The following is a 72,089-nucleotide window of genomic DNA, read 5'->3' on the forward strand; positions in this document are numbered from 1 at the left end:
TGTTGATTATGAGGGCTACTCCATTTTTTTCTATGGAATTCTTGTCTCTACTAGTAGATAAATTGGTCTTCTGAATTAATTACGCCCCTTCCCATTCATTTTCATTCACTGATTCCTAAGATGTCAAAGTTTATTCTTATCATCTCCTGCTTGACCATGCCCAATTTACCTTGCTTCAGGGACCTAACATTCCAGGTTCCTATGCAGTACTGTTCTTTGCAGCATCAGAATTTACTTTCATCAACAGACACATCCACAACTTTGTGTCATTTCCGCTTTGGCCCTACCACTTCATTCTTTCTGGGGCTATTAGTAGTTCTCCTCTGCTCTTTCCCAGCAGTATATTGAACACCTTCTGGCCTGGAAGACTCATCTTTCAGTGTTATATGCCTTTGTCCTTTTATAGAGTTCATAAGGTTCCATGGCAAATATACTGGGGTGGTTTGCCATTTCCTTCCCCAGTGGATCACATTTTGTCAGAACTCTCCACTATGACCTGTCCATCTTGGGTGGCCCTACATGGTATGGCTCATAGATTCATTGAGTTACAAAAGCCCCTTTGCCACAAAAAGGCAGTGATCCAAGAAGAGCAGTCATACTATATGCTATTTAATTTTAATAATTATTACTTTGTAACTGTGTAATGAAAATGATTTGATACTAATGAAGAGAGTTTGGCTTCAGTAACTCACTGTGTTTTGTGATCTTAGGCAAGTCATTTCACCTCCCTGAAACATAGATTCTTTTTTAGTAAAAAGGGAAAGATGATATCTGCATTAAGAAATTCCCAGATTTGGGTCTTCGAGAACCATTGTGATTTTGTTGCTAATGTATTTGAACACCTCAGACTAAAAAAAAATTTCTAGAAGCACAGAATTTTATTTTCCTCTGTTCCTGACTGCTCTTTAAATGTGCTGTCAACTGTAGTAAAGATAGGAGGAAATAAAATTGACTGTAGTAGATTCATCTTCTAGAATTTCACCCTCAGGAAACTGACTCAGTGTTAGAGTGGAGTCATCGTCCCAATTCCGATTAAGTTTCCTTGTTCCTCAGAGGTAAGCAAAAGCCCTCTTGCTTCACTGATTGATCTCACCCATGTCCAGCCCCTTTTCCACTCCTTCTTGTCTATTTGACTCTCTGGACAATGTAGTTAAGTGTTAATTATAATAATTACTCATCATTATTATTTCAAAGGACTTTAATTCTGCAGGGAGAAGAATATATATCTAGGGCCTTTAATGATTCAGAACAGCCCCAGGATATAAGCAACACGATATCATGTTATAAGTGCAGAAGAAGGTAATTTCCAGCCCCAGGTCACATTGTTAGGAAAAGGCAGAACTGAGACTTAAACTGAGTTCCTCTGTTCCAAAAACCACTAATGTTGAGTTCCAAGTTGTAGTGGATGTATATGGGTGGTAGGTAATCTTCCAAGTTCCCTGAGATCCACTCTAGTCCCTGAGGTCCACTCTGTCAGGTAGCTCTGTTGGTGAAACCAGGTGAGGGGCAGTGGGTGGTCATGCTCTAGAGATGTGTTTATGTCTCTACTTCTCTTCTGCCCACTCCCTTTACTCTATTGCTACCCAGAATATCAGCGTTTGTGCTACAGATGGTGCTGCTCTTCCCCAGCTCAACATCTCTTTGAACCAGTGCCAGAAAAGAGCTTGTGTGTTTCAGTAGAGATGCTGCAACAATGGTTGCAGGAAGCTTACCTGTGTCATACCTGTCTTCTGAAGTGGGTGGAGCTAATGTGAGAGGGGGAGCGTTGACAGGTAGATATGAAGTCTCCTCATGAGCGTGTAAAGGAGGACCCGGGCTAACACACTGCTGATCACCTAAGAGTCCTTTAGTCTGATCTCACCCACTCACAGACCATCCCTCATGTGCCATGCATGTCTCTGGTGCCAGAATGCCCCTTCAGTGACCATACTGGACAGAATTCCACACACAGAGTCACATTCTGTGCTGTCACGAGGCCACAGACAGAGTCAAGTTTGAGAATTGTACTTCCTGGGCATTTCACTCAAGCGAACAGAAGTAGGACAGAGGATCCTGGCGGGCTACAGTCCATGGGGTCTCAAAGAGTCAGACCAGATGAGTTACTGAGCAGACACACACGGACAGACAGAAGCAGGACAATGGAAGGTGGGAAGATTGCATGTACATGACTGACCTCAAATCCTCCATTTCCTCACTCCCCTCCTTCTGGCCTGTTCTTACACATCTGCTGGGTTGTAAACAGATCTGTCAACACCTGTCTTTCCATAGACGCCTTTCTGCAAGGTCACAAATGTGAGCAGACTCTGCCTTTCTGCAGTCCTGCTCCTGGGCACCCTGGTGGCCAGCATTCTGGGTTGTAAAACCAACAACTGGCTCCAGAGTAAGTCCCAGCTCACCTCTCCTCTACAGACTGGAGAGAAAGGAGGTGAGTGCATGAAAAGAGTGGGAAGAGGGATGTGGTGGATGCTGCCAGCCCTCTTTGGATTTCTCCTCGGAAGTGAGCAATTGAACTCCAGAGACATTACTTCGCTCTCAAAAAGTATCACTATGTGTCTGCTTTTAATAAATATATCCCACCTCATCTTACAAAATCATGAACTTCTTCTCTGAGACTGTCTATTCCTGGTATCTTTCTTGTCCATAACCACCCCCCCCCTTAGAATAGTAAAAAGATCCATATTTAATCTTCATCCTAGTTCGTGCCCCTTGACTCCAGAAACTCTTGGAATTTATTGTCTTTCTATAAGTAATGAAAATCTGTGATGGATCAGATATTAGATAGTATCTGTGTGTATCTGGACTCCAGAATATGCCATCAGATGATTAGAGGGTTAGTACCTCTGGGGAGAAGAGAGAACTGATATTGAATTCCATCAACAATGGCCAAAGATTCAATCAAATTGACTACTTCAAACCCTCAATTAAATACCATGTACACTGGATTCAGTGAGCTTTAGAAGGTTGATAACATCAAGGGTTTGTAAAGGGGGGATGTCCTTAGATGGGGTGGATGTTGGACACTTCCTAGTCTCTCTTTGCCTTATGCTTCTTCTCCCATTCACTGTCTCAGTGTTTTAACCTTTATAATAACTGGGGACCATAAGTAAAAGTTCCCCGTTCTGTGAATGGTTTTGATAACATGTTCAACTTGGAAATTGGGTCAAAGAATCTCTGAATTGACAGTTAGTTGGTCACACGTGTAAGTGACCCCAGGATTTGTGATCAACACTTGAAGTGTGGGCCATCCTCAGGGATGGAGCCCTCACCCTGTGGTTTCTGGGTAACCTTTGGGGATTTAGTGTCAGATGAGTTGACTCCTGGATGTCCAGTGGGTCTGGAGGAACTGGTTGCTGTTGGCAGACACCCCACATGTTTGGTGTCAGGGATAAAACACCGACTCACTCTTTTCCTCCATTTGCGTTTGGGATGAGGCTCAAGGACAGGGGACTATAATACGTTGAACAGAGCACTCAGAACCCCTCAGCAGTTCTCTGCATTTTCAGAATTCCTGGCAGAATCAGGGACATGATTAAATGGGTTGTAACAGAATGTGTCTTGTTCTCATCCTACCACCTGTATGCTGTGTGTCCTGGGATATTCCCACCTACAGCTTTTTCAAGAGAGCTAGGGCACCATGTTTCTGGAGATTTCTGAAAGGATTACCAGTCATGAGTACAAAGAATTTACACCTTTGTGGTCAGAGGTGTCCATTTTCTACCAAAGCATTTTAGTGTGAAAGACTTGTCAACCTACCTATGTTTTTTCTTGACATATTAAAAAAAAAGTGTCAGATAATGATCATTTCTCTGTGATGAAATTAATCAGAGTTGAGTGACAGCTGAGGGTCTTCTCCTCAGAGGCAACTGCAGGCAGCAAGAAATGCAGTACTTTGTTGAGTTTCCTCGTGGGGCCTAGACACATTTTTCCAGGCTTGTATGATCTTAGTTAAGACTCAATGCCCTTCACCTTGCTATCACCTATCACCTATCAGACTATATTTTATTTTCCTATGATTCACATGACAGTTACCCTCATAATTATAGAGTTAAGCCTCATCATCATAGAGACTAATAGGAATTTTACTCTATCCACTCTCTTCAATGACAGTGTACTTGGCATGAGTATGAAGTAGGAGAATCATTTACTTGTGAAATATTTATCAAAATATATCTTTTTGATTCTGAGAGCATAGTTGTTTGAGTAGGGAAATGACTGTAAACAAAATATAGTAGAATAATATACACATAGTAAAGGAGGGAAACACACAATAAAGTTGGGGAAAATCCTATGCCAGTTATGAGGAGTGCTCTGAAGAAAGAGAGTGATGGGGATAAAGGAGACTGGCAAGGGTCAGGGGAATGCTCTGTGAGAAGGAGGTTTTGGACAGAGCCTTCCAAAAAAGTGCCTGAGTAACCAGCATCCAGGACCAGAGTGGTTGAGGGGCAGGGGAGTGGAAGGCATGAGACAGAGGCTCTGGTGACAAGTCATGAAGAGGTTTGTAGAATTGTAAGAATCAGAATTTGACTCTCAGAAAGCTAGGGGGTCGCTGAGGGACTGGTCACAGGAACCATGGAATATGCTTCACTTTGAAACAGGGTCCTTGTGGCTGTCATGTGAAGAGTGGCCTTTAGGGGGTGAAGGGCAGAGACAGAGGCCCCTGGGGGGACTGGTGCCTTGTCCAGGTGAGCTGTGATGAAGTGTGTATCCATATTGTTGCATGGATTGATCTCAGTTTATTAGAATAATGTGAATATCTTGCTCTGTTGAGACTTCTGTAGAGGCTTCATCACAAATAAGGATTCATTAACTCTTTAGCCATTTGTGATGTATTCACCCTTCTAACCCTTGCCACTCCTTGAGGTTTGGGGGCAAGGGAAAAGCCGAAGGTGGGAATTAAAACCTATATCTATGGCTGATTCTTGTTGATGTTTGACAGAAACCAGCAAAATTCTGTAAAGCAATTATCACACAGTGAAAAAATATATAGAGTAAAAAACTCAAAAAAACTCGACCACCAAATCCCATGTTAGTTACCCAGGCAACCCACCTCCTTTCTAAGGTTAGGTTGAGGCTTTGCTGGTCACCTTCCTCACATTATAAAAGACACCCTTGATGCTGCCATTTCTTAGGAAATCCAATCATTTTAGGAGCTCAGTTCCAGGAATGGTTAGAAGACCAAGCTAATACTTCTTATATAAGTCAGGGTATCAGTATTCCCTCAATATTTCTTTATTCCAGTGCCCATGATGTAAACAAAGTGAACACAGTGGGGGGTTTTCTTCCACACCATTCTCCATTAAATCATGATGGCTTCTCACTGTGTTTTCTATACTGGAAACTTTCAACTATACACATGTACAGATCATAGTATTATAAACTGGTGGACCATTGTCCAGCTCCAGTCATGATCAACATATGGAGAATATTCTTAATGTGTATCTTTTATTCTTGTCCTATTTGGAGCTAATCATTGACGACATGCCAATTCATGCATAAATGTTCAGTAATGATATGTAATTATTCACAATATTACTCTGTGGGTCTGAAGCCTAACAACATTAATAATAATATCCTACAGAGCAGGATATGAAAAGGCCTTTTCATATTCACACCCCTGCACCCCTACCACTCTCTATTGCAAACAAGCTGGTATTTACTGTTGTTCACCTTTTACTTCCAACTGTGCTGCCCATTTTTCTATTTTACCAATATCCTCCCATTGCTATAGCCCTGCAGGCTGAGGTCTGCCTGGTGCCTTCACACATGGGTCCCTGCAAAACCAAAACAATCAGACACTTCTACAACTCAAGTACAGGTTCTGGGAGACCATTGTATATGGTAGTTAAAATGTTAAGAACATAGATTTCTTCAGAGGCTGGCCTGTGTTAAGACCCCTGCTGGTGGTATCCTATCCTGAGTAAGACAGCCAGAAGGGCAGGGGAGAGGGGAAGGGCTGGGGAAAGAGGTGGAGTTCAGGAGGGTACACACTCCTTAAAACCACCCACAGTGACTATTTTCCTGAGAAGTGACTGCAGTGTTCTTTGAAATCATGGGCTGAGCATGTCCTTCAGGAGCCAGTTGGCAAAAGTTCAGCCCTAGAGGCACCATCCTGATAATCCGAGCTTACCTTCATGCTCCCCTTTCTAGATGAGAAGAGTAAGTTAGCACCCCACAGAGCAGGTCAGGAGTGCTGCTGAGTCCCCCACTTTGGCTTCAAAAATTCACTTCCTTCTGGTGGTCACTGTGATCCTGAGAGCACTGTGGTTGCTCATTTCTAGGCAGGACTAGGTCCTGTCCAGGTACACAGTGTCCAGGTCTGGGGCTTCAGAGATTCAGTCAGCAAGTTCCTCTCCTTCTGCAGAGGCCACAGGGACTGCGTTCCCTGAGAATCTGAAGTCCAAGGAGGATCCAGTCAGGGCTGAGCTCTGGCTGCTTGTGATAATATTCAGCCCTTCCCTCTTGCTTCTCAACACTACCTTTCTCAGCAGAAATCTGCCTCTTTCCGCTCCCATTCGACTATTTGCTTTACTAATCTCTCATCCAGTTGGCTCTAAGCACCCTGAGAGCAAGTCTTCTGTTTATCCCCAGAATATTGCACACACAGCTCCAGGCACAAAGTATACAGTCCATAAATATTGAAGTTAGTATGGAAACAATGTAGGAGAAAAGTTCCTCAAGACTGGAGTGAAAGTAGAGCCGGGGATGTGAAATCCTGATTCTTGCTGTAATCTTCTTCATCACTGCATCCTCACCTTCTTCCTCCACCCCACCAGTACTTCAAGAGCCTTGGGAACATGGCCACCTGGATCCTGCCAGAGAGGCTGGAACCACCTCTTATTCTTGTGAATATGATGTGACACTCATGAAGTCATGTCCAAAATCTTTGATGCATCATCTATGTTAATATCAACCCAGATTTGCCTGGGTGGTGTTTGTATGTTTGTGTATTAGTGAAATTGAAATATCTGGGAACACTTGAAAAACAGGCAAGTGTCTTCCTCCTGCTTTTCAGCTGTTTGTGTTCCAGAAAGTCACTTTTCTGTAGTTGTAGTTCTATATCTTCATCTGTAAGAAAGTAATAATGATAATTAATTGATAAGATTGTTAAAGAACAGCAAGCTATCTTTTTTTTTCCATTTATTTTTATTAGTTGGAGGCTAATTTCTTTACAATTTTGTAGTGGTTTTTGCCATACATTGATGTGAATCAGCAAGCTATCTTTTATCACCACTTACCTGTGAGCCCACCTCACAGGTCCCAATTTTAAATGCCCTCCAGGAGAAGCATGTAATGTGAATTGAAGTATTTGGAGTTGGAGTTGAGGCAGGCAGACCATAAGAAATGGTGGGGATGACTGAAACTGGAGAGAATACTCCCCTCCTGAGAAGAGAGCCACTCTTCTTAGCTTGGTCCATGGTTTCAAAGTGTGGTCCCTTGAGCAGCAACCTCATTGCCATGGAAACCTTGTTGATGCAGTTACCCAGGTCCCACCCTGTGCTGCCGAACCAAAACTCTGGGGATGAAGATCTCAAATCTGTGTTTGGCCAAATGGCTAAGGGATTCTGATGCTCAATCATGTTTGAGACTCATGGTTCTTGTTAAATTGCAGGACTGTAATTGCAGAACAATTTGGTTTACTTGTCCTGCCTTGATTTTTGAATATGAAATCTCCTACTGTGAAATCTTATCAATGCCTAAAACTGTAAAATGAACTCTGTGAGCTAACAATACAGATATTCTGGCCATATGTGCAAGCTCTGGTTATGTTCCCTTTTAATCTTGAAAATAATCTGAAAAAACATACTACAGGTTTCAAAAAGTCAGGTGCTTTTTTATCATGTAGCAAGAAAGTAATTACCCATTACTCGGATTTGAACATACTTCTACGACGGCACAGCAACTCAAATATCTAAACATCTTCTGTCTGCCCCGGGTGCATTCCATAATTTAGATGCGGCCTTAGATACCATGGAACCGAAGATTCTCATTATTCAGATGGAGATACTGAGGAACAGAAGCAGAGGTATGACCTGGAGTCCCAGAGGGTTGGCATCACTTATCTTTATCTACTATACAACGACTGTTTGTTCCTGTCCTGCAATTTCTTTAAAGAGGCCTGCAGGGGTCAAGGAGGTTTCCAATTAGAGACTGCGCTTCCATGAGCAGGGAGGGAGGAGTTGGTGGGGAGAAATGACCCATCAGAAGGCTGTAGAACCAGGGGCCTCTAATTTGGACCAGGGTAAAGAGGACCAAGAGAGGAGGACATTGGGAGAGAAAGATGAGTGAGGAGAGGGGAGAAAAGAGCAGTTTCTGTTAGGGAGAGTCTCAGCTACTCCATGATATCAGATGCAGAGGTTGAGGCAGGAAGAGGGGCAGGGACAGAGCGCTTCCTGAATGGGAATCATTGTTTTACCATCTGCAGGTTGTGTGTCCTGAGCAAGTGGCGTTATCTCTCTGAGACTCTGCTTTCTGCTTGACACTGTGGTATGAGAATCCCGGATGTTGTAGGATCGACATGAAGCTAAATGAAATCATGCATGTGGAATGTCTCAGGAGAGAGGGACTCTCCACTCACAGTGGCTTCTTTTGTGAGTCACCCACTCCCGATGCCCTTCTGTCCTAAGAGAGCTTGGTACTGTGAGCTCAAACCCTGTTCAGTGGTGCTGTATGGTTGTAGCTACAAGTAAAAAATCTAGAGTGAGTGAAGGCTTGGTGGGTGTGACGTGTGTGCATATAATTTCCAGCTTGCAATTCAACAGGGTGCATGTGCACAGACTAAGTCAGATTGCTGGGTCCAAATCCTCTCCCTCCAAGCTATGACCTAAGCAAATTACTTTATTTCTTATTATTTCAGGGACCTCTTGTGTTACATAGGGATATATCAATGGTTTCTCTCCCTTTCTTTAAAGATTTTTTAGAATTAGATGAATCATATGTTTCATGTGTCCAGGATAATGCCTGCGACAATGAAGAATTTACATGTTACCTGGAGTAATTACTCATTACTGTTATTAATGCTACTACAAAGAATTTGACTTCTAGGGAGAAGGAATATATGCCTGCTGTATCCATTGCTTCTGTGGCAACCACGTGATGTGGGCAGCATGGATCTCACGTGGCACCTGAGGACACGCAGTTTGAGGGTTTTAAATTCTCTGGACCACAGTTAGGAAAATGCACAGCTGGTTCCCAAACCAAGGAACTATGCTCCATCTCCAGTGAGGGAGAGAGCGGGAAGAAGGGGTGGCTATGGAGGTCTTCCGAGGTCCCCTGATGTCCACTCATGGAGAAAGCTCTGTTATTGAAACCAGATGAGGGATGACTGTGGGTCATGCTGTGGTTACAGGTTCAGCTCCCTGATTCCCCTCGGCCCCTCCCCTTACTCCCTTTTTGATGCCTAAAGAGGGTTAGAGCCCAGGGCGACATCACCTTCTCCAGCTAAGTCCCTGCCTGGACCAATGCCTGGTAAAGTGCAAGTATCCATCCATGAGAGAAGCTGTGGCAATGGTTGTAGGAAGGTAACCTGTGTCACACGTGTCATCTGAGGTAGGTGATGTGGGCCAGGACATTGAGGTCCAGCTGAGATGTCATCTGCAGGAGGCTGAAATGGAGGACCTTGGCTAACACACTGCTATTTACTTATCTGTCCTCTGGTCTACTCACATCCACTTACTATAATCCATCATGTGCCAGGCACTGCTCTAGGTGCAGGGATGCTCCCTGAGTGTCAATATTGGACAAACTCCATCTGTCTGAAAACAATCTGTGTTTACATGAGACCCAAAGGCATCATCAAGTTTGAGAAGTGCTCTTACTGGACATTTGACCCCTGAAAACAGAAGCAGGAGGCATGGTTAGGAAGGGAGATTACACAGTAAACAGGACTGACCCAGCTCCTCCCCTTGCCCACTCCCCTCCTCGTCACCTGATCCCACCCTGCAGTCAGGATATTAAAGCTCAGTCCATCCCCAGCATCCTCAGGAGTCCTCCTGCAAGGCCATGAAGATAAGCTGGCTCTGCCTCTCTGCAGCCCTTCTCTTCCTCCTGGTTATCCTGGTGAGCAGTACCCTGGTGTATACACACCATACCCAGGATCAAGATAGGCCCAGCCTTACCTCTCCTCTACAGCTTCTGGGAAAACGATAGAAGTCCAAGGAAGGGAGAGTTGCAGGTGTGAAGTGGATGTTGCCAACTCTCTCTGGATTTCTCCTGTCACGCCGCACAGGATTTTTGTTTGTTTCTTTGGCTTTGGCAGTATTGGGCTTCCTCCCTATGCAAGGGTATTCTCTAGTTCTGGGATCTTCTCTCTGGTTGCAGTGTGTGGAATCTTTTTGGGGTGGCTTCTGTTGCTGCAGAGCAGGAACTCTAGGCATCTGGGTTGTGGTTGCAGTTCACCTTCTTGGTTGCGGCAAGGCATGTGGAATCTTCCCAACCAGGGAGAGAACCCATGTCCCCTGCATTAGCTGTGGATTCTTTTCTACTGGACTACCAGGGAAGTCTTAAGTGGCAAAATTTAACTCCACTGACATCATGACTCTCATGAGGATATTTACTAAAATTATATATATATATATGTCTCATAACTGTACCTGATCCAGGACTCCATTTCTGAGATTCTCTATTCCTGTTCCCTCCCATTTCCCTGAAACTCATTGTAGTGTAGTAATAAAAGTAAGTACAGTGAAAGTCTCTAAGTCCTGTCCAACTCTTTGGAACCCCATGAACTGTATAGTCCATGGAATTCTCCAGGTAAGGATATTGGAGTGGTAGCCTTTCCCTTCTCCAGGGGATCTTCCCAACCTAAGGATCAAACCCAGGTCTCCCACATTGCAGGTGGATTCTTTACCAGCTGAGCCAGCAGGAAAGCCCTGTGTAGTAATAAAAAGCTTCAGATTTGAAAGGTCTCTTAGTTAATGGCCCAGGTCTCTAAAACACTTGGGAGTTTCCTGCCTTTAGATGGTAATAGATGAGTCACAAAAGGTGACTCAAGGTAGCCTCAAGGTATGGTTGGAGCCCCAGAAATCATAAGCACCCATTTAATGTTTACAGGTTTCAACAACTGTCATTCCAGCACCTCTGAGGAGAAGGGAGGGAACTGAAAGTGAGATCAGTCACCAATTGCTGATAATCCAACGAATATGCCTATTTAGTGAAACTTACAAAGAAAGACAAAAACTGGGCTCAGAGAGCTTGTTGGTTGGTGAATACAGGAAGCTGATGTGAGGGTGCTGGGCCCACTATGGCACAAAGGCTGGGCACACCTCCCTCCCCGTTTGCTCTGCACATCTCTTCCGTTTTTCTGCCTCAAGTTGTATTTTGCATGTTAATCTGGTAATAGTAAGCAATGGTTTTCTGAAGGTCAGCCACTGGTTCTAGTGAATTGTTGAATTTGAAGATGGGGTCATGGACCCCAAAATAGGGTAAGCCCCCCATTTTAGTTATTTGGTCACAAGCATGATTGACTCAGGACCTCATGGCTGGCATGTGAACTGAGGACAGTCTTGAGCCCTCAACCTGCAGAATCTGCAGTAGCTCCATCGATTCCCATCGGAAATAAAAGGACTTGTTGGACACCCAGTGGGTGTTTGGGAAATCAGTTGCTCTTGGTCAAGACACCACATGTTTGGTGTGAGGGATAAACCCAGAGCACTCTCCCCTGTGATTTGGGGCTCAGGTGATGCTCCAAAAAGGGGGAATAATGAAAGTACACATTGCAACCAGAAACTGTTCTCAGTTGTCTGTATTTTAGAGTTCCTAGGAGAATCGGGGAGTGTATCAAATGGGTTGTATGATGCTAGTATCTTCCCCTGACCCTGCCACCCACCTGCCATGTCCTGGGGCAAGTCATCTGCAATTTTCTTGTCAGAACAGGGGATACATGTTACATGGGTTTTTGAACAGATTGCCAGTCATATGTACAAGGAGGTGAGTCACATTTCAAGTTGAATTTTGTACATTTTCCACCAAGATGTGTTAATTAAAAAAATTTCTTTAACTACTTACTTTGGGCAAGAAAGAATATTTATGTGTCAAATAATGAGCATTTCTCTATCATGAAAAATAATCAGAAAGACCTGGGATGAATGTGCTGCAGAGAAAGGAAAAAACACAGTCCTGTGTAGGGTGACTCCTGCGACCAAAGTTGAGACAATATTAGCAAAGTCTCCAGGCCCTTTCCCACGTCCCCTGTTGACAATTATTTATTATCCATATTTATACCCTCCCTTGTCCACTGCTGACTACCATTTTATTTGCGTATTTGATCCTTAGCTTGGTTCATGTCCCAGGCTTCCTGAAACTGTTGGAATTTACTGTCTTTCATAGGTGTGGAGACAAGTCATAGAAGGGGACCTGAGAAGCGTTCAGTAATGGATGTGATTAAAAATATCATCGACGGTGTTATTATAGGTTTGAATCTTCTGCATCTGTGGGGAGAGGAGAGGGCACTGAGATAGAGAACAGGCACCACTGGCCAATGATTCCATCAAAATGCCTGTTTAGTGAAACCTCCAGAAGAATCCACAAATGTGGGTATTCAGAGAGCTTCTGGGCTGTTAAAACAGGGAGGGTGGGGATGTGAGGGCCTTGTGTTCTCCCCACACCTCCATTTCCACTTTCCCCTGCACATCTCCCTCCCTTCACTGTGCCAAGATTTATCCTTTATAATAATGTGAGATCCCTCTGTGAGTGGTCTTCCTGAGTTTGGTCATCAGATTTATTGAATGGAGTAATGGAACTTCCCAGTCTTAGACATTTTGTCAAATCTGGAGTGACTCGGGCCAACATGCCTGGCATCTGAGCTGAGGACAATTCTGCGCCCTCCACTTGCACAATCTATACTAACTCCCTGGATTCCCTGTCAGAATTAAACCACCCTGTTGGACACCCATTGGGTGTTTGGGGGAATTGGATACTGTTGCTAGAGACACCACATATTTGGTGTCGGGAAAACCCGACTCACTCTCCCTGTGCTTTGGGGGTTCAGATGAGTCATGGGACAGGGGAGCGATGAAAGTGGGACTCTGCACCCAGGAACTCTTACCAGCTATCAGTATTTTCAGAGTTCCTGGCAGAATAGGATAGTACGTCAAGTGAGTTACGACAAGGAAGTATCTTGTTCGGACCCTGTCACCCTCATGCCATTAGTTCTCTGGCAAGTCATCTGTAGTCCTCATCTGAACAGCAGACAAGTGGTACATGAGTTCTTTGAACATACTATCAGTAAATTATAAATAGCTTATTCACATTTCATGCCCAAGTATGATCATTTTCCACCATGATATGTTCTTGAAAGATTTCTCTACCTATTTGCTTGGGGCCAGAAAGAACATTTATTGGTCAAATAATGATTATCCCTCTATTTAAAAATTAATCATACAGACCTGGACCACTGAGAAGTGGAGCTGCTTCACCCAGAAGTGGAGCTGGGTTCACATAAGGAACCCAGTCCTTATGTGGTTGGCTTGTGGGACCAAGGCTGGTACAATATTAGCAAATTCTCCAGGCTTTTCCCTTTGTCCACTTTTGGCTATTGTTTTATTATCCATATTTGAAATTTGTCCTGGTTCATTGTTCAACATTCCTGAAAATTTTGAAATCTTTGTCTTTTATAGGTACTAAGATTGTCAGAAAGGAATCCAGTATAACACAAGGATTGGCTGAAACCGTACTTAAAGACCTAAAAGGTTTGAACTTTCTGTACCTATGGGGAGAGAGGAGGCCGCTGAGACTGAGATCAGTCACCACTGGCTGATGAGTCAATATAGATGTTTATTGAGTGAAACCTCAACAAAAATCCATAAATATTGGCTCAGAGAGCTTTTGAGGTGGGAAAAACTGGTGGTGAGGTGAGGGTGCTGGGCTCACCAGAGCATGGAGGCTTTGCTCACATCTATTCCGCTTTTGTCCTAAATGTCTCCTTCATTTAGCTATTTCTCATTTTATCCTGTACATTGATGTGAGGAAAGTGAGTAAGAGTTTTCCTGAGTTTGGTTGCTGGTTCAATTGAGTTTGAGCGTGGAGTTGAGGTCATGGGAAGTTCGACTTTCAGTCACTTGGTCAGAAGCATGGTAACTGGAGACCACATGGCTGACATCTGAAGTCAGGACAGTCTTGATACCTCAACCTGTGGTTTCAGCACTAACTCCACAGATATGGTATCAGAAATCAATTGACAGTTGGGTGTTGGGGATTGGATGGTGTTGTGGAGAAAACATGAATTTGAGGTCAGGTAAAAATCCAACTCACACTCTGATGTGAGAGCTTAGGTGTGGCTTGGGGAGAGGTGAGTATTAAAAGCAGAACACTGTACCCAGAAAGTCTTACCAGTTATCTGTTTTTTGGAGTTCCTGTCGGAATCAATAATGTATCAAATGAGTTATGACATGGCAGTATCTTGTCCTGACCAGGCCACCCACATGCTTTTATCCTGGGGCAAGTCATTTGATGTTTCCTCATCTGAACAGGGGAAACATGCTACATGAGTTCTTCAAATAGATGATGAGTTATGACTAGGAAGAGTGTGTTCACATGTCACGACCAGATTTGTCGATTTTGCACCACAATGTGTTAATCTGAAGAAAAATTCTCTACCTAGTTGCTGTGGCCAAGTAAAACTATTTCCTTATCAAATAATATTTATTCCTGTATTATTAAAAGTAATGAAAAGATGTCAAGCCATGGAGGAGGGCAACGGCAGGGAAAGCAAGAAACACAGCCCTTGTATGGTAGGCTGTCAGGCCAAGGCTGATACAGTATTATGATGTCTCCAGGCTCTTTCCCTTGTCTTTTGACTGCTATTTTCTTATTCATGTTTGATCATTTTCTTGTTTCATGAAGCAGGCCTCCTGAAACTCTTGAAGTTTACTCTCTTTCATAGGTCAGGTGATGATTTCCAGAGCACAACTCGATAACCATACAGTAGAGGAACTCCCAACGCTCATTTCTCAATACTCAACACTCAATGAGGACAATAAAGGTATATAGTTTCTGCACCTCAGGGAAGAGGGAAGGGCACTGAGATCCAAATCAATCACCAATGACCAATGATTCAATCAATAAGGCTATTTCTTGAAACCTCAACAGTACAGAAATATTTGGGTTCAGAGAGATTTCTGGGTGGTGAATGATTGTGCTCACTAGGGAATGGAGGCTCCACACACCTCTATTCCCCGTTTGCCCTACACGTCTCCTCCATTTCACTGTTTGTCAATTTTTTATGCATATTCATCATTGGAAATGAGAACAGTAAGTATGTTGCTTTCCTCAGTTTGGTCATCAGTAGCTTTCAGTTATTGAACATGGAGGTGAAGTCGTGGACCTCCCCATTTTAGCCATTTGGTCACAAGCCACAGTAAGTGAGGACCACATGACTGGCACTAAAGTGAAGAGTTTTGAGCGCTCAACCTGTGGGATCTGTGCTAACTGCATGGATTTCATATCAGACGTCAATTGACTGGGGACGCCCAGTGGGTGTCTGGGGAATTGATTGATGTTGGTAGACACCACATGTTTGTGTTAGGATAATCCCAGGCTCACTCCGTCCTGTGATTTGGGAGCTTAGTTTACCTTGGGTACAAGGTAGTAATGAAAGAAGGACACTGGCTCCAGAAACACTTGCAAGTAAACTGTATTTTCTGAATTCCTGGTAGAATCAGGTATTGTATCAGATGCGTTGTGACATCATAGCAACTTGTCCTGACTCTCTGTGCTCTGTCCATGAGCTCTGTTTCCTGGGGAAGGTTATCTGCAGTTTCCTCATCTGAAGAGGGGGAAAATGTTCCATGCATTCTTTGTACAGAGTACCAGTCATGAATATAAAGAATTTACGCCCTGCCGCCTTAGTGTCTACACCATTTGGGAGTTCATCTCCCTGACAGTGGACTGAAACTGTGACTACTTCAACAGAAGGTGATTTTTAACCACTGGATGGCCTCAGAAGTCTTACAGAAGTTTTAAGGCTATTCAAAGGCATTATACCAATCTTTCTTAAAAAACATCATGAGGAAATATACATTTGCACGTGATTACTATATCGTGTCACCCCTAGCAATATCTGTAATTCTGTCCCAGAAAGGAGGTCTTCAAATGGTCTTTCCAAGTTGACCATCCTCCACAATCCTAACATTCTCTATTGCAAACTGGCGGTTCTCGTTGCTGTCCTTGTATGGAGCTGTGATGACCATCCTCATAACTGAGGCATTGCCCCTCTCCTTCTAGCAGCTTCTAAGCCTACCTTCTGCCTGGAACCTAAATTAACAGGTGGCTGCAACGCCATGATGACCAGGTATGTCTACAACGCCCAACCAGACTCTGTGAGCAGTTTATGTATGGTGGCTGCAAAGGTAATGAAAACAACTTTGAAAAGTTAGAGGACTGCATGAAGACCTGCTCTCATGAAGCAAGGTCCCCATGGTAAGACAGGGCGCAAGGCACCAGAGGAGGGGAAGGGCTGGGGAAAGAGGTGGGGCTCAGGGGGCCACACACCATTCACCTTGCACAGTGTCCTCCTCCTCGCTGCTGCCAGGAGGGGAGGCTGCAGTGTCCTGTGAAACCCACACTGAGCGAGTTCTCCAGGGAGAGAATGGCAGAAGGTCAACCCCCATGCCTCTTTGTGATCATCTGAGCCTGATCACATGCTCCTCTTTCTCAGATGGAACACTGATCAGCCACCCTCCAGGGTGAAAGTGAAAGTGAAGTTGCTCAGTTGTGTCCAACTCTTTGCGACCCTATGGACTGTAGCCTACCAGGCTTCTCCGTCCACGGGATTTTCCAGGCAAGAGTACCGGAGTGGGTTGCCTTTTCCTTCTCCAGGGGATCTTCCTGACCCAGGGATCAAACCCAGGTCTCCCGCATTGCAGGCTTTACCCTCTGAGCCACTAGGGAAGCCTCCAGGATAGGTCAACAAGACTCCTGAGAACCACATCTAGGCTTGGAAAGCTCACTTCTTTCTTGTTGTGGCCGTTCGAGTCATAGGGACAACAGTTTGATAGTATTTTGTAAACATAGGATCTGTCAAGATGACAGGTATCCTGGTCTGGGGAGGCAATGATGACACTCAACAAGTTCCTTTCTTTTTGCAGAGGACATGCGAAGAGTAGTTTCCAGAACTCTGAAGTCTGAGGAGGACTCTTTCAGGTCTGGACTGTAGCTGCATCTGAACCTCTTCAGTCTCCTCCAAGTCCTCTCTGCTACCGTCTTCAGCAGAGCCTGCCTGTTTCCTTTTCTTTTTTGGTCAACCTGTCTCATTCTGTCTCATCCAGTTGACTCTCAGCACCATGACAGCTTGTCTGCCCTTTACCCCTACCACTTCACACAGCTCCTGAAAACAATGAGACAGTTCATAATTATTTGAGGATGGAAGGAAGGAATGTAAGAGCACATTCCTCATGATCAGATTAACTACAAGGTCGCGGTGTTAACACAGGGGTTTTGTTTCACCCCCATCTTCACAGCATCCTCAGCTTTATCACCCTTCCCAACACCTCTACTCTCCTTGTGGGTGCCCATGGTGGAATTTCCAGGATCCAGTTCTCAGCATCAGTAATGGGAGAATAGTTTGTTTTAAGAAAGCTCCTTAGCTGCACAATGATGTTGCAATATTTATTTCTGTAGCTTCAAACGCTATAGGTTATATTTCAATAAATATTTATTCAAAATTAAACTGACTGGAGTGGAGTCTGTTGTTTGTAATTACAAACCTTAACCAATAGAGTCCATGGAATTGGTGGTCCCTCTCTGTTCTTCAGACAGTGGGTCCCTCCCCTTTCCCTTTCTGCAGACTGTGTCCTATCAGGCATAGGAAGCAAACCCGTTATATCATCAATGACTTCTTAATAGCAACACAAATTACACAGAATCCTGGGAGGTACACATGTCGAGACGACAATTTTTCTTCCTTCCTCCTAATTTCACTCAAACACAGGGGCAGGTTGCCTCTCGAATCTCAGAAGGAGAATGGGTAGGAGACTCAATTGTCTACTTTTATCATAAATCTGATTCCCTGAAGTCACATACGGGGAGGGAGCTTCTTACTTCAGTTAAAAAAGTACCGCGACCATTTAGTATCCCTGTCTCTGTGTTAGCATTTTGCCTACATGTTTCTATTAATCATGCTAAGAATCATTCAGGGGAAGAAATGGAATCATAGAGATGGCACTTAGTTGCTTTATTCATTACCTAACATGGCAGGTCCTCGCTCTCCCAAGCAGAGGGACTTTGATGATGCTTTCCTGCTACACATCTGAGAAGATTTAGAATGGAGGAAACTTTGGAAATGGACAGTATCTGTTTAACCACAGATTAGTAAAGTTTGGCATGGAGACCACAACAAGTAGTAGTATTTGAATAAATGAGAACAGACAGGGTGTTCGTGCTGTTTTTCATATCTTTCTAATCTTGGGCAAATTCTCAACATCTCTGAGCTTTGCTTTCTTTAGTATAAAATAAAGACAAGGCTTGTAATTGTTAATATTTTCAGCCAGAGCCCATTTAAATACTCCACTTTGCCTCCTTGCTTTTCTTTTCCTTTGGGATAATTTTGTTTGCTGCTCTCTGTACAATATTATTGGCCTCCGTCCATAGGTCTTCAGGCGCACTGTTTACAAGTCCTAATCCCTTAAATCTGTTTGCTATCTCTATTGCATATTTATAGTGCATTTGATTTAAGTCATATCTCATTTGCCTAGTAGTTTCCCTGCTTTCTTTAGTTTAAGCCTTATATTTGCTATGAGAACCTGATGATCTGAGCCAGAGTAGCTCCTGGTATTGTTTTTGCTGACTGTACACAGCTTCTCTATCTCTGGCTACAAAGAATTCAACCAAAATAATTTTGGTATTGGCCATTTGGTGAGGTCCATGTGTGAAGTTGTATTGTGGATAAAGTGTATTTGCTATGACCAGGGCATTCTTGGCAGAATTCAGTGTATCTTTGCCTTGCTTTGTATTGTTTTCCAATGCCAAACTTGCCTGTTACTCCAGGTATCTCTTGATTTCTTACTTTTGCATTCCAATCCTCAGTGATGAATAGAACACACTTTTTTTTTTTTTTTTTTTGGTGTTAGTTATAGGAGGTCTTCTAGGTTTTCTCTCTTTTTTTTTTTTTTGGATATACTGACTTTTTATTTTTATTTTTTAAATTTTATTTATTTTCTAGGTTTTCAAAGAAATGATCAACACCAGCTTCTTCAGCATCAGTAGTAGGGGAACAAGCTTGAATTACTGTGATGTTGACTGGCATGCCTTGGAGATGAGCTGAGTACATGCTGTAATTTTTGAGGTTGCACCCAAGTACTGCAATTTAGATGGTTTTGTTGATTATGAGGGTTACTCCATTTTTTCTATAGGTTCCTTACCTACCGTAGTAGATAAAATGGTCATCTGAATTAAATTCGCCATTCCTGCCCATTTCAGTTCACTGATTCCTAAGATGTTGATGTCTATTGTTACCAATCCTGCTTGACCATGTCCAATTTACCTCGAATCATGGACTTAACATTCTAGGTTCCTATGCAGTACTGTTCTTTGCAACATCTTATTTAACTTGCATCACCAGACACATCCACAACTAAGCATCATTTTGAATTCGGTCCAACCTCTTCATTCTTCTGAGGCTATTAGTAGTTCTCCTCTGCTCTTCCCTAGTAGCATATTGGACAGCTTCTGACCTGGGGGACTCATCTTTCAGAGTCATATCTTTTTGTCCTTTATTACAGTTCATGAGGTCCTCATAGCAAATATACTGGGGTGGTATGCCATTTCCTTCTCTAGTGGATCACATTTTGTCAGAACTCTCCACTATGACCCGTCCATCTTGGGTGGCCCTACATGGCATGGCTCATAGATTCATTGAGTTACACAAGCCCCATTGCCACAAAAAGGCAGTGATCTATGAAGAGGAGTCATACTATAAATATATGTTATTATATTTTTAATCATCGTTAGTTGATAACAGTGTACTGAAATGACTTGATATTAATAAAAAGAGTTTGGCTTCAGCAACTCGCTGTGCTTTGTGGCCTTGGGGAAGTCATTTTATCTCCTTGAGACACAGTTTCTTTTTTAGTAAGAAGAGAAAGGTAATATCTACATTAAGAAATGCCCAGATTCGGGTACTTTGAGAACTACGATGATTTCAGTGCTAAAGTGCTTTGAACACCACAGGCTAAGGCAAATTGTCTAGAAGCAGAGAGTTTTATTTTCCTCTGTTCCTGACTACTCTTAAATGAGATGTCAACTGGAGTAAAGGAAGGAAGAAATAACCTTGACTTTATTAGTGTCATCTTCTAGAATTTCACCCTCGGAAAACTGCCCCAGTGCCAGAGTGGAGTCACCGTCCAATTTCTAATAGGTCTCCTTCCTCAGAGGTAGCCAAAAGCCCTCTTGCTTCAGTGATTGATCTCACCTTGGTCTGGCCATCTTCCTACTCCTCCTTGTGTTTATTCGACTCTCTCGACAACATAGTTAAGTGTTCAGTTCAGTTCAGTTGCTCAGTCATCTCTTACTTTTTGTGACCCCATGGACTGCAGCACACCAGGCCTCCCTGTCCATCCCAACTCCCAGAGCTTATTCAAACTCATGTACATTGAGTCGGTGATGCCATCCAACCATCTCATTCTCTGTTGACCCACTCTCCTCCACCTTCAATCTTTCCTAGCATTAGGGTCTAATCTAAGGAATCAGTTCTTCACATCAGGTGTCCAAAGTATTGGAGTTTCAGCTTTAGCATCAGTCCTCCAATGAATATTCAGGACTGATTTCCTTTATGATGACTGGTTGGATCTCCTTGCAGCCCAAGGGACTCTCAAGATTCCTCTACAACACCACAGTTCAAAGCATCAAAATTTGGTGCCATACTTCTTTACAGTCCAACTCTCACATCCATACATGACTACTGGAAAAACCATAGCTTTCACTAGACAGACCTTTGTTGGTAAAGCAATGTCTGTGCTTTTTATTATGCTATCTAGGTTGGTCATAGCTTTTCTTCCAAGGAGCAAGCGCCTTTTAACTTCACAATTGCAGTCACCACCTGCAGTGATTTTGGAGCCCCCCCAAATAAAGTCTCTCATCATTTCCATTGCTTCCCCATCTATTTTCCATGAAGTGATGGGACTGGTGCCATGATCTTAGCTTGCTGAATGTTGACTTTTAAGCCAACTTTTTCACTCTCCTCTTTCACTTTCATCCAGAGACCCTTTAGACTTCTTTGCTTTCTGCCATAAGGGTGGTGTCATCTGCATATCTGAGGTTATTGATATTTCTCCCAGCAATCTTGATTCCAGGTTGTGTTTCATAGAGCCTGGCATTTTTGCATGATGTGTTTTGCATATAAGTTAGATAAACTGGGTGACAATATACAGCCTTATGTTTTCCTTTCCTGATTTGGAACCAGTCTGTTGTTCCACATCCAGTTCTAACTGTTGCTTCTTGACCTGCATACAGATTTCTCAGGAGGCAAGTAAGTTGTTCTGGTACTCCCATCACTTGAAGAATTTTCCATAGTTTGTTGTGATCCATATAGTCAAAGGCTTTGGCATAGTCAGTAAAGAAGAAGTAGATGTTTTTCTGGAGCTCTCTTGCTTTTTTCATAATCCAATGGATGCTGGCCATTTGATCTCTGGTTCCTCTGCCTTTTCTAAATCCAACTTGAACATCTGCAAGTTCACGGTTCACGTACTGTTGAAGCCTGGCTTGCAGAATTTTGAGCCTTACTTTGCTAGCATGTGAGATGAGTGCAATTATGTGGTAGTTTGAACATTCTTTGGCATTGCCTTTCTTTGGGATTAGGAATGAAAATTGACCTTTTCCAGTCCTGTGGCCACTGCTGAGTTTTCCAAATTTTTGGCATATTGAGTGCAGCACTTTCACAGCATCTTCTTTTAGGGTATGAAATAGCTCAACTGGAGTTTCATCCTGTCTAATAGCTTTGTTTGTAGTGATACTTCCTAAAGCCCACTTGACTTAGCATTCCAGGATGTCTGCTCTAGGTGAGTGATCACAGCATTGTGGTTATCTGTGCCATGAAGATCTTTTTTGTACAGTTCTTCTATATATTCTTGACACCTTTTCCTAATATCTTCTTCTTCTATTAGGTCCATACCATTTCTTTCCTTTACTGTGCCCATCTTTGCATAAAAGGTTCCCTTGGTATTCTAATTTTCTTGAAGAGATCTCTAGTCTTTCACATTCTATTGCTTCCCTCTATTTCTTTGCATTGATCACTGAGGAAGGCTTTCTTATCTCTCCTTGTTATTCTTTGGAACTTTGCATTGACACGGGTATATCCTTCCTTTTTTCCTTTGCCGTTCACTTCTCTTTTTTTCTAAGCTATCTGTAAGGCCTCCTCAGACAACCATTTTGCCGTTTTGCATTTCTTTTTCTTGGGGATGATCTGGATCACTGCCTCCTGTACAATAGTTCTTCAGGCACTCTGTTTACCAGATCTAATCCCTTGAATCTATTTGTCATTCCACTGTATAATCATAAGGACTTTAATTTAGACCATACCTAAATGGTCTAGTGCTTTCCCCTACTTTCTCCAATTTAAGTCTGAATTTGGCAATAAGGAGTCCATGATCTGAGTAACAGTCAGCTCCCAGTCTTGTTTTTGCTCACTGGATAGAGTTTATCAATCTTCATCTGCAAATGATATAATCAATCTGATTTCACCATCTGGTGATGTCCATGTGTAGAGTCTCCTCTCATGTTATTGGAAGAAGGTGTTTGCTATGACCACCATAAAGCCATAACTTATTGAAGTATTAGTTATCATAATTACTTATCATAATTATTTCAAAGGATTTTGACTTTGCAGGGAGAAGAATATATGTCTGTGGCCTCTAATGATTCAGAGCAACCCCAGGATATGAGCAACACAATATCATGTTATAAGTGAAGAAGAGTGTAATTTCCAGTTCCAGAGCACATAGTTAGGAAATGGCAGAACTGAGACTCAAACTGAGTTCCTCTGTTTCAAAAACCACTAGAGGAGAGTCCAGAGTTGAAGAGGGGGTATATTGGTGGTAGGTAATCTTGCAAAATCCCTGAGATCCACTCTAGTCCCTGAGGTCCACTCTGGCAGGTAGCTCTCATGTGGGTGAAACCAGGTGAGGGACAGTGTGTGGTTATGCTCTGGAGATGTGTTTATGTCTCTGCTTCCCTCCTGCCCACTCCCTTTACTTTATTTCTTCCTAGAATATCAGGGTTTGTGCCCCAGATGGGGCTGCTCTTCCCCAGCTCAACATCTCTTTGGACCAGGGCCAGGTAAACAGCTTGTGTGTTCCAGTAGAGATGCTGCCACAATGGTTGCAGGAAGCTTACCTGTGTCATACCTGTCTTCTGATGTAGGTGAAGCTAATGTGAGAGGGGGAGCGTTGACAGGTAGATATGAAGCCTCCTCATGAGGGTGTAAAGGAGGACCTGGGCTAACACACTGCTGGTCACCTAGCAGCCCTTTGATCTGCTGTCATCCACTCACGGACCATCCATCATGGGCTGCGCAGTGCTCGAGCTGTTGGAATGCCTTTTCAGTGACCATACTGCACAAAATTCCACACATAGAATCACATTCTGTTTTCTCATGAGACCACAGAATAGAGTCAAGTTTAGAATCATACTTCCTGGGCATCCTTGCCAAAGCAGACAGAAGCAGGACAGAGGAGCCTGGTGGTCTACAGTCCATGGGGTCTCAAAGAGTCAGATCAGACTGAGTGACTGAGCAGACACACACGCACAGGCAGAAGCAGGACAATGGAAGGTGATGAGATTACACACTGCACATGGCTGACCCCAAATCCTCCATCTCCACACTCCCCTCTTCACGTTTATTCTTACCCATCAGCTGGGGTGTAAACAGATCTGTCAGCATCCTTCTCTCCATAACTGCCATTCTTAAAGGCCAAAACCATGACCACACTCTGGCTTTGTGCAGCCCTGCTCGTCCTCCTGGAGACCCTTCTGGCTGGCATTCTGGGGGGTGAAGTCAGCAATCGGGTCTGGGGTATGTCCCAGCTCACCTCTCCTCTACAGACTGGAGGGAAAGGAGGGGAGTGCACGGAAGGGGAGGAAGAGGGGTGTGATGGATGCTGCCAGCCCTCTGAGGATTTCTTCTGGGAAGTGAGCTGTTGAACTCCAGGGACATTTCTTGACTCTCAAAAAGTATCATTATGTGTTCTGCTTTTAATAAAAATATCCCACCTCATTTTACAAAATCATGAGCTTCATCTCTGAGACTGTCTATTCCTGATTTCTTCCTTTTCCCTAAACTCCACTTTGGAATAGTAAAAAAATCCATTTTGATCCTTGTCCTGGTTCATGCCCCAGGATGCTGGAAACTCTTGGAATTTATTGTCTTACTTTAAGCCCTGAAATCTCTGAAGGAAAAGATCTTAGATAGTATCTGTATTCAGCTGGACTCTAGAAATGCCATCAGTCATGTAGAGGGTTAGAATTATCAGTACCCCTGCGGAGAAGAGAACAGATTCTGAGTTCTGCCAATAATGGCCAAAGATTCAATCAAACTGAACACACCAAACCATCAATTAAAACCCAAGAACACTGGATTCAGAAAGCTTCAGAGGGTTGATAACATCAAGGGTTTGTAAGGGAGGAGTGTCTGGAGATGGTGTAGATGCTCAGCAATTCCTACTCCCTCTTTTCCTTATGCTTCTCCTCTCTCTAACTGTCTCAGAGTTTTATAGTTTATAAGAACTGGGGACCATAAGTAAAGGGTCCCCAGTTCTGTGAGTGGTCCTGAATACTTGTTCAACATGGGAATTTGGTCAAGGATTCTCTGAATTGACAGCCAGTTGGTCACACGTGTAAGCGATCCTAGGACTTGTGATCAAAACTTGAAGGGTGGTCTGAGCTCAAGAATGGAGCCCTCAACCTATAGGTTCTGGATCACCTCTGCAGATTTAGTGTCAGAAGTGAATTGACTCCTGGATGCCCAGTGGGTGTGGAGGAACTGGTTGCTGTTGGCAAAGACCCACATATTTCGTGTCAGGGACAACACCCAGACTTACTCTTTTCCTCCGTTTCTGTCTGGGTTGAGGCTCAGGGACAGGGGACTATATTATGTTGAACAGAGCACTCAGAACCCCTCAGTAGTTTTCTGCATTTTCAGAATTCCTAGCAGAATCAGGGACTTGATAAAATGGTTTGTGACAGACTGTGTCTTGTCCTCATCCTACCACCTACATACTCTGTGTCCTGGGATATTCCCACCTACAGCTTTTTCATGAGAGCAGGGTCACCATGTTTCTAGAGATTTTTGAAAGGATTACTAGTCATGAGGACAAAGAATTACAGCTTTGTGGCCAGTGGTTTCCATTTTTCCCCAAAGCATTTTCATCTGAATGACTTGTCAACCTACCTACATTTATTTCTCCATGACATATACAAAAAAACAGATGTATCACAAAATTATCATTTCTTTTTGATGAAATTAATCAGAGAGTTGAGTGCCAGTGGAGAGTCATCAGTTCAGAGGCAACTGTAGGCAGAGCAAGAAATGAAGTACTTTATTGAGTTTGCTCTTGGGGCCAAGATTGTTTTTCCCAGGTTGATATGACCTTAGTAAAGACTCAATGCCCTTCTCTTTGCTCACTTATCAGACTATATTTTATTTTCCTATAATGATATTGATGACAGTTGCATTCATAATTATATAGATAGGCCCCATCATCATAGAGACTAATAGGAATTTTACTCTATTGACTCTACAATGATGATGCACTTTCCATGAGTATGAAATATAAGAGTCATTTACTTGAGGATTAATCAAAATGGATCTTTCTTATTTGAGAGCATAGTTTTTTTTTTTAAGTAGGGAAATAGCTCTAAACAAAATACAGTAAAATAATATACACATTAAGGAGGGAAACACATAATGAAGACTGGGGAATATGCTATGCCAGCTACGATGGGTGCTGTGAAGAAGGAGTGTTGGGGATTAGGAGAGTGGCAAGGGTCAGGGAAATACTCTGTGGTAAGGAAGCTTTGGACAGAGCTGTGCAAAGAAGTGCCTGAATGTTAAAGCAGCAACCAGGAACAGAGTGGCTGAGGCTGAGAGGGTTGAGGGGCAGGGGAGTGGAAGGGATGAGACAGAGAGGTCCTGAGAACAAGTCAGGAAGAGGCTTGTAGAATTTTAAGAATCAGAATTTAACTCTTAGAAAGCTAGGGGTTCACTGAGGGAATGGTCATGGGTGCCAGGGGACAGGATTCACTTTGAAACAGGATCCCTGTGGCTGTAGTATGGAGATGGCCTCTCGGGGGCAATGGGCAGAGACAGAGGCCTCGGGCAGGCTGCTGAATGGTCCAGGTGAGCCACGATGAAGTGTGTATCCATATTGTTGCCTGGATTGATCTCAGTTCATTAGAATAACAGGAACAACTTGCTCTATTGAGACTTCTGTGGCAGCTTCATCACAAATCAGGATTCAATAAATCTTTAGGCATGTGTGATGTATTCATCCTTAAACTCTCAACTCTCTGTGAGGTTTGGGACAGGGAAAAGCAGAAGGTGGGAATTAAAACCTATACCTATTACTGACTCATGTTGATGTTTGACAGAGAATAACAAAATTCTGTGAAGCAATTATCCTACAAATAAAAAATGTATAAATTTTAAAAAGCAAAGTACTCAACCACCAAATCAGGTGTTGGTCACCCAGGCAACAAACCTCCATTCTAAGGTTAGATTGAGGTTTTGCTAAGGACCTCCCTCACATCATGAAAGACTCCCTTGGTTCCATCATCTCTTAGGAAAGCTAATCGTTTTAAAGCTCATTTCCAAGAATGGTTAAAAGACCAACTAATACTTCTTATATACGTCAAAGTATCAATATACCCTCAATATTCCTTAATTCCAGTGCCCATTATGTGAACACAGTGGGGGATTTTCTTCAAAGCCTTCCTCCATTAAATCATAATGCCTTCACACTTTCTTTTTTATACTGGAAGCTTTCAGCTACATATTTGTACAGATATTAGTATTTTAAACTCATGGGCCAATGTCCAGCTCCAGTCATAATCAACATATGGAGAATATTCTTCATGTGTATCTTTTATTCCTATTCTATTAGCAGCTAATCAGTGGCAACACGCCAATTCATGTAAAAATATCAGTAATGATATGCAATTATTTACTATATTACCCTGTTAATCTGTTGTCTTAAAACATCAATAATAATGTCCTACAAAGCAGGATATGAAACAGACTTTTCACATGCACCCCTACCAGTCTCTATTGCAAACAAACTGGTATTTTCTGTATTTACTTTTTAGACCCAGCTGTGATGACCATCTTCCTATTTCATCCTTATAGCCTTGTGGGCTGACCTGTGCCTGGAGCCTCCATACACAGGTCCCTGCAAGGCCAAAAAAAGCAAAGACAGCTAAAAGCTAAGTCCAGGTTGTTGTAGAGTTTTGCATATGGTAGCTAAAATGTTAAGAACAAAGACTACAATGTTGGCCATGCAGGATTAAGACTCCTGCTGGTGGTATCCTATGCTGAGTAACACAGTGTCACTACAAATTGGCACTTACCAAGGGCATTGCCAATGAGTGAACGTAAAAGGCATTTTCCATCTGTCTCTAGGGAGATTGAACCCAATCTTTCTATAACTGTTGACCTTCAATAACCCTGGAGGGAGTTCAGGGTGGAGTGAGGCAATCTGTGTTCCAGGGAATCTGGTGGGTCAGGCCTGTAGTTAGTTGGATGTTTTTAGGAACAGATTGCATGATGTCAATCCTTGCATCTCCTCATATCTAGAGCACTAAATCTGTTCATGGTGACATCAGATCCTCATGACCAACAAAAAGACCTTTTATAGAATGAGCACTTCATGGTCTTGACCTCCCCCTTCACTCAAACCTTATATAATGACCTTCCCCCACTGCCACTTTGGAGCAGTCTCTCAGATCTATGTGAAATGCTGTCTCCCAGGCTGCGGTCCTCATTTTCCCCAAATTAAGCTTAACTTGCAACTCTCAATTTGTACAATTTTTTAGTCAACAGTTACAGCAACTGATGAAGTGACACAGAGTAGACTTCCTTCCTTCGACTGGACTTCATGAGGAACCGGAGCTTTGGTACCAGAAGTGGCGCCTTGCATCCATCCGCCTCCTCGGGGAGTGCAGACAAATTTGGTTAAGTCTCTCCTGTTTCTTGGCTCTCCTGTATTGGTTGAGAGTCTGAGTTTATTTGGTGGTGGAGCAGTTTACCTGCCCCCTCCCAGTAGGAAAGATACCAGGGGGTGGGGGAAGAGAGTGGAACATCCAGGGCACACCCACTCATGGTCTAGACACTGAAGGGGGCTCAGTTGAAACATACTGAGAAATTACCACCCAGTTAAAAGATACTGGGTGGGCGGAGGAGGGGGATGGCTGAAAGATGCCAGGGGAATGGCCCACCCAGTGGAAAAGTACTGGTGGGGAGGGCTCATTTGGGAAAAGATCGAGGAATACCTGGGGCTCGGCTGAATGATACCAAGGTCGCTCTGTTTTAGGGGACTGAAGAGTCTTTGCTGAGTGGGTAAGTAAGAGGCTGCTCTGACACTTTTCCTTTATTTGACTGCCACTGTAAAATTTGTCAGGATAAAAGCGAGGAGGATACATGAGAGTTTTGCTTGTTCCTTAGAAAAGGAACAAGACTCCTCCCAGCCGGCTTTGGTTTTCTCAGATGACAGAGAAATTTATGGGAGTGATGGAAGCCTAGTCCTCACACCGTGCAGTGGTCCCACAGGAAACCCACTCACTAATTAAAATGCATGCTTGTCTGGGGGTCACGCGTAAGAACTGACCATGCAGCTACCTGAGCAGCCACAGTGGTCTTAGATTGCTGGAGGCAGAATCCGAGACACATAAGACAAGCTGAAATGACTCTGGGGTAACTTCTGGAAGGGTTAAGCTCACAAACAGCACATAGGCCCACTACACATGTTCACTAGTGATCTTTATCCCTGGCAAATTCAGCTTAAAATGGGAAACAGAATCTCTCAAAAACAGAAGCAAAGGGGTGTCAGAAAGCAGCTTCTGACTAACACTCCAGCCAGATTCATGTATAATACGTACTCATACTTACAAGTACCTAGTTAATTGGAGAAATTATACTAAAAGAGATCTCAACCTAAAATGGCCAAATTGGTGTTCTTTTGATATTCCAAAACTGATATTTTTGCACACACAATTAGAAAAGGCCAGGCAAGCTTACTTTGACTTTTATCTAGAAGCTTCTAAAAGAGTAAATGATGAGTAATTTCTTGCAGGAAACCAGCAAGAAATTGCCTGAAACTGTATCAGCAGTTACAAAGCCTGCTAGCTCAATTCCAGAAAAATAAACGATCCAATGAAAAAATGGGCCAAAGAACAAAACAGACATTTCTCCAAAGAAGACATACAGATGGCTAACAAACACATGAAAAGATGCACAACATCACTCATTATCAGAGAAATGCTAATCAAAACCACAATGAGGTACCATCTCACGCCAGTCAGAATGGCTACTATAAAAAAGTCTACAAACAATAACTGCTGGAGAGAGTACGGAGAGAAGGCAACCCTGTTACACTGTTGTTGGGAATGCAAAATAGTACAACCACTATGGAGAACAGTGTGGAGATACCTTAAAAAATGAAATAGAACTGCCATACGACGCAGCAATCCCACTGTTCGGCATATACACCGAGGAAACCAGAATTGAAAGAGACACATGTACTCCAATGTCGATCGCAGCACTGTTTACAATAGCCAGGACATGGAAGCGACCTAGATGTCCATTGGCAGACAAATGGATGAGAAATTTGTGGTACATATACACAATGGAATATTACTCAACCATTAAAAAGAATGCATTTGAATCAGTTCTAATGAGGTGGATGAAACTGAAGCCTATTATACAGAGTGAAGTAAGTCAGAAAGAAAAACACCAATACAGTATGCTAACACATATATATGGAATTTAGAAAGATGGTAACAATGACAGTATATGTGAGACAGTGAAAGAGACACAGAAGTAAAGAATAGTCTTTTGGACTCTGGGAGAAGGCGAGGATGGGATGATTTGAGAGAATAGCACTGAAAAATGCATAATATCATATGTGAAACAGATCACCAGTCCAGGTTCAATGCATGAGACAGGGTGCTCAGGGCTGGTGCACTGGGATGACCCAGAGGGATGGGATGGGGAGGAGGTGAAAGGGGGATTCAGGATGGGGAACACATGTCCACCCATAGCTGATTCATGTCAGTGTATGGCAAAAACCACTACAATATTGTAAAGTAATTAACCTCCAATTAAAATACATAAATTAATTAAAAAAAATAAAAAAGCCGCTAACACTGACTCCACCAGGTCCCAGGTCTAGTGGAACTGGGAAGTCACCTTTGGCACTCTATGCCATTTTGTCTTTTGACTTCTTGGCATCACTTTGCCATCTTTTGGGGGGCACTCATGCCACTTGGCTTTTGATTTCTGGGTATCTCTTTGCCTTTTGTTTCATTTCAAGTTTGACTCCTGGCTGGTGAAGTTTTGGTTCAGTTTGGTTTGAGCTTACAGACATCTGGTACAAACTGCTCGAACTATTATGGGAAGTGCTCAATTTAAGTTTCCACACCCCATCTGGGAACGTGTTGGGGAAAATAAGTTTTTTTTTGACTAGTCCATCTATAGCAATCATCCAATGACAAGGAAAATGGCTGAAAATATTAGATCTTTATTGACATAGGATAGGAAAATGGACTGAAGTTCCCTAATGTCCAGGACTTCCTCCTGTAATCAACAGCCTGGGGCTGATCAAACTAAGACCCCTACTTCCCCAGAGGGACAATCCCTGCTGGGGCCAATCTGCCCTTGTTATCAGGGTCAAGTTGAGTATTATTTTTGCTATAAAACTATGATTACAGAAAAATACAATTTTTGAAAATGTGGTCACAACATTCTTTCAGTTCAGTTCAATTCAGTCACTCAGTCATGTCTGAGACTTTGGGACCCCATGGACTGCAGCATGCCAGGCCTCCCTGTCCATCACCACCTCCTGGAGCTTGCTCAAACTCATCACCATTGAGTCGGTGATGCCATCCAACTATCTCATCTTCTCTTGTTCCCTTCACCTCCCATAGTCAATCTTTCCCAGCATCAGGGTTTTTTCCAAGGAGTCAGTTCTTCACATCAGGTGGCCAAAGTATTGGAGTTTCAGTTTCAGCACCTGTCCTTCCAATGAACACCCAGGACTGATTTCATTTAGGATTGACTGATTGGATCTCCTTGCAGTCCAAGGGACTCTCAAGAGTCTTCTCCAACACCACAGTTCAAAAGCACCAATTCTTTGGCAAGCAACTTTCTTTATACTCCAACTCTCAAATCCATACATGACTAGTGAAAAAACCACAGCTTTGACTAGGTGGACCTTTGTTGGCAAAGTAATGTCTGTGCTTTTTAGTATGCTGACTCTGTTGATCATAGCTTTTCTTCCAAGGAGCAAGCGACTTTTAATTTCATGACTGCCGCCACCATCTGCAGTGTTTTGGAGCCCCCCAAAATAAAGCCCCTCACTGTTTCCATTGTTTCCCCCATCTACTTGACATGAAGTGATGTGACCGGATGCCATGATCTTAGTTTTCTGAATGTTGAGTTTTAAGGCAACTTTTTCACTCTCCTCTTTCACTTTCATCAAGAGGCTCTTTGGTTCTTCTGTTGTTCCACGTCCACTTCTAACTGTTGCTTCTTGACCTGCACACAAATTTCTCAGGAGGCAGGTCAGGTGGTCTGCTATTCCCATATCTTGAAGAATTGTCCACAGTTTGCTGTGATCCACACAGTCAAAGGCTTTGATGTAGTCAATAATGCATATGTAGATGTTTTTCTGGTACACTCTTGCTTTTTTGATGATCCAGTGAATGTTGGCCATTTTTTCTATGGTTCCTCTGCCTTTTCTAAATCCAGTTTGAATATCTGGAAGTTCATGGTTCACTTACTGTTGAAGCCTGTCTTGGAGAATATTGAGCATTACTTTGCTAGCCTGTGAGATGAGTGCAGTAGTGTCCTAGTTTGAACATTCTTTGGCATTGCCCTTCTTTGGGATTCGAATGAAAGCTGATCTTTTCCAGTCCTGTGGCCCCTGCTGAGTTTTCCAAATTGGCTGCTATATTGAGTGCGGCACTTTCACAGCATTATATTTTAGGATTTGAACTAACTCAACTGGAATTCCATTGCCTTCTCTAACTTTTTTTTCATAGTAATGCTTCTTAAGGCCCACTTGACTTCTCATTCCAGGATGTTGACTGTAACCCAGTGATCACACCATTGTGGTTATCTTGGTCTTGAAAATCTTTTTTGTATAGTTCTGCTGTGTATTGTTGCCACCTCTTCTTAATATCTTCTGCTTCTGTTAGGTCCATACCATCTCTGACCTTTACTCTGCCCATCTTTGCATGAAATATTCGCTTGGGATTTCAGATCTTCTTGAAGAGATCTCTAGTCTTTCCCTTTCTATTGTTTTCCTCTATTTCTTTGCATTGATCCCTGAGAAAGGCTTTCTTATCTCTCCTTGCTGTTCTTTGGAACTCTGCATTCAAATGGGTATATTTTTCCTTTTCTCCTTTGCCTTTAGCTTCTCTTTTCTCAGCTATTTGTAAGGCCTCCTCAGACAAGCATTTTGCCACTTTGCATTTCTTTTTCTTGGGGATGATATTGATCCCTGCCTCCTCTATAATGTCACAAATCTCTGTCCATAGTTCTTCAGGTACTCTTGTATCAAATCTAATCCCTTGAATCTATTTCTCACTTCCGCTGTATAATCATAAGGGATTTGATTTAGGTCATACCTGAATGGTCTAGTGGTTTTCCCTACTTTCTTCAATTTAAGTCTGAATTTTACAATAGTCTTTAGACTCCAGAAAAAGCTTGAAGGAAAAAAATTATCTCTTTAAGAATTCGTGCCCTAAGGAAATAACTCCACCTATACCTTTAAACCAGAGCTCTCTGAATCACTTATCTAGGCCATCTCTAATTCCTGAAACCAAAAGGGAAGTAAAAGGGGAACAAAGCCTTTTAAAATCTTATTCTGTCACTGTTTACCACTAGGGAGTTTTGTATTGTGGTATCTGATTCATGACTAAGTTTGGAAAACAAAGCTATAGGATCTCTTGTGTCTGTTTGGATATATGTATGTCTGTGTGTCTCTGTTTTTGGACACTGTTTGGATTGCTGAGATCAGTATGCAAATGAGCTCAATCTAATTGTCCTCTATAAGCACTTCCAAGCCAAATAGTTCTAAATAGAAGAGAAATTAACCTAAAAGAATTTCAGGTTCATGTGAACAGGGAAATATTCAGTATTAAATATCTGATATTAATGTCTGTTGATCTAACTAATATAGACATGTCTTAGAGTAATTAACATTAAGTAGAATATTTTTGTTGTACCTAGGTTTACTATTAGTTCAATATTATTATATCTGTTACAAGTTTGTCAACAAGGATATTACCACGAGTGAAGAAACGCCAAAAAAACATAAATGAGACATGAGCTTTTAGATAAAGCCCATTAAGAATCATTATGCTTTAGGAATGTTTGTCTCAAATAGTCTCTCCAGACTGGGGTAACTTGAATTTCTAAGCGTTGTGGTAAACTAAGGGTTGAAAGTCTACTGAATAGCTAGGTCATTTCCAAATAAAATAAGATTTTAGAACATTTATAACTGAACACTAATCTCCTCTTAGAGAGAAATAAAGAGAATTGGGACTAAAAATGAATGATGTTTGGTGCCTAAAATGTACTCTCTAAGAAAGCAAAGGTTTTAAAAATTATCACTGGTATTTAAGCTCACTAATCTATAAAACATTCAGAAAACTAAGATCATGGCATCTGGTCCCATCACTTCATGGGAAATAGATGGGGAAACAGTGGAAACAGTGTCAGACTTTTATTTTTTGAGCTCCAAAATCACTGCAGATGGTGATTGCAGTCATGAAATTAAAAGATGCTTACTCCTTGGAAGGAAAGTTATGACCAACATAGATAGTATATTGAAAAGCAGAGGCATTATTTTGCCAACAAAGGTCCGTCTAGTCAAGGCTATGGTTTTTCCAATAGTCATGTGTGGATGTGAGAGGTGGACTGTGAAGAAGTCTGAGCACCGAAAAATTGATGCTTTTGAACTGTGGTATTGGAGAAGACTCTTGAGAGTCCCTTGGACTGCAAGGAGATCCAACCAGTCCATCCTAAAGGAGATCAGTCCTGGGTGTTCATTGGAAGGACTGATGCTGAAGCTGAAACTCCAGTACTTTGGCCACCTCATGTGAAGAGTTGACTCAATGGAAAAGACCCTGATGCTGGGAGGGATTGGGGGCAGGAGGAGAAGGGGACGACAGAGGATAAGATGGCTGGATGGCATCACTGACTCGATGGACATGAGTTTGGGTAAACTCTGGGAGCTGGTAATGAACAGGGAGGCCTGGCGTGCTACGATTCATGGAGTCACAAAGAGTCGGACATGACTGAGCGACTGAACTGAACTGAACTGAACTGAATCTATAAAATATTAATATAGAATTCAGATAATCGTATCTGACTGAGTGTTCTAAAGCTTTTTGATATTTGTTGAAAAAATGTCCTAAATTATCCTAATAATGACCTTGATGCCTAGCTAACTTTAGGATGATTCAGAGGGCCCCCGAAATATCCCAAAGAGAGATATTACACTAATTAGGTTCATTTTGTTACAGAGTGACATGGGAATTATTGTCAAGTGAGTAGTAATAAGTCTCATGTTATACTGTATGGTAAGTGTTACTAATATAGGTATCCTAAAAACTGTATGGAGTTCTTAAAATTCTGATATGTTTGAGTAGAATATTATCAGGCATAGTTCTAGTTACTATCTCAAAATATTGTCATAGTACTAACTAACTTTCACAAAAATGCTTCCTCTTCAAGAAGATGTATAGAAAGAACTTTTGGGTAAATAATAGTTTCTGAACTGAGTAAGGATTCTAATGGAAAACCTGATGGCTTCACAAAGGTTAACAAAAGAACTGAATGAACTGGTGATATGCTTATAACTTTTATGGCTTTTATTCTGAAAAATAACTGATTTGAATCTGTGTTTTCCAGGTGTAAGGTAAAAACCTTCCCTTCAAACTAATTCTGAGAGTAATTTGGTAAAATTATATTTTATAAACAAATTAAAACATTTATCTTCTCTATCTGAGCCCTACAGAGATTGGAAGCTATTTGTTTCTAGTAATTTTATTAGATAAGTTAGGAAGGTTATCTCACTCACAGGTACAGACATCTCAAGAAATTCTGGAGACCTTGAGAAGGGAGGAATTCACTCAGATCTGTTAGGCAAAATATGTGATAAGCCTTTGGCGAGACTTTCCTAGCCCTGAGAGGTTTTATTTTAAAAGTTCAGTCTTAAAAAAAAAAAAGTAAAAGTTCAGTCTTAGACTCTATAAAAATTCCAGCAAAGCAAAAAGGTCTGTCTTAATTATGGTTATATAAATTACCAGACCAAGTCTATTGAGGCCAGATATATATCACAAATAAGTCTTAATTTGGTTCTATTTGGTAAAAATGGTGATGATTTTAGGGAGAAAAAGATGTTTCAATGAATGTTAAATCCCAGTTTGTTAATGGAGGTCTGTATCTACTAAAACTCATTTCCTGGACAATTCTTAGCTATTATTAATGCAAAATTTAATTGAATTATTAAAAAACACTGTAGGTTTGTTTCTGAAACTTATCTCAATAATCTTCCTTCGGATGAAGATCAGATGCCTCATGCATGACCTTCCACCAAGACTGGAAAAAGATAGAATTTAAGAAACTGTCTCCAACCTGGATGGCAGGACTTTTCTATCAGGTACTCTTAACTAGCTCATGCCCAGTGAAATTGAAGGGATATTGACTCTTGGGTTATATCCCACTTCCAAAGACCCCCAAGCTGGACTGGTCTATAAAGAGGCCTGCTGACCTCAAACTCACCTTAAAACAATGCCCAAAGAGAGGAAACTGCGCTATACTAGGATGAGAAGATGACAACAAATGTGACAGCTTGCCCAAGATGCTGGACCTGATTCGTGTGATAAATTATAATGTTTTCTTGATTCCTTGGACCTGTGCCTATCAATCAAATGTTTTCTATTATGGACACGATTCTATGCTAGTTTAAAACTCACTGCAGTGTTGGGTTGTGACCAATTACCTGTGTCTAGTATTTCTGGGTTACCATGGTGGATTTCTGTCCTTTGGGGTCTGACTGGGTTCAGTCCTGTTCTGTCTACTCATGATATTACTAGTGGGATCCTCTCACCTGGTCAATTAATAATACCTGTTCTGATGCTGGCCATAGATTCAAGTTTTCTTTTAGGATCGTTCAAACTCATTCAGAGCGACAAGCTAGCTCTCAATTAAAAGAAAAAACAAAAAACTAACCTCTCATCTTTAAAAGGAAAACACCCACAGTTATGTGATGGATCTATATGGCTAACACCAGACGAGGGTCATTTAGGAGAAGGCAATGGCAACCCACTCCAGTACTCTTGCCTGAAAAATCTCATGAACGGAGGAACCTGGTAGGCTGCAGTCCATGGGGTGGCTGAGCGACTTCACTTTCACTTTTACTTTCATGCATTGGAGAAGGAAATGGCAACCCACTCCAGTGTTCTTGCCTGGAGAACCCCAGGGATGGTGGAGCCTGGTGGACTGCCATCTAGGGGGTCTCACAGAGTCTGAAGTGACTTAACAGCAGCAGCAGCATGGTCATTTAAGTTTAAAAGCTCCTCTATGTTGGGATCAATTAAATCATAGTAAAAATGATCAACCTCATAATATTATGAGACAAGGTTGGGTGCTTTTTAAACTATGCCTATTATTACCCTTAGAAAGAGTGATTGGTATGGAACTCAGTGGATTTGTGGCACTAATTTATGGACTTGACATCTACAGGGATGGATACAAAGGTGTAGCCTGGATTTCCATGAATTTAAGGTCATACATGTTAACAAATTAGAGGTCATTGCAACCAATCTACCATTGGTATGATCCCAATGGGTCAAAGATCTGTGTTCTACTGGTATGACCATTTAGCAGCTTGTGTGTGTGTACATGCCTTCAATGGGGTTGGAGGATGTAATCGGCCATATCGAGCCTTAGCAACTTTCATAAGCGTTAAATGACAGTAACCAGGCTATTAGCCTATTGAATTCTGAAATCTCTGTGATGAGAAAGGCAGTGCTACACAACTGCAAAGTCTTTGACACCTTACAGAACCGCAAGGAGATATCTGTGTTCTGATTCAAAGTGAATGCTCTATTTTCATGCCTGATAAATCCTTAAATGTAACACATTTGATGAACCACGTGAAAAATCAGATTTCTGCTTTAAATGACCCATTACCTAGTCTTGATGATCTTTAAAAAAACAAAAAAAACAAAACTGGTTTGGTGTGGGATGTACATGGCTAAAATATTTACTTTTAATTCCACTAATGTTATTAACTATACTCTTTGTATTTTGCCTGTTTCAAAGATCACTGCTTCTTGTATTGCCAAGTGTATGACTGAGCCTCCAATGAAAATAATGATGACTAGACTTAAAGCAGTTGCTCAAAGGCATATCTTGCTAAAGGATTAGTGATTGTGATAGTGTAACTCTAGATATGGGAAGGTGCAATGAAGGAAATACTTTTCTGGGCCATAAGAGAAGACAGGTGTCCAGAGGTCTTTGACTATGAAGACCTACTCCACTCTTGCTGAGTGGCCTATCAGCAAGAACCTTCCTCAGAACTGAATGAGACTTCCCAGCAACCCGAGACAAAATGGTCATGAAGTGCCCCCCAAAGTATGGCCGGATTGATGACCAGAGAGGGGCTGTGCCAACTACAAATTGGCACTTACCAAGGGCATTGGCAATAAGTGAACAACAAAGGCATTTGCCATACGCCTCTACTGAGATTGAGCCCCATGCTGCTTGCTATAACTGTTCACCTTCAACAAACCCAGAGGGAGTTCAGGGTGGAGTGAGGCACACTTGGGCTCCAAAATCACTGCAGATGGTGACTGCAGCCATGAAATGAAGAGACACTTGCTCCTTGGAAGAAAAGCTATGACTGACCTAGACAGCATATTAAAAAGCAGAGACATTACTTTGCCAACAAAGGCCCATCTAGTCAAAGCTATGGTTTTTCCAGTAGTCATGTATGGATTTGAGAATTGGACCATAAAGAAAGCTGAGCACTAAAGAATTGATGGTTTTGAACTGTGGTGTTGGAGAATACTTTTGAGAATGTCTTGGACTACAAGGAGATCAAACCAGTCAATCTGAAAAGAAATCAGTCCTGAATATTCACTGGAAGGTCTGATGCTGAAGCTGAAACTCCAATAGTTTGGCCACCTGATGCGAAGAACTGACTCCTTGGAAAAGACCCTGATGCTGGGAAAGATTGAAGGTGAGAGGAGAAGGGGACGACAGACGATGAGAAGGACTGATGGCATCACAGACTCAATGGAGATGAGTTTGAGCAAGCTCCAGGAGTTGGTGATAGACAGGGAAGTCTGGTGTGCTGCAGTCCAAGGGGTCGCAAAGAGTCAGACAGGACAGTGACTGGAGGGAACTGAACTGAGGCACTCTGTACTCCAGGGAATCTGGTGAGACAGGTCTTTAGATAGCTGGGTGTTTTTAGGAACAGATTTCATGATCTCAATCCTTACATCTCCTCATATCTAGAGCACTAAATCCCTTCATCAGATCCTCATGACTAACAAAAAACCATTTTGTAAAATGAGCACTTTATGGTATTGAACTCCTCCTTCACTAAAACCTTATATATAGACCTTCCTCCACTGTCGCTTTGGAGCAGTCTCTCAGAACTATCTGAGATGCTGCCTCCCAGGCTGCAGTCTTCGTTTTGCCCCGAATAAAACTTAATTCACAACTCTGAAGTTATAGATCTTTTATAGGCGACAGCAGCAAACAGGGCATAGGGACAGGGGGAGGGGCTGGGGAAAGAGCTGGAGCTCGGATGGGTGCACATTCCTCAAAACTGTCCAAAGTGACTGTTTTCCTCGCTGCTTCTCAGGGGAAATGGCTGCAATGTCCTTGGGAACTGTGGATTCAGCATGTCTTCCAGGAGCCAACTTGATGAAAGGTCAGCCCTAGAAGCACCATCCTGATAATCTGAGCTTACTCTCATGCTCCCCTTTCTTAGATGGTAAGAGTAAGTCAGCACCCCACAGAACAGGTTGATAGTGCTACTGAGTCCCCCACCTTGACTTCAAAAATTCGCTTCCTACTGGTGGTCATTGTGATCCTGAGAGCACTGTGGTTGCTCATTTCTAGGAAGGTCTAGGTCCTGTCCAGGTATACAGTGTCCAGGAGTGGGGCTTCAGAGATTGAATCAGCAAGTTCCTCTCCTTTTGCAGAGGCCATGGGAACTGGCCTCCCCTGAGAAGCTGAAGTCCAAGGGGAACCCAGTCAGGGCTGAGCTCTGGCTGCTTGTGACAATATTCAGCCTTTCCCTCTTGCTTCTCAACCCTAGCTTCCTCAGCAGAAATATGCCTGTCTCCTCTCTCCCATACGACTACTTGCTTTACTTCTGTCTCATCCAGTTGGCTCTAAGCACCATGAGAGCAAGACTTCCCTTTTATCTAGAACTTCTCACAGTTCCGGGCACATAGGTTACAGTCCATAAATATTGATGTAAGGATGGAAACAATGGAAAATCTCCCCATGACTGCAGTTAGAGTAGAGCCTGGGATGTGAATTCCTGATTCTTGCCTCAATCTACCTTGTCTCTGCATCCCAATCTTCATCCTCCACCCCACTACCACTTCGAGAGCCTTTGAAATTTGGCCATCTGGATGCTGCCAGAGATGCTGGGGCCACCTTCTATTCTTGTGAATATGATGTGACACTCATGATGTCATGTCCAAAATCTTTGATGCTTCTTCTGTGTTAATATCAAATAGATTTGCCTTACTCAAAACAGTAAGGAAGTGTTTTCCTAAGTTTGGTCATCAGTAACACTCAGTTATTGAACATGGAAGTGGGGTCATTTCCTCCCTATTTTATCCATTTGGTCACAAGTAAAAGTTAGTGAGGACCACGTGGCTGGCATAAATTGAGGACAGTCTTGAGTGCTCAACCTGTGGGATCTGCCCCAACTACATGGATTTCTTATCAGCCATCAATTGACTGGGGGACGCACAGTGGGTGTCTGGGAAATTGATTGAATATAATAGAGACACCACATATTTGTGTTTGGATAAACCCAGGCTCACTCTGCCCTGTGAATTGGGGGCTTAGGTTGCCTTGGGTACAAGTTAGTAATGAAAGTAGGACACTGGCATAGAGCTGCTGGTAGTAGTCTCTTATGATCCTTTGTATTTCAGTGTTGTCTGTTGTGATCTCACCCTTTTCATTTCTTATTTTGTTAATTTGGTTCTTCTCTCTTTGTTTCTTAATGAGTCTTGCTAATGGTTTGTCAATTTTGTTTATTTTTTCAAAAAACCAGCTTTTAGCTTTGTTGATTTTTGCTATGGTCTCTTTAGTTTCTTTTGCATTTATTTCTGCCCTAATTTTTAAGATTTCTTTCCTTCTGCTAGCCCTGGGGTTCTTCATTTCTTCCTTCTCTAATTGCTTTAGGTGTAGAGTTAGGTTATTTATTTGGCTTTTTTCTTGTTTCTTGATGTGCGCCTGTAAGCCTGGTGCACTGGGAGGACCCTGAGGAGTCGGGTGGAGAGGGAGGTGGGAGGGGGGATCGGGATGGGGAATACTTGTAACTATATGGCTGATTCATGTCAATGTATGACAAAATCCACTGAAATGTTGTGAAGTGATTGGCCTCCAACTAATAAAATAATATTTAAAAAAAAAAAAAAAGAAAGTAGGACACTGACTCCAGAAACACTTGCAGGTAAGTTGTATTTTCCAAATTCCTGGCAGAATTAGATATTGTATCAGATGTGTTTTGACATCATAGGAACCTGTCCTGGCTCTACCACACACATGCTCTGTTTCCTGGGGAAAGTTATCTGCAGTTTCCTCATCTAAAGAGGGGAAAAATGTTCCATGCATTCTTTGAACAGAGTATCAGTCATGAATATAAAGAATGTGTGCCCTGCCATCATACGGTCTACAGCATTTGGGAGTTCATCTCCCTGACAAGGTATTGAAACTAAGACTCCTTCATTGGAAGGAGATTCTTAACCACTAGATGATCTCAGAAATCTGGCAGATATTTTAAGGCTTATCTATGGCATTATACCAATCTTTCTTAAAAAGCTTTATGAGGAGATACACATTTGTACATGAGTACTATATCATGTAATCCCTAGCAACATTCATAATTCTGTCCCAGAAAGGAGGTTTTCAAATGGTCTTTCCAACCTGACCATCCTCCACAATCCTATCATTCTCTACTGCAAATAAACTGGCAGTTCTCCTTGTTGTCCGTGTACGGAGCTGTGATGACAATCCTCATAACTGATCCATAGCCCCTCTCATTCCAGCAGCTTCTAAGCCTGCCTTCTGCCTGGAACCAAAATTAACAGGTGGCTGTAACACCATGATGACCAGGTACTCCTACAACACCCAGATTGGACTGTGCAAGCAGTTTGTGTATGGTGGCTGCGAAGGGAATGAAAGCAACTTTGAAAAGTTAGAGGACTGCATAAAGACCTGCTATCAAGAGGCAGGGTCCCTGTGGGAAGACAGGGGGCAGGGCACAGGAGGAGGGGAAGGGCTGGGGAAAGAGGTGGAGCTCAGGGGGCCACACACCATTCACCCTGCGTGGTATCTTTCCTCCTCACTGCTGCCAGGAGAAGAGGCTGCAGTGTCCTGTGAAACCCACACTGAGTGAGTTCTCCAAGGAGAGAATGGCAGAAGATCACCCCCTGATGCTTCTTTGTGATCATCTCAGCCTGATCACATGTTCCCCTTTCTCAAGTGGAACACTGATCAGCCATGGTACAGGGCAGGTCTGCAGTGCTCCTGAGCACCACACCTAGGCTTGGAAAAATCACTTCTTTCTTGTTGGCCATTCGAGTCATGGGGACTACAGTTTCATAGTTTTTTGAAAACATAAGATCTGTCAAGATGACGGGTGTCCAGGTCTGGGGCTACAATGGTGTTACTCAACAAGTTCCTTTCTTTTTGCAGAGGACATTCGAAGAGTGGTTCCCGGAAACTCTGAAGTCCGATGAGGACTTTTGCAGGGCTGGGCTGTGGCTGCGTCTGAACCTCTTCAGTCTCCTCACAGTCCTTCTTTCACTTACCCTCCTCAGCAGAGCCTGCTTACTTCCCTTCCTCTATTGGCCAACATGTCTAATTCTGTCTTATCCAGCTGACTGTCAGCACCAGGACAGCACGTCTTCCGTTTACCCCTAGCACTTTGCACAGCTTCTAGATGAATGAGATAGTTTATAATTACTTGAGGAAGGAAGGAAGGAATGTAGGAGCACATTCCTCATGACCAGATTAACTACCAGGCTGCAGTGTAACACAGGGTTTTTGTTTTAACTCCCATCATCACGGCATCCTCACCTTTATCACCCTTCCAAACTCCTCTACTTTCCTTGTGGGTGTCCAAGGTGGAATTTCCAGCATCCAGTTCTCAGCATCAGTCATGAGAGAAGAGTTTTTTCTACAAAAGCTCCTTGACTGCACAATGATGTTGCAAGTTTCATTTCTGTAGCTTCGAACTCTTTGGGTTATATTTAAATAAATGTATATTAAAAATTCAACTGACTTGAGTAGAGTCTGTTGTTTGTAATTACAAACATTGATCAACAGGATCCTTGGAAATGGTGGCCCTTCTCGTTGTGCTGCAGACAGTGGGTCCCTCCCCTTTCCTTTTCCAGAGACTGTACCCTACTGGGCATAGGAAGCAGACCCATTATATCATCATGGACTGCTTAATAGCAACACAAGTTACACAGAAACCTGGGATTTACACACGTCGACATGACAGTTTTCTTCCTTACTTCTAAGTTCAGCCAAACACAGGGGCAGTTTATACTCCAAACTCACGGAAGAATGGGTTGGAGACACAGTTGTCCACTCTTCTAAGAAATCCGATTCCCTGAAGTCACAGGTGGGGAGGGGGGGTCTTACTTCAGTTTAAAAATTACAACTACCATTTAGTATCCCCGGCTCTTTGTTTGCATTTTGCCTACATTTTTGAATCAATCATACTAAGAATCCTTCAAGGGAGGAAATGGAGGCATAGAAATGGCACTTAGCTGCTTTATTCATTGCCTGACATGGCAGGTCCTTGCTCTCCCAAGCAGAGGGGCTTTGATGAGGCTTTCCTTCTCTGCTTCTGGGAAGATTTAGAATGGAGGCAAATTTGGAAATGGACAGGATCTGTTTCACCACTGATTAAAGTTTGGCATGGAGATCACAAAAGTATTAGTATTTGATTAAATGATGTTGGTGCTCTGTTTCATATCTTTCCAGTCTTGTGAAAATTCTCAACATATCTGAGATTTTTTTTTCTTTGGTATAAAATAAGAATAAGGCTTGTACTTGTTCATATTTCCATCCAGAAACTACTAAAACATTCCACTTTACCTCCTTGATTTCCTTTTCTTTGGAATAGTTTTGTTTTCTGCCTTCTGTACAATATTACAGATCTCCATGCAAAGGTCTTCCGGCACACTGTTTACAAGTTCTAATCCCTTGAATCTATTTGTTACCTCTACTACGTATTCACAGTGGATTGGCTTTATGTCATAGCTAGTTGACCTAGTAGTTCCCATCTTTCTTTAGTTTAAGCCTGAATTTTGCTATGAGAACCTGATGATCTGAGCCACAGTTAGCTCCTGGTCTTGTTTTTGCTGACTCTACACAGTTTTTCCATCTCTGCTAAAAAGAATGCAACCAATATGATTTAGGCATCAACCATTTGGTGAGGTTCATACGAAAGTCATCTTTTGTGTTGTTGATAAAGGGTATTTGCTATGATCAGTACATTCTTGGCCGAATTCAGTGTGACTTTGCCTAGCTTTCTTTTGTTCTCCAAGGCCAAATTTGCCAGTTACTCCAGGTATCTCTTGACTTCCTATTTTTGTATTCCAATATTCAATGATGAGTAGAACATATTTTTTTGGTGTTCTAGGAGGTCTTCTAGGTCTTCACAGAAATGATCAACATCCTCTTCTTCAGCATCGGTAGTAGGGGGATAAACTTGAATTACTGTGATGTTGAATGGCTTGCCATGGAAACAAACCGAGAACATGCTGTCATTTTTGAGGTTGCTACTAAGTACTGCATTTCAGACTGCTCTGTTGATTATGAGGGTTATTCCATTTCTTCAATGGGATTCTTGCCCACAGTAAGTTCAGTTCAGTTCAGTTCAGTTGCTCAGTCGTGTCCGAATCTTTGCAACCCCATAAATCACAGCACGCCAGACCTCCCTGTCCATCACCAACTCCTGGAGTTTACTCAAACTCATGCCCATCGAGTCGATGATGCCATCCAGCCATCTTATCCTCTGTCGTCACCTTCTCTTCCTGCCCCCAATCCCTCCCAGCATCAGGGTCTTTTCCATTGAGTCAACTCTTCACATGAGGTGGCCAAAGTACTGGAGTTTCAGCTTCAGCATCAGTCCTTCCAATGAACACCCAGGACTGATCTCCTTTAGGATGGACTGATTGGATCTCCTTGCAGTCCAAGGGACTCTCAAGAGTCTTCTCCAACACCACAGTTCAAAAGAATCAATTTTTTGGCGCTCAGCTTTCTTCATAGTCCAACTCTCACATCCATACATGACCACTCGAAAAACCATAGCCTTGACCAGACAAACCTTTGTTGGCAAATAATGTCTCTACTTTTTAATATGCTATCTAGGTTGGTCATAACTTTCCTTCCAAGGAGTAAGCATCTTTTAATTTCATGGCTGCAATGACCATCTGCAGTGATTTTGGAGCCCAGAAAAATAAAGTCTGACGGTAGTGGATCATCTGAATTAAATTCGCCCATTCCCGCCCATTTACGTTCACTGATTCCTAAGATGTTGATGTTAATTGTTACCAATCCTGCTATACAATGTGTAAGATGAGTGCAATTGTGTGCCAGTTTGAACATTCTTTGGCATTGCCTGTCTTTGAGAATGGAATGAAAACTGACCTTTTCCAGACGTGTGGCCACTGCCGTGTTTTCCAAATTGGCTGGCATATTAAGTGCAGCACTTTCACAGCATCATCTTTAGGATTTGAAATAGCTTAACTGGAATTCCATTGCCTCCACTAACTTATTCATAGTGATGCTTCCTAAGGCCCACTTGACCTCACATTATAGGACATCTGTTCTACGTGAGTGATCATACCATTGTGGTTCTCTGGGTCATGAAGATCTTTGTTGCACAGTTCTTCTGTGTTTTCTTGCCACTTCTTCTTAATATCTTCTGCTTCTGTTAGGTCCATACCATTTCTGGTCTTTAATGTGCCCATCTTCGCATGAAATGGCCCCTTGGTATTTCTAATTTTTTTGAAGAGATCTCTAATCTTTCCCATTCTATTGCTTTCCTCTATTTCTTTGCACTGATCACCAAGGAAGGCTTTCTTGTCATTCCTTGTTATTCTTTGAAACTCTGCATTCAAATGGGTAAATCTTTCATTTCTCCTTTCCCTTCACTTCTCTCCTTTTCTCAACTATTTGTAAGGCCTCCTCAGAAAACCATTTTGCCTTTTTCAGTTTCTTTTTTGGGGGATGGTCTTGATCACTGCCTCCTGTACAATAGCTCTTCAGGCATTCTATCAGATTTAATCCCTTGAATCTATTTGTCACTTCCACTGTATAATCGTTAGAGCTGTTGTTTAGATCATAACTGAATGGTCTAGTGGCTTTCCCTACTTTCTTCAACTGAAGTCAGAATTTGGCAATAAGGAATTCATGAACTGAGCCACAGTCCCAGTCTTGTTTTTGCTGACTGTGTAGAGTTTCTTCAACTTTGGCTCCAAATAATATAATCAATATGATTTTGGTATTTACCATCTGGTGATGTCTATGTGTAGTGTCTTCTCTTGTGCTGCTGCCACAGAGGGTGTTTGCTGTGACCACCATAAAACCAAAGCTCAGTTAAGTGTCAGTTATCCTATTATTTCAAAGGACTTTGAGTTTGCAGAGATAAGAATATATGTCTATGGCCTCTAATGATTCAGAACAGCCACAGGATATGAGCAACATGATATGTTACAAGTGAAGAAGCGGATAACTTCCCACCCCAGATCACATAGTTAGGAAACGGCAGAACTGAGACTCAGACCGAGTTCCTCTTTTCCAAAAACCACTAGATGAGTGTCCAGAGTTGTGCTGGGGATATATGGGTGGTAGGTAATCTGCAAAGTCCCTGAGATCCACTCTAGCCCCTGAGGTCCCCTCTGGCAGGTAGCTCTCCTCTTGATGAAACCAGGTGAGGGGCAGTGTGTGGTCATGCTCTAGAGATGTGTTTATGTCTCTACTTCCATTCCGCCCACTCCCTTTACTTTATTTCTACCCAGAATATCAGGGTTTGTACCCCATATGAGCTGCTCTTCCCCAGCTCAACATCTTTTTGAACCAGTGCCAGAAAAGAGCTTTTGTGTTTCAGTAGAGATGCTGCAACAATGGTTGCAGGAAGCTTACCTGTGTCATACCTGTCTTCTGAAGTATGTGGAGCTAATGTGATAGGGGGAGCGTTGACAGGTAGATATGAAGTCTCCTTATGAGGATGTAAAGGAGGACCTGGGCTAACACACTGCTGGTCACCTAGCAGTCTTTGATCAGCTCTCATCAACTCATGGACCACCCATCATGTGCCATGCAGTGCTCTAGGTGCTGGAATGCCCCTTGAGTGACTATCCTGGGCAAAATTCCAGACATAGAATCAAATTCTGCTTTCTCACAAGACCACAGACAGAGTGAAGCTTGAGAATCACACTTCCTGGGCATCCTTGCCAAAACAGACAGAAGCAGCACAGAGGAGCCTGGTGGTTTACAGTCCATGGGGTCTCAAAGAGTCAGATCAGACTGAGTAACTGAGCAGACACACACATACAGGCAGAACCAGGACAATGGAAGGTGATGAGATTATACATTGCTCATGGCTGACCCCAAATCCTCCATTTCCACACTGCCCTCTTCTCCTTTGTTCTTACACTCCAGCTATGCATAAACAGATCTGTAGGCATCCTTCTTTCCAAAGATGCCATACTTCAAGTCCAAAAATATGAGCCTGCTCTGACTTTCTGCAGCCCTTCTCATCCTCCTGGGGACACTTCTGGTCGGCATTCTGGGGGGTGAAGCCAGCAACCGAGTCTGGGGTATGTCCCAGCTCACCTCTTCTCTGAAGACTGGAGAGAAAGGAGGTGAGTGGATGGAAGGGGCAGGAAGAGGGGTATGGAGGATGATGCCAGCCCTCTCTGGATTTCTTCTGGGAAGTGAGCAGTTGAACTCCAGGGACATTCCATGGACATTCATACATTCTCCAAAAGTATCAATATGTGTTCTGCTTTTAATAAAATTATTCCACCTCATTTTACAAAATGATGAACTTCATCTCTGAAACTGTCTATTCCTGGTCTCTTCCTTGTCTCTAAACCCCACTATAAAACAGTAAAAAGATCCATATTTGATCCTCGTCCTGGTTCATGCCCCAGGACTACAGAAACTCTTGGAATTTATTGTCTTAATTTAAGCACTGAAGTCTCTGAAGTATCAGAACTTAGATAGTATCTGTGTGCAGCTGGACTCCAGAAATGCTGTCAGATGATTAAGGGGTTAGAATTTTCAGTCCCTGTGGGGAGAAGAGAACAGATTATAAGTTCCAACAATGGCCAAAGATTCAATCAAACTGAACACATCAAACCATCAATTAAAATCTATGAACCCTGGATTCAGAAAGCTTCAGAGGGTTGATAACATCAAGGGTTTGTAAGGGAGGAGTGTCTGCAGATAGTGTAGATGCTTGGCAATTCCTACTCCCTCTTTGCCTTATGCTTCTCCTCTCTCAGAGTTTCATGGTTTATAATAACTGGGGACCAGAAGTAAAGGGTCCCCAGTTCTGTGAGTGGTTCTGATAACTTGTTCAACATGGGAACTGGGTCAGGGAATTTCTGAGTTGACAGCCAATTGGTCACATGTGTAAATGATCCCAAGACCTGTGATCAAAACTTGAAGGGTGGTCTGAGCTCAAGAATGGAGCCCTCACCCTATAGGGTCTGGATCACCTCTGCAGACTTAGTGTCAGAAGTGAATTTACTCCTGAATGCCCAGTGGTTATGGAGGAACTGGTTGTTATTGGAACAGACCCCACATTTTTGGTGAAAGGGACAATACCCAGACTTACCCTTTTCCTCTGTTTGTATCTGGGGCTGAGGCTCAGGGACAGGGGACTATATTATGTTGAACAGAGCACTCAGAACCCCTCAGTAGTTTTCTGCATTTTCAGAATTCCTAGCAGAATCAGGGACTTGATAAAATGGGTTGTGACAGATTGTGTCTTGTCCTCATCCTACCACCTACATGCTCTGCGTCCTGGGATATTCCCACCTACAGCTTTTTCATGAGAGCAGGGTCACCATGTTTCTAGAGATTTTTGAAAGGATTACTAGTCATGAGGACAAAGAATTTACACCTTTGTGGCCATTGGCTTCTGTTTTCCCCAAAGCATTTTCATCTGAATGACTTGTCAACCTACCTACATTTATTTCTCCATGACATATGCAAAAGAACATATGTGTCAAATAATGATCATTTCTTTGTGAGGAAATTCATCAAAGAGTTGAGTGATAGCAGGGGGTCTTCAGTCCAGAGGCAACTGTAGGCAGAGCAAGAAATGAAGTACATTGTTGAGTTTGCTCTTGGGGCCAAGACTGCTTTTCCCAGGCTGGTATGATCTTAGTAAAGACTCAATGCTCTTCCCTATGCTCACCTATCAGACTATATTTTATTTTCCTATAATGATATAGATGACAGGTGCATTCATAATTATATAAATAGGCCTCATCATCATAGAGACTAATAGGAATTTTACTCTATTAACTCTCTACAATGATGGTGCACTTTGCATGAAAATGAAATAGAAGAGTCATTTACTTGATAATTATTTATCAAAATATGTCCTTTTGACTCTGAGAGCATAGATTTTTGAGTAGGGAAACAGCTCTAAACAAAATACAGTAAATAATATATACATTAAGGAGGGAAACATACAAGGAAGACGGGAATACCCTATGCCAGATATGATGAGTGTTGAGAAGAAGGAGTGTAGGGAATTAGGAGGGTGGCAAGGGTCAGGGAAATACTCTGTGATAAGGAAGCTTTGGGCAGAGCCACGCAAAAAAGTGCCTGAGTTTTAGAGCAGCAATCAGGACCACGGTTGCTGAGGCTGAGAGGGTTGAGGGGCAGGGGAGTGGAAGGGATGAGTCCCGAGGCCCTGGGGACAAGTCAGGAAGAGGCTTGTAGAATTTTAAGAATCAGAATTTGACTCTTAGAAAGCTAGGTGGTCGCTGAGGGGACTGGTCATGGGAGCCATGGGATATGATTCACTTTGAAACAGGATTCTTGTGACTGTAGTGTGGAGAGTGGCCTCTAAGGGGTTAAGGGCAGAGACAAAGGCCCCTGGGCAGGCTGCTGCATTTTCCAGGTGAGCAATGATGAAGTGTGTATCCACACTGTTGCCTGGATTGATCTCAGTTCATTAGAATAACATGAATAATTTGCTGTATTGAGACTTCTGTGGAGGCTTCATCACAGATCAGGATTCATTAAATCTTTAGCCATTTGTGATGTATTCACCCTTGAAACTCTCAACTCTCCGTGAGTTTTGGGGTCAGGGAAAAGCAGAAGGTGAGAATTAAAATATACTTATCACTGACTTTTGTTGATGTTTGACAGAGAATCACAAAATTCTGTAAAGCAATTATCCTACAAATAAAAAAATGTATAAATTTAAAAAAAAAGCAAAGAACTCAACCAGCAAATCAGGTGTTAGTTACCCAGGCAACAAACCTCCATTCTAAGGTTAGATTGAGGTTTTGCTAGTGACATCCCTCACATCATGAAAGACTCCTTTGTGTTCTGTCACTTCCTAGGAAATCCAATCATTTTAGAAGCTCTTTTCCAGGAATGGTTAAAGGACAAATTAATACTTCTTATATAAGTCAAAGTATCAGTATACCCATAATATTCCTTGATTCGCGTGCCCATGATATGAACAGTGTGGGGGATTTGCTTCCATGCCTTCCTCCATTAAATCATGATGCCTTCACACTTTCTTCTTTATACTGGAAGCTTTCAGCTATATACATGTACAGATGTTAGTATTATAAACTCATGGACCATTGTCCAGCTCCAGTCATGATCAACACTTGGAGAATATTCTTAATATGTTTCTTTTATTTTTGCTCTATTAGCAGCTAATCAGTGGCAACATGTCAATTCATGTGTAAATATCAGTAATGATATGCAATTATTTACACTATTACCCTATTGATTAGAAGCCTAAAACCAAGAATAATAATATCTTACAAAACAGGATATGAAACGGCCTTTTCACATGCACCACAACCAGTCTCTAATGCATACAAACTGGTATTTTCTGTATTTACCTTTTAGACCCAGCTGTGATGACCATCTTCCTATTTCACTGAGATCCTCCCACCCCTACAGCCCTGTGGCTGACATGTGCCTGGCGCCTCCATACACAGGTCCCTGCAAGGCCAAACTAACCAGACAGAGCTACAATGCCAAGTCCAGGTTCTGGGATTTTTGTATATGGTAGCTAAAATGTTAAGAAAAAAGATTACAAAGGGGGCCAGGTTGTGTTAAGACCCCTGTGAACCAAAAAAAAAAAAAAAAAAAAAAAAGACCCCATGGGTGCTATCCTATCCTGGATAAGATAGCAGGTATAGAATGGGGAGAGGGGAAGGACTGTGAAAAGAGGTGGAGCTCAGGAGGATACACACTCCTCGAAATAGCCCACAGTGACTATTTTTCTTGCTGTCTCCCAGGAGAAGTGGCTGCAGTATCCTTAGAAACCATGGGCTGAGCATGTCCTCCAGGGGCCAACTTGGCAAAAGGTCAGTCCTAGAAGCACCATCCTGATAATCTGAACTTACTCTCATGCTCCCCTTTCTGAGGTGGGAAGAGTAATTCAGCCAGGTCACAGAACAGGTCTGTAGTTCTACCCCCACCTCAGCTCAAAAATTCACTTCCTTTTTGGTGGTCATTGTGATATTGAGAGCACTGTGGTTACTCATTTCCAGGATGCTTTAAGGTCGTGTCCAGGTACACAGTGTCCAGGTCTGAGGCTTCAGAGATTCAGTCAGCAAGTTCCTCTCCTTTTGCAGAGGCCATGGGAACTGGATTCCCCTGAGAAGCTGAAGTCCAAGGAGGACCCAGTCAGGGCTGCTTGTGATAATAGTCAGCCTTTCCCTCTTGCTTCTCAACCCTACATCCTCAGCAGAAATTCTGCCTCTTTCCTCTCTCCCATACTTGACTACTTGCTTTACACCTGCCTCATCCAGTTGGCTCTAAGCACCATGAGAGTAGGACTTCCCAAAGAACTTTGCACAGTTCCAGGCACATAGGATAGTCCAAAAATATTTAAATGAGGATGTAAACAATGCAGAAGAAAAACTGCTCATGACTGCAGTCAAAGTAGAGTCTGGGATGTGAATTCATGATTCTTGCTGTGATTGTCTTCCTCACTGCTTCCTCAACTTCATCCACAACCCCACCAGCGCTTCGAGAGCCTTGGAATGTGGCTGCCTGAATGCCCCTAGAGAGGCTGGCATAACCTCCTATTCTTGTAAATACGATGTCAGGCTCATGACAGGATATTTGATGCATCATCTGTGTTAATATCAAATAGATATGAATGGGTTGTGTTCATTTGTTTGTGTATTAATGAAATTGAAATATCTGGAAACACAGGAAAAAAAGGCAAGTGTCTTTCTCCTGATTTTCCTGTTTGTCTTCCAGAAAGTCACTTTTCCTTAGCTGAGGTTCAGTATCTTCATCTCTAAAAAAGGAATAATGATACTTAATTGCTAAGATTGTTAAAGAAGAGCAAGGTATCTTTTTATCAACACTTACTGTGAGACCACATCACAGGTAACAATTTTAAATTCCCTCCTGGACAGGTGAGTAATGTAAATGGAAGTATTCCAAGTGGGTGTGGAGGCAGGTGGACAATTAGGAATGGCGGGGATTATGGAAACTGGAAAGAATCATCCCTTCCTAAGAAGAGGGTTGCTCTTCTTTGCTTAGTTCATGGTTTTCAAAGTGTGGTCCCTTGAGTAGCACCCTCAGCGCCTTGGGAACCTTGTTGATGCAGCTAGCCAGGTCCCAACCTGTGCTACTGAATCAAAACTCTGCAGATGAAGATCTGAAATCTGTGGTTGACCAAATGACTAAGGGATTCTGATGCTCACTCGCATTTGAGACCCTTGGTCCTTGCTAAATACCGGGACTGTGATGCCAGTTTGTTTCCTTGTCCTATATTGATAGAAAAATTTTATATGAAATGTCCCACTGTGAAATCTTATAAATGCCTAAAATTATAAAATGAACTCTGTAGTTAATGATACATATATTTTAGCCAGAAGTGCATCCTAAGGATACATCCCCTTTTAATCTTGAACATAATCTGGAAAAACATGCTACAGTGTTCAAAATATCAGGTTCTCTTTTATCATGTAGCAAGAAAGTAATCACCTATTATGCAGGTATGAACATACCTCTCCAACAGTACAACATCTCAAATATCTAAACATCTGTTTGCCCCAGGTGCATTCCATCCATTTGAAGATGTGGCCTTATTACCATGGAATCAAAGACTCTCATTATTCAGATGGAGATACTGAGGAACAGAAGCAGAGATATGACCTGGGGTCCCAGAGGGTTGGCATTGCTTGTCTTCTTCCAGTATACAGCGACTATTTGTTCCTGTTCTTCAGTTTCGCTGAAGAGGCCTGCAGGGACCAGGGAGGTTTCTAAATAATGACCACTCTTCCATAAGCAGGGATGGGGGAACTGGAGTGAGAACTGGCCCATTATGAGGCTTGTGGACCCAGGGGACCTCTAATTAGGACCAGAGTGAGGAAGACCAGGAGAGGAGGAATTGGGAGAGAAAGACAGACTGATGAGAGACAAGAAGGGAGAAAAGAGAAGTTTTTTGAGGGGAGAGTCTCAGCTACTCCCTGGTCTCAGATGCAGAGATTGACTCAAAAATAGGCGCAAGGCCAGAGCACCTCCTGAACGTGAATCCTTGTTTTACCTTCAGCAGGTTGTGTGACCTGAGCAAGTGGTATAACCTTTGAGCCTCTGCTTTCTACTTGACACAATGGGATGAGAATCCCAGATGTTGTAGAATTGACATAAGGCTAAAGGAAACCATGCATGTGGAAAGTCTCAGAGAGAATAGGCCCTCGACACACAGTCGCTTGTTTTGTGATTCACCCTGTTGCGCATGTGTACTAAGCCAGCTTGGTACTGAGAATGCCCGCCATTCTCAATGTTTGTAACCACAAGTGATAAACAAGAGTGAGTGACGGGATGGTGGGTGAGACATGTGCTCTCTAATTTACAGCTGCAAAGCAGCAGAGGACATGTGCACAGACTCTGAGTCAGATCGCTGGGTCTAAATTCTCTCTCTCCAAGCTATGGTCTAAGCAATTTACTTCATTTCTTTACATCTCAGGTTCCTCCTCATTAACACGAGGTTATGTCAACAGTTTCTGCTCCTTTCTTTAAAGACTTTTTAGGATTACATGAACTACATATTTCACATGTCTAGGACAATGCCTGTTACAATAAAGAATTGGAATTTTGCCTGGAGAAATGACTCATTACTGCTTTTATTGCTACTACAATAGACTTTGCCTTCTAGGGAGAAGGAATATATGCCTGTTGCATCCATTGCTTCCATGGCAACCACATGGGTACACAGCACGTGTTTCATGTTACTCCTGAAGACACAGGGTTCTGAGAGGTTTAAATCCTTAGGCAAAAAGGTAGGAAAATGAAAAGCTGGTACCCAAACTGAGGTCCTATGGCCCCATTGACAGGGAGGGAGAGGGCAGGAGGAATTGGATGGCTAAGGTGGTCTTCTGAGGTTGCCTGATGTTCACTCAGGGAGACCGCTCTCCTGTTGGTGAAACCAGGTGATGATGATTGTTGGTCATGCTGTGGAGGCAGATTCAGCACCCTGTTTCCCCTCAGCCGCCCCTCCCACTTACTCATTTTTTGATGCAAAAACAGGGTTTTAGCCCAGGACATCACCTTCACCAGCTAAGTCCCTTGTGGGCCAGTGTCTGCTAAAGTGCCAAGTGTCCATCCACCGGAGAAGCTGTGGCAATGGTTGTAGGAAGGTGACCTGTGTCACACCTGTCGTCTGAGGTGGGGGAGGGGGGTCAGGGCATTGGGGTCCAGGTGAGATGATACCTGCAGGTGGCTGAAGTGGAGGACCTGTTTAACACAACGCTGTTCACTTATCTGTCCTCTGATCTACTCTCATCCACCTACTTCTCATTCATCACATGCCAGGCACTGCTGTAGGGGCTGGGATGCTCCCTGACTGTCCATATAGGACACACTGCATCTCTCTGATCACAATCTGTGTTTACATGAGACCCACAGGCATGAAGTGAGAAGTGGTGTTACTGGGCATTTGAGCCCTGCAGACAGAAGCAGGAGGCATGGTTAGGTAGGGAGATTACACAATAAACAGGATTGACCCAGCTCCTCCCCTTGCCCACTCCCCTCCTCATCACCCGATCCCACCCCTCAGCCAGGATATTAAAGCTCAGTGTATCCTCAGCATCCTCAGGAGCCCTCCTGCAAGGCCACCAAGATGAGACAGCTCTGCCTCTCTGCAGCCCTTCTCTTCCTCCTGGTTATCCTGGTGGACAGCACCCCGGTGAATATACACCATATCCAGGATGAAGGTAGGTCCAGCCTTCCCTCTCCTCTACAGCTTCTGGGAAAATGATAGAAGTCCATGGAAGGGTGCAAGGCAGGTGTGGACTGGTATTGCCAAGCATCTCTGGATTTCTTCTGTCATGTTGGTCAGGATTGCTGTCTGTTTCTTTGGTTTTGGCAGCATTGGTCTTCCTCCCTATGGAAGGGTATTCTCTAGTTCTGCAGTCTGCTCTCTGGTGTGGTGTGTGGGCCTCTTCTTGAAGTGGCTCCTTTGTTGCAGGGCAAGGGCTTATAAGGGAATTGGGCTTATAAGTTGCAGTTCAGCTTCTTAGTTCCTGCGAGGCATGTGGAATCTTCCCAGTCTGGGAAAGAACCCATGTCCCCTGCAGGAGCCTGTGCATTCTTATCTACTGGACCATCAGGGAAGGCTGAAGTTGCAAAGGTTTAACTCCACTGACATCTTGACTCTCATGAAGATATATGCTACAATTTTATTATATATATATATAATTCTACCAGATCAGGGTCCCTGTTTTGCAGACTCTCTATTCCAGTTCCCTGCCATGTCCCTGAACCTAACTGTAGTGTAATAATAAAAGCAAATAAAGTGAAAGTTGCTCAGTCGGGTACAGCTGTTTGCTACTCCATGAACTGTATAGTCCATGGAATTCTCCAGGCTGGAATCCTGGAATGGGATCCCTTTGCCTTCTCCAGGGATCTTCCCAACACAGATATTGAATCTGCAATGCAGGAGCAATGCAGGAGATTTCTTTACCAGCTGAGCCACCAGGAGAGCCCTGCATAGTAATAGAAAGCTTCAAATTTGTACCATCTCTTAGTTAATGGCCTAGGTATCCTAAAACTGTTGGGGTTTCCTGCCGTTAGATGTTATGAGAGAGTCAGAAGAGGCAACTCAAGGTAACCTCAAGATGTGGTTGATATCCAAAAATCACAAGCATGCCTTTACTGTTTACAGTTTTCAGCAACTGTCATTCCAGCACCTCTGAGGAGAAGGGAGGGAACTGAAAGTGAGATCAATCACCAGTGGCTGATAATACAACCAGTATGCCTGTTTAGTGAACCCTAGAAAGAAATACATAAGAACTGGGCTCAGAGAGCTTGTGGGTTGGTGAATACAGGAAGCTGATGTGAGGGCACTGTGCTCACTAGGGCACAGAGGCTGGGCACCCCTCCCTCCTTCTTTGCCTGCACATCTCTTCCATTTTTCTGCCTTCAGTTCTATTTTGGGAATGTAACTAATGGTTTCCAAAGTTCAGCCCCCAGTTCTATTGAGTTGTTGAATTTGAAGATGGGGTCATGGACCCACAATCCCCCTTTTTCTTATTTGGTCACAAGGATGATTGACTCAGGACCTCATGGCTGCCATCTGAACTGAAGAATTTTGAGCCCTCAACCTGCAGAATCTGCAGTAGCTCCATCGAGGACTTGTTGCACACCCTGTGGGTGTTTGGGGAATTGGGTGCTGTTGGTAGAGACACCACATATTTGGTGTCAGAGAAAAACCCAGGACCACTCTCCCCTGTGATTTGGGGCTCAGGTGATGCTCCAAAAAGGGAGAGCAATGAAAGTACACATTGCAACCAGAAACTAATCTCAGTTGCCTGTATTTTCAGAGTTCTTGGGAGAATCAGGGAGTGTATCAAATAGATTGTAACATGCTAATATCTTGTCCTGGCCCTATGACCAACATGCCAAGTCGTGGAACAAGTCATCTGCAATTTTCTCATCAGAACAGGGGATACATGCTACGTGGGTTTTTGAACAGATTACCATTCATATATATGAGGAAGTGAATCACATTTCATGCTGAATTTCCTGTATTTTACATCAATATGTGTTACTCTAAAATAAATCTGAAAAAATTTCCTTTACTACTTAGTTTGGGCAAGAAAGAATATTAACATGTCAAATAGTGAGTGTTCGTCTATCATGAAAAATAATCAGAAAGACCTGGAACAAATGTGCTGCAGGGAATGTAAGAAAAAGACCTGTGTAAGTTGAGCACTGGGACCAAGGTTGAGACAATATTACGAAAGTGTACAGGCCCTCGCCCATGTCCCCTTTTGACTATTGTTTATTATCCACATTTGTCCCTTCCCTTGTCCAGTGTTGACTACTATTTTATTTGCATATTTGATCCTTACTTGGTTCATGTCCCAGGCTTCCTGAAAATGTTGGAATTTACTGTCGCTCATAGGTATGGAGACAAGCCATAGAAGGGGACCTGAGAAGCGCTCAGTAATAGATGTGGTTACAAGTATCATCGACGGTGTGGCTACAGGTGAGAACTTTCTGCAACTCTGGGGAGGCAAAAGGGCACTGAGATTGAGAATAGGCACCACTGGCCAATGATTCGATCACAATGCCTATTTAATGAAACCTCAATAAGAATCCATAAATATGCATTTCAGGGAGCATTTGGGGTGGTAACACATGGTGTGATGTGAGGGCCCTATGTTTTCTAGGGCGTGGAGGATCCCCACCCTCCACTTCCACTTTGCCCTGCACATCTCTCTCATTTCGCTGTGCCTAGATTTATCCTTTATGATAACATGATATCCCTATGTGAGTGGTCTTCCTGAGTATAGTCATCAGATTTACTGAGTGTTGAACATGAAGTGGGATAATGGAACTTCTCACTTTTAGACACTCTGTCAAGTCAGGAGTGACTCGGGATAACATGGCTGGCATCTGAACTGAGGACAGTTCTGAGCCCTCAACTTATATAATCTATACTAACTCCCTGGATTTGCTGTCAGAGTTAAATTGCCTTGTTGGTCACTCAGGGGGTGTTTGGAGGAATTGCATGTTGTTTCTAGAGACACCACAGACTTGGTGTCAGGGAAACCCAGACTCAGTCTTCCTGTTCTTCGGGAGCTCAGGTGAGTCCTGGGGACAGGGGAGTAATGAGAGTAGGTCGCTGCACCCAGAAGCTCTCAGCATTAATCGGCATTTTCAGAGTTCCAGGCAGAAGAAGATAGTACATCAAGTGTTGTGACAGGAAAGTATCTTGTTCGGACTCCATCACCCTCATGACGTCTCAGTCAGGCCATCTATAGTCCTCATCTAAACAGTAGATAAGTGGTGAATGAGTTCTTTGAACATTACCAGTCATAAAACTAAACCGCTTTTCACATTTCATGACCAAGTTTGGTCGTTTTCCGCCAGAGTATATTCATGAATAGATTTCTCTACCTGCTCCCTTGGGACCAAGGCTGGCACAATATTAAAATTCTCCTGGCCTTTTCCTTTGTCCACTTTTGCCTATGATCTTATTTTCCATATTTGAAACTTGTCCGGGTTCATGGTTCAATATTCCTGAAAATTTGAAATCTTTTCTTTCATAGGTACCAAGATTGTCGAAAAGGGAGCCAGTATACTCACAGGATTGGCTGAAATAATCAATAAAGCAATTAAAGGTTTGAACTTTCTGCACCTCTGGGGAGGGAGGAGGGCATTGAGATGGAGATCAGTCACCTCTGGCTGGCAATACAATAGTTATGCCTATTGAGTGAAACCTCAATAAAAACCCATTAATATTGGTTCAGAGAGGTTATGAGAGGGGAACAAATGGTCCTGAGGTGAGGGTGCTCTGCTCAGGAGGGCATGGACGCTCCGCCTCTCTCCACTCCTCCCATGCCCTAAAGGTCTCCTCCTTTTCACTGTTTCTGAGTTTTTTCCTGGACATTAATTTGAGAACAGTGATTAAGAGTTTCCCTGAGATCGATCGCTTGTTCCATTGAGTTTTTGAGCATGGAGGTGAAGAAATGGAAATTTTGAGTTTCGGTCACTTAGTCAGAAGCATGATAATGCGAGAACACATGGCTGGCATCTGAGGCCAGGACAGTCTTTATACCTCAACCTGTGGCATTGGCACTAACTCCACAGATATGGTATCAGAACTGAATGGACAGTGGGTGGCCTGTTGAGTGTTGGGAATTGGATGGTTGGTGGAAAAAAATGTATTTGGCATTAAGAGAAAATGCAGACTCACCCTCTCCTTTGATTTGTGGTCTCAGGTGAGGCTTGGGGAGACGTGAGTAGTGAAAGGAAGCGCCTGGACCGGGAAACTGTCACCAGTTCTCTGTATTGTTAAGTTCCTAGCCAATCAATAGTGTATCAAATGTAATGTGACATGAGAATACCATATCCTGAGCAGTTGACCCACATGATTGTGTCCTGGTGCAAGTCATCTGCGTTTCCTCATCTGAGCAGGGGAAACATGTACATGAGTTCTTAGAACAGATGATGAGTTATGAACAGAAAGACTTTACTCATGTCTCAGGACCAGATTTGTCCATCTTCTACCACAAAGTGTTGATCTGAAAAAAATTCTCTACCTGCATGCTTTAGCCAAGTAAAAATATTTCTATATCAAATAATATTTATTCCTATATTATTGAGAGTGATCCAAAGATATCAAACCACAGAGGAGGACAATTGCAGGGAAAGCAAGAAACATGGTCCTTGTGGCATATTCTGTGGGAACAAGGCTGATACAATATAATGAAAGTCTCCAGGCCTTTTCCCTTGTTGTCTTTTGACTATCTTATCCATGTTTGATCCTTTTCCTGTTTCATGGACCAGGACTCCTGAAACTCTTCAAATTTACTCTCTTTCATAGGTCAGGTGATGATTTCCAGAATACAATTTGATAACCATACACTAGAGGAATTGCCAACACTCAACGTTGAATACTCAACACTCACTGAGAATAAAGGTTTGTAGTTTTTGCACCTCGGGGAAGATGGAAGGGCACTGAGATTCTGATCAATGACCAGTGATTCAATCAATAAGCCTATTTCTTGATTTATGCACCTATTTATGCACCTCACAGTGCATAAATATTTCATGGTAAATTTTGGGCATGTTCCGCCAAGATGTGTTAATCTAAATAATTTTTTAACTATTTACTTTAGGCAGGAAAGAATATTTAGGTGTCAAGTAATGACTGTTCTTCTTTCATGAACACTAATTAGAAAAACCTGTGATGAATGTTCTCGAGGGAATGTAAGAAAGAGCCCTGTGTAGGATGACTCCTGATACCAAAAATGAAACATCATTAGGGAAGTTTCCTGGCCCTTTCCCATGTCCTCTTGTGACTAGTATTTCTTGACCATATTTGTTCCCTCCCTTGCCTAGTGTTGACTACTATTTTATTTGCATATTTGATCCTTACTGGGTTCATGCCCTGGGCTTCCTGAAAATGTTGGAATTTACTGTCGCTCATAGGTGTGGAGACAAGCCATAGAAGGGGACCTGAGAAGCGCTCAGTAATAGATGTGGTTACAAGTATCATCGACGGTGTGGCCACAGGTGAGAACTTTCTGGAACTCTGGGGAGGGAAGAGGGCCCTGAGATTGAGAACAGGCACCACTGGCCTATGATTCAATCAAAATGCCTGTTTAGTGAAACCTCAATAAGAATCCCTAAATATGTGATTCAGAGAGCGTTTCGGGTGGTAACATACATCGGTGATGTGAGGGTCCTACGTGTTCTAGGGCGTGGAGGATCCCCACCCTCCACTTGCACTTTGCCCTGCATTTTTAACTCATTTTGCTGTGTCTAGATTTATACTTTATGATAACATGATATCCCTATGTGAGTGCTCTTACTGAGTATGGTCATCATTTACTGAGTTATTGAACAAGGAGTGGGGTAATGGAACTTCCCAGTTATAGACACTTTGAAAATCAGGAGTGACTCGGGATAACATGGCTGGCATCTGAACTGAGGACAGTTGTAAGCCGTCAACTTACACAATCTATACTAACTCTCTGGATTTGCTCTCAGAATTAAATTGCTCTGTTAGACACCCAGTGGGTGTTTGAGGGAATTGCATGTTGTTTCAAGAGACACCACTTGATTTGGTGTCAGGGAAACCCAGACTCACTCTCCCTGTGCTTTGGGAGCTCAGGTGAGTCCTGGGGAAAGGGGAGTAATGAAAGTAGGACACTGCACCCAGAAGCTCTCAGCATTTATAGATATGTTCAGAGTTCCTGGCAGAAGAGGATAGTATATCCAGTGGGTTTTGACAGGGAAGTATCTTGTTCGGTCCATATCACCCTCAAGCTGTATGACCTCAGGCTAGTCATCTATAGACCTCATCTGAACAGTAAAGAAGTGCTAAATGACTTCCTTGAATGTTTACCAGTCATAAAACTAAGCAGTTTATTCTCATTTAATGGCAAAGTTTGGTCATTTTCCACCAGGGTATATTCATGAAAAGATTTCTCTACTTGTTTCCTTGGGCTCTTGTGACCAAGGCTGGTACAATATTAGCAAATTCTCCCAGGCTTTTCCTTTGTCCACTTTTGCCTATGATTTTATTTTCCATATTTGAAACTTGTACTGGTTCATGGTCCAATATTTCTGAAAATTTTGAAATCTTTTCTTTCATAGGTACCAAGATTGTCAAAAAGGGAGTCAGTATACTAACAGGATTGGCTGAAATAATCAGTAGAGCAATTAAAGGTTTGAACTTTCTGCACCTATGGGGAGAGAGGAGGGCACTGAGACAGAGATCAGTCACTTCTAGCTGACAGTTCAATACTTATGCCTATTGAGTGAAACCTCAGTAAAAATCCATAAATATTGGCTCAGAGAGCTTGTGAGGGGGGAGCAAAGGGTCCTGAGGTGAGGGTGTTTTGCTCAGGAGGGCATGGAAGCCTCACTCACCTCCACTCCTCCTGTGCCCTAAAGATCTCCTCCATTTCACTGTTTCTGATTTTATCCTGTACCTTAATGTGAGGACAGTGACAGTGAGTAAGAGGTTTCCTGGGTTTGGCAGCTGGTTTGATTGAGTATTTGAGCATGGAGTTGGGGTCGTGGAAAGCTCAACTTTCAGTCTCTTGGTCAGAAGCATGAAACACTAGACCACATGGCTGGCATCTTAAGTCAGGACAGTCTTGATAACTCAACCTGTGGCATCGGCACTAACTCCACAGATACAGTATCAGATGTCATTTTTCAGTGGTCTGCCCCTTGGCTCTTGGGCATTGGATAGTTGTTGGAAAAACCAGGCATTTGGTATCAGGAAAAAATCCATACTCACCCTTCCCTGTGATTTGAGGGCTCACATGAGGCATGGGGAGAGGTGAGTAGAGAAAGTGAGACTGAGGACCTGGAAACTCTCACCAGTTTTCTGTATTTTCGAGTTTCTAGACAATCAATAGCGTATCAAATGTGTTGTGACATGGCAGTATCTAGTCCTGACCAGGCCACACACAGGTCTGATCCTGGGACAAGTCATCTGCATTTTCCCCTTTAGAACAGGGAAACACGTTCCATGAGTTCTTCGAATAGATGAAGAGGTATGAATGGAAAGGCTTTATTCACGTGTCACAACCAGATTTGTCCATTTTCCACCACAATGTGTTGATCTGAAAAAAATTTCTCTACATACCTACTTGCTTTGGCCAAGTTAAAATATTTATTTATCATATATTGTTTATTCCTGTATTACTAAAATAATAAAAAGAGATTAAACCACGCAGGGGCACAAAGCAGAGAAACAAGAAAGGCTAGCCCTTGTGGGGTAGCCTGTGGGAGGAAGGCTGATACAGTATAACGAAAGTCTCCAGACCCTTTCCCTTGTTGTATTTTGACTGCTATTATCATATCCATGTTTGATCCTTTTCCTGTTTCATGGATCAGCCCTCCTGAAACTCTTCAAATTTACTCTCTTTCATAGGTCAGGTGATGATTTCCAGAATACAATTCGATAACCATACACTAGAGGAATTGCCAAAACTCAGTATTGAATACTCAACAATCAGTGAGGATAATACAGGTTTGTAGTTTCTGTACCTTGGGAAAGATGGAAGGACACTGAGATCTGATCAATGACCATTCACTCAATCAATAAGCCTATTTCTTGAAACCTCAACATTGCTTAAATATTTCATGGTGAATTTTGTGCATGTCTGCCAAGATGTGTTAATCTAAAAACATGTCTTAAAATAAATAAATAAAAAATAAAATAAAATAAAAACATGTCTTTAACCTCTCACTTTGGGTAAGAAAGAATATTTAGATGTCAGATAAGGAGGATTCCTCTTTAATGAAAAGTAATTAGAAAAATGTGGGTTAAATGTTCTATAGGGAATGTAAAAAGAGCCCTGTGTAGGATGACTCCTGATACCAAAGCTGACACATTATTAGGAAAGTTTCCAGGCCCTTCCCCATGTCCCCTTTTGACTATTGTTTATTATCCACATTTGTCCCTTCCCTTGTCCAGTTCTGACTACTATTTTATTTGCATATTTGATCCTTACTTGGTTATGTCCCAGGCTTTCTGAAACTGTTGGAATTTACTGTCTTTCATAGGTGTGGAGACAAGCCACAGAAGGGGACCTGAGAAGCGCTCAGTAATAGATGTGGTTACAAGTATCATCGATGGTGTGGCCACAGGTGAGAACTTTCTGCAGCTCTGGGGAGGGAAGAGCACACTGAGATTGAGAACAGGCACCACTGGCCTATGATTCAATCAAATGCCTATTTAATGAAACCTCAATAAGAATCCATGAATGTGGGCATTCAGGGAGCGTTTGGGATGGTAACACAAAGCCGTGATGTGAGGGTCCTGTGTTCTCTAGGGCGTGGAGGATCCCCACACCTCCACTTCCACTTTGCCGTGCAGTCTCACTCATTTCGCTGTGCCTAGATTTATCCTTCATGAAAACATGACGTCCCTATGGGAGCGGGCTTCCTGAGTATGGTCATCAGATTCACTGAGTTATTGAACATGAAGCGGGGTAATGGAACTTCCCAGTTTTAGACAGTTTGCCAAATCAGGAGTGACTCGGGATAACATGGCTGGCATCTGAACTGAGGACAGTTGTGAGCCCTCAACTTACCTAGTCTATACTAACTCCCTGGATTTCCTGTCAGAATTAAATTGCTTTGTTGGGCACTCTGTGGGTGTTTGGCGGAATTGCATGGTGTTTCTAGAGACACCACAGATTTATTGTCAGGGAAACCCAGACTCACTCTCCCTGAGCTTTGGGAGCTTGGGTGAGTCCTGAGGACAGGGGTGTAATGAAAGTAAGACACTGCACCAAGAAGCTCTCAGCAGTTATTGATATGTTCAGAGTTCCTGACAGGCGAGGATAGTACATCAAGAAGGTTTTGACAGGAAATATCCTGTTTGGAACCTGTCACCCTCATGCTATGTGTCCTCAGGCAAGTCATCCATAGTCCTCATCTGAACCGTAAAAAAGTGCTAAATGAGTTCTTTGAACATTTAGCAGTCACAAAACTAAACAGCTTATTCTCATTTCATGGCCAAGTTTGCTCATTTTCCACCAGGGTATATTTATGAAAAGTATTTTTCTACCTGCTTCCTTGGGCTCCTGGGATGAAGGCTGGGACAATATTACCAAATTCTCCAAGCCTTTTCCTTGGTCCACTTTTGCCTATGATTTTATTTTTCATATTTGAAACTTGTACTCATTCATGGTCCAATATTCCTGAAAATTTTGACATCTTTTCTTTCATAGGTACCAAGATTGTCAAAAAGGGAGTCAGTATACTAACAGGATTGGCGGAAATTATCAATAAAGCAATTAAAGGTTTGAATTTTCTGCACCTATGGGGAGAGAGGAGGGCACTGAGACTGAGATCAGTCACTACTGGTTGACAATTCAATGCTTCTGCCTGTTGAGTGAAACCTCAGTACAAATCTGTAAATATTGGCTCAGAGAATTTGTGAGGGGGTAGAAAATGTTCCTGTGGTGAAGGTGCTCTGCTCAGGAGGGCATGGACATTCTGCCTATCTTCACTCCTCCCGTGCCCTAAAGATCTCCTCCATTTCATCGTTTCTGATTTTATCCTGTACCTTAATGTGAGGAGAGTGAGTAAGAGGTTTCCTTAATTTGGTCGCTGGTTCGATTAAGTTTTTGAGCATGGAGTTGGGGCCATGGAAAGTTCAACTTTCAGTCTGTTGGTCAGAAGCATGATAACGTGAGACCACAAGGCTGGCATCTGAAGTTAGGGCAGTCTTGATAACTCAACCTGTGGCATCGGCACTAACTCCACAAATATGGTATCAGATGTGAACTGACAGTGGTCTGCCCCTTGGCTGTTAGGCATTGTATGGTTGGTGAAAAAAGCACGTATTTGGTGTCAGGAAAAAAACCCAGACTCACCCTTCCCTGTGATTTGAGGCCTCATGTAAGGCCTGGAGAGAGGTGAGTAGAGAAAGTGAGACCAAGGACCTGGAAACTCTCACCAGTTTTCTGTATTTTTGAATTTCTAGCCAATCAATAGTGTATTAAATGGGTTGTGACATGGTAGTATCTAGTTCTGACCAGACTACACACAGGCCTGTATCCTGGGGCAAGTCTTCTGCAGTTCCCTCATCTGAACAGGGGAAACATGTTCCATGAATTCTTCAAAGAGATGGCGAGTTATGAATGGAAAGACTTTGTTCATGAATCATGGTCAGATTTGTCCATTTTCCACTACAAAGTGTTGATGTGAAGAAATTTCTCTACTTACCTACTTACTTTGACCAAGTTAAAATATTTCTTTATCAAATAATGTTTATTCCCATATTACTAAAACCATCAAAAGACGTTGAACCACACAGAAGTGAAAGCAGGGAAACAAGAAACACAGCCCTTGTGGGGTAGCCTGTGGGAGCAAGGCTGATACAGTATAACAAGAGTCTCCAGGCCCTTTCCCGTGTTGTCTTTGACTGTCATTTTCTTATCCATGCTTGATCCTTTTCCTGTTTCATGGACCAGGCCTCCTGAAACTCTTCAAATTTACTCTCTTTCATAGGTCAGGTGATGATTTCCAGAATACAATTCGATAACCATACACTGGAGGAATTGCCAAAACTCAGTATTGAATACTCAACACTCAGTGAGGACAATAAAGGTTTGTAGATTATGTACCTCGGGAATCATGGAAGAGCACTGAGATTCTGATCAATGACCAATGATTCAATCAATAAGCCTATTTTTTAAAACTTCAACAGGGCATAAATATTTCATTGTGAATTTTGTGCATGTTCCCCCAAGATGTGTTAATCTAAAAACATGTCTTTAACCTCTTACTTTGGGCAAGAAAGAATATTTAGGTGTCAAATAATGAAGATTCCTCTTTCATGAAAAATAATTAAAAACTGTGGGTTGATGTTCTGCCGGGAATGTAGCAAAGAGCCCTTATAGAGTGACTCTTGATTCCAAAGCTGAGACATTATTAGGAAAGTTTCCATGTCCTTGCCCATGTCCCCCTTAGACTATCGTTTTATTATCCATATTTCTTCCTTCCCTTTTTCAGTGTTGACTGCTATTTTATTTGCATATTTGATCCTTACTTGGTTATGTCCCAGGCTTCCTGAAACTGTTGGAATTTACTGTTGTTCATAGGTGTGGAGACAAGCCATAGAAGGGGACCTGAGAAGCGCTCAGTAATAGATGTGGTTACAAGTATCATCGATGGTGTGGCCACAGGTGAGAACTTTCTGCAACTCTGGGGAGAGGAGAGCGCACTGAGATTGAGAAAAGGAACCACTGGCCTATGATTCAATCATAATACCTGCTTAATGAAACCTCAATAAGACTCCATGAATGTGGGCATTCAGAGAGCGTTTGTGGTGGTAACACACGGCGGTGATGTGAGGGTCCCGTGTTCTCTAGGACAGGGAGGCTCCCCACATGTCCACTTCCACTTGGCCCTGCACCTCTCACTCATTTCACTCTGCTTAGATTTATCCTTCATGAAACATGACATCCCTATTGTGAGTGGTATTCCTGAGTATGGTCATCAGATTTACTGAGTTATTGAACATGGAGTGGGGTAATGGAACTTGCCAGTTTTAGACACTTTGTCAAATCCGGAGTGACTCAGGATAACATGACTGGCTTCTGAACTGAGGACAGTTCTGAGCGCTCAACTTACACAATCTGTACTACTCCCTGGATTTGCTGTCAAGAGTTAAATTGCCATGTTGGACACCCGGTGGGTGTTTGGAGGAAGGCATGCTGTTTATGCTGCTGCTGCTAAGTCGCTTCAGTCGTGTCTGGCACGTGCAACCCCATAGATGGCAGCCCACCGGACTCCTCTGTACCTGGGATTCTCCAGGCAAGAATACTGAAGTGGGTTGCCATTTCCTTCTCCAAATGGCATGTTGCTTCTAGAGACCACATATTGGTGTCAGGGAAACCCAGACTCACTCTCCCTGTGCTTTGGGAGCTCAAGTGAGTCCTGAAGGCAGGGGAGTAATGAAAGCAGGACACTGCACCCAGAAGCTCTCAGCATTTATCGATATTTTCAGAGTTCCTGACAGAAGGGAAGAGTATATCAAGTGGGTTTTGACAGGGAAGTATCTTGTTCAAACTCTGTCACCCTCATGCCATGTGTCCTCAGGCAAGTCATCTGTAGTCCTCATCTGAACAGTAGATCAGTGCTAAATGAGTTCTTTGAAAATCTAGCAATCAAAAAACTAAACAGCTTATCCTCATTTCGTGGCCAAATTTGCTCATTTTCCACCAGGGTATATTCATGAACTGAACTGATATTCATGAGAAGATTTCTCTACCTGCTTCCTTGGGCTCCTGGGACCAAGGCTTGTACAATATTAACGAATTCTCCCAGCCTTTCCCTTTGTCCACTTTTCCCTATGATTTTACTTTCCATATTTGAAACTTGTCCTGGTTCATGGTCCAATACTCCTAAAAATTTTTGGTATCTTTTCTTATAGGTACCAAGATCGTCAAAAAGGGAGCCAGTATACTAACAGGATTGGCTGAAATAATCAGTAAAGCAATTAAAGGTTTGAATTTTCTGCACCTATGGGGAGATAGGAGGGCACTGAGACTGAGATTAGTCACCACTGGTTGACAATTCAATACATATGCCTACTGAGTGAAAGTTCAGTAAAAATCCATAAATAATGGCTCAGAGAGCTTGTGAAGGGAGAGCAAATGGTCCTGAGGTGAGGGTGCTGGGCTCAACATAACATGGAAGCCCCACTCACCTCCACTCCTCTTGTGCCCTAAAGATCTCCTCCATTTCACTGTTTCTGATTTTATCCTGACCTTAAAGTGAGGATAGTGAGTAAGAGAATTCCTGAGTTTGGTGGCTGGTTCGATTGAGTTTTTGAGCATGGAGTTGGGGTCATGGGAAGTACAATTTTCAGACTCTTGGTCAGAAGCATAATAAGGCAAGACTACATGGTTGGCATCTGAAGTCACGGCAGTGTTGATAACTCAACCTGTGGCATCGGCACTAACTCCACAGATATGGTATCAGAAGTCAATTGACAGTGCTCTGCCCCTTGGCTGTGGTTTGGATGCTTGGTGGAAAAACCATGTGTTTGGTGTCAGGAGAATCCCAGACCCACCCTCCCCTGTGATTTGAGGGCTCATGCAAGGCTTGGGGAGAGGTGAATAGAGAAAGTAAGACCCTGGACCTGGAAGCTCTCACCAGTTCTTTGTTTTTTCGAGTTCCTAGCCAATCAATAATGTATCAAATGGGTTGTGACATGGCTGTGCCTTCTCCTGACTAGGCCACCCACAGGCTTGTATGATGGGGCAAGTCATCTGCACTTTCCTCATCTGAACAGGGGAAGCATATTCCATGAGTTCTTCAAATAGGTGATGAGTTACGAATGGAAAGACTTTGTTCACATGTCATGGCCAGATTTGTCCATTTTCTACCATAATGTGTTCCTCTGGAAAAAAATTTTCTACCTACCTACTTGCTTTGGCCAAGTAAAAATATTTCTTTGTCAAATAGTGTTTATTCTGTATTATTAAACTTAATCAAAAGACTTTGGGCCACGGAACAGGGAAACTTCAGGGAAACCAGAAACAGAGCCCTTGTGCGGTAGGATGTGGGACCATGGCTGAGACAATATTACAAAAGTCTCCAGGCCCTTTCCCTTGTTGTCTTTTGACTATTTCTATCTTGTCCACATTTGATCCATTTCTTGTTTCATGAAGCAGGCCTCCTGAAACTCTTGAAACGTACTCTCTTTCATAGGTCAGGTGATGATTTCTGGAATACAATTCGATAACCATACACTAGAGGAATACCAAACACTCAAGATTGAATACTCAGCACTCAACGAGGAGAATAAAGGTTTGTAGTTTCTGCACCTCGGGAAGAGTGAAGGACACAGAGATTCAAATCAGTCACCAATGACCAATGATTCAATCAGTATGCCTATTTCTTGAAACCTCAACAGTGCATAAACACATAGGTTCAGAGAGTTTTCAGGGTGGTGAATATGATTGTGAGGGTGCTGTGCTCACAAGGGAATGGAAGCTCCACACACACAGTCCCTCCTCTTCGCCCTACACGTCTCCTCCATTTCACTGTTTGTGAATGTTTCATGTATATTCATCTGAGAACAACAAGTAAGTGTTTTCCTCAATTTGGTCAGTTATTGAACGTGGAGGTGAGGTAATGGACTTCCACATTTTATCCACTTGGTCACAAGCAAAAGTAAGCGGGAACCATGTGTCTGGCACTAAACTGAGGACAGTCCTGTGTGCTCAACCTGTGGGGTCTGCACCAACTGCTTGAATTTCATATCAGATGTCAATTGAATGGGGGACGCCCAGTGGGTGATGGGGAATTGGTTGATGGTAGAGACATCACAAGTTTGTGTTAGGAGAAACCCAGGCTTACTCTGACCCGTGACTGGGGGTTATTGTTACCTTGGGTACAAGGAAGTGATGAACGTAGGACGCTGGCTCCAGTTACTCTTACAAGTGAACTGGGTTTTCTGAATTCCTGGCAGAATAAGGTATTGTATCAGATGAGTTGTGACATCATAGCAATTTTTCCTGACTCTACCACCCACATGCTCTGTTTCTGGGGAAAGTTATCTGTAATTTCTTCATCTGCAGAGGGGAAATATGTTACATGGATTCTTTGAACAGGTTACCAATCACGAATATAAAGAATTTATGCCCTGCTACCTTAGTGTCTACAGCATTTGAGAGTATAGTTTCCTGACAAGGGATTGAACCTATGACTCCAATATTGGAAGCCAAATTCTTAACCACTGGACAATCTCGGAAGTCTTACAGATGATTTAAGGCTATTCAAAGGCATTATACCAAACTTCCTTAGAGGACTTCATGAGAAGATATATGTTTGTACATGATTACAATATCAGGTCACCCATAGCAACATTCATGATTCTGTCCCAGAAAGGAGGTTTTCAAATGGTGTTTTCAATCTTGCATTCCTCCACAGCCTTAACATTCTCCATGGCAAACAGACTGGGGGTCTAGTTGTTGTCCTTGTACAGAGCTTGATGAGCATCCTCATAACTGGGCCATTGCCCCTCTCATTGCAGCAGCTTCTAAGCCTGCCTTCTGCCTGGAGCCTAAAGTAACAGGTGGCTGCAATGCCTTGGTGACCAGGTACTTCTACAATGCCCAGACCGGCCTCTGCGAGCAGTTTGTGTATGGTGGCTGTGAAGGAAATGCAAACAACTTTGAGAAGTTAGAGGACTGCATGAAGAGCTGCTCTCAAGAGGCAGGGTCCCTGTGGTAAGACAGGGGGCAGGGAACTGGAGGAGGGGAAGGGCTGGGGAAAGAGGTGGGGCTCAGGGGGCCACACACCATTCACCCTGCAGCGTCCTCCCCCTCGCTGCTGCCAGGAGGAGAGGCTGCGGTGTCCTGTGAAACCCACACTGAGCGAGTTCTCCAGGGAGAGAATGGCAGAAGGTCAACCCCCGATGCCTCTTTGTGACCATCTCAGCCTGATCACATGCTCCCCTTTCTCAGCTGGGGACAGCAATTCAGCCACCCTCCAGGGCAGGTCTGCAGTGCTTCTGGGTGCCCTACGCAGGCTTGGAAAATTCACTTCCTTTTTGTTCATGATTCAGGAATGTGGTTCCAAATTTTTTTTGATAATACAGGATCTATTAAGTTGACCATTGTCCAGGTCTGAGGCTACACTGATGGCACCCACCAAGTTCCTTTCTTTTTGCAGAGGACACGCGGAGAGTGGATTCAGGAACTCTGAAGTCTGAGGAGAACCCCTGCCGGGCTGGGCTGTGGCTGCGTCTGAGCCTCTTCAGTCTCCTCACAGTCCTTCTCTGCCCTGCCCTCCTTTAGAGTCTGCCCACTTCCTTTCCTCTGATGGTCAACACGTCTAATTGTGTCTCTACCAGCTGGTTCTCAGCACCGTGAGAGCATGTCTTCCCTTTACCCCTAGCACTTCACACAGTTCCTGACACCAATGAGACAGTTTATAGTTATTTGAGGAAAGAAGGAAGGAAAGAAGGCACACTCCTCACGACCAGAGTAACTGCAAAGCCTGCTGTGTGACACAGGATTTTTGTTTTCACCTCCATCCTCAAGGCAGCCTCACCATCATCCCCCTGCCCACCATCACTGCTCTCCAAGGTGGAGATTTCCAAGGTGGAATTTCCAGCATCCAGTTCTCAACATCAGTAATGAGAGAAGAGTTTGGTTTAAAAAAGCCCCTTTTCCACACAATGATGTTGCAATTTTCATTTCTGTAGCTTCAAACACTATGGTTTATATTTCAGTAAATATATATTCAAAATTAAACTGACTGGAGTGGAGTCTGTTGTTTATAATTACAAACCTTAACAAATAGTGTCCATGGAAATGGTGGTCCTCCTAACTGTTCTGTAGACAGTGGGCACCTCCCGTTCCCCTTCTCAGAGACTGTGCCCTATCGGGTATAGGAAGCAAACCCATTATACCATCATAGACTCCTTAATAGCATCACAAGTACAGATAACCCTGTGAGATACACACGTCAACTTGACAGCCTTTCCTTGTTACTTTTAATCTCAGTCAAACTGGGGAGCAGGTTGTCCTCCTGACTCTCAGAAGGAGAATGGGTATGAGACTGAGTTGTCCACTTATCTAAGAAATTTGATTCCCTGAGGTCACATGTGGGGAGGAGGCGTCATACTTCAGCTAAAGAAAGGTCAACTACTGTTTAGTATCCCTGGCTCTGTGTTAGCATTTTGCCTACATTTTCCTGTTAATCATGCTAAGAATCCATCAAGGGAGGAAATGGAGGTGTAGAGATGGCATTTAGCTGCTGTATGCAGTCCCTAACATGACAGGTCCTTGCTCTCCCAAGCAGAGGGACTTTGATGATGCTTTTCTGCTCTGCTTCTGGGAAGATTTAGAATGAAGGCAACTTTGGA

At 42.8% G+C, this 72,089-nt stretch overlaps 2 protein-coding genes across 2 annotated transcripts; both read left to right on the forward strand.

Annotated features, from left to right (window-relative positions):
• Positions 1–1,693: 1,693 nt before the first annotated feature.
• On the forward strand, positions 1,694–41,861 carry LOC136157195 (trophoblast Kunitz domain protein 1-like). The gene is made up of 6 exons (XM_065919190.1): positions 1,694–1,750; positions 2,269–2,425; positions 12,325–12,408; positions 13,614–13,685; positions 14,879–14,977; positions 41,512–41,861. The coding sequence occupies exons 1-6, from the start codon at positions 1,694–1,696 to the stop codon at positions 41,859–41,861; spliced, it is 819 nt and encodes a 272-aa protein (XP_065775262.1).
• Positions 41,862–54,839: 12,978 nt separating this feature from the next.
• On the forward strand, positions 54,840–71,358 carry LOC136157196 (trophoblast Kunitz domain protein 1-like). Its single transcript, XM_065919191.1, has 16 exons — positions 54,840–54,933; positions 57,126–57,209; positions 58,276–58,347; positions 59,553–59,648; positions 60,161–60,244; positions 61,331–61,402; positions 62,622–62,720; positions 63,257–63,340; positions 64,429–64,500; positions 65,714–65,812; positions 66,307–66,390; positions 67,641–67,712; positions 68,924–69,022; positions 69,873–69,895; positions 70,262–70,446; positions 71,235–71,358. The coding sequence occupies exons 1-16, from the start codon at positions 54,840–54,842 to the stop codon at positions 71,356–71,358; spliced, it is 1,443 nt and encodes a 480-aa protein (XP_065775263.1).
• The last annotated feature ends 731 nt before the right edge of the window (positions 71,359–72,089 follow it).

Source organism: Muntiacus reevesi, chromosome 2 (genome assembly GCF_963930625.1).
Source record: "Muntiacus reevesi chromosome 2, mMunRee1.1, whole genome shotgun sequence".
Taxonomy (NCBI): Eukaryota; Metazoa; Chordata; class Mammalia; order Artiodactyla; family Cervidae; genus Muntiacus; species Muntiacus reevesi.

Excerpts from the sequence above, each read along its gene's own strand:
- LOC136157196 (XM_065919191.1), top strand. The coding sequence starts at position 54,840 with ATGAGACAGCTCTGCCTCTCTGCAGCCCTTCTCTTCCTCCTGGTTATC. Across the intron at positions 58,348-59,552 it reads AATCAATAAAGCAATTAAAG|GTCAGGTGATGATTTCCAGA; the intron begins GTTTGAACTTTC and ends TCTCTTTCATAG. Across the intron at positions 65,813-66,306 it reads ACTCAGTGAGGACAATAAAG|GTGTGGAGACAAGCCATAGA; the intron begins GTTTGTAGATTA and ends TGTTGTTCATAG.
- LOC136157195 (XM_065919190.1), top strand. The coding sequence starts at position 1,694 with ATGGTTGCAGGAAGCTTACCTGTGTCATACCTGTCTTCTGAAGTGGGT. Across the intron at positions 2,426-12,324 it reads ACAGACTGGAGAGAAAGGAG|GTGTGGAGACAAGTCATAGA; the intron begins GTGAGTGCATGA and ends TGTCTTTCATAG. Across the intron at positions 14,978-41,511 it reads ACTCAATGAGGACAATAAAG|CAGCTTCTAAGCCTGCCTTC; the intron begins GTATATAGTTTC and ends CTCTCATTCCAG.